Here is a 60948-nt window from a genome sequence, read left to right as displayed (position 1 = left end):
ATGTTTCAGGTGATCTACTGTAAATCAGGAAAAGTGCTGAGGAGCATTTCAAGCTTAAAATAGTGGCTCAGTATAAAATAAAGAAATATGTTTTGAAATAAGGATTTATCACTAAAACTTATGCATTGTAAATTATCGGGGTTTATCCCGAATTGTGAAATAAAATAATCGGGAAAAAGTTTTAGCTTTACAACGATCCTGATGTTAAAATTTCCGCTGCTAAAATCACATAAATAAATATCACGGGATTTCTGTCCCGCGGCTCCTGAAACGGGTAAAACCGGGTCGGGGGCCGTGACAGTACCGTACAGATAGTGCCTCCAGATCTTCAACGCAAATACCACAGCTCCTAACTCCAAGTCGTGAGTCGTATAATTCTTCTCGTGCACCTTCAACTGTCGAGAAGCATATGCTATCACCTTGTCGCGCTACATCAACACACAACCGAGACCCTGAATCGAAGCATCACAGTAAACCACAAAATCTTCCGTACCCTCTGGTAGAGACAAGATCGGTGCGCTGCATAATTTCTGCTTCAAAAGTTGGAAAGCGTCCTCCTGCTTCGCTCCCCAAGAATAAACTACGTTCTTCTGCGTCAAGGAGGTAAGAGGTTGAGCGATCTTTGAGAAATCCTGAATGAACCGACGATAGTACCCTGCAAGACCAAGAAATTGTCGCACCTCCGAAGGATTCTTCGGTGCCGCCCAATTCCTAATAGCATCGATCTTAGCAGGATCCATGTGTATCCCCTTTTCGTTAACAATATGCCCAAGAAAGTGTACTTCTCGAATCCAGAAGTCACACTTAGAAAACTTCGCGTAAAGCTGCTCCTTCCTCAGGAGCTCCAAGATAAGACGCAGATGTCGCTCATGGTCCTCCTCGCTCTTGGAATAGATGAAGATGTCGTCGATGAAAATAATAACGAAGTCGTCGAGATACGGTTTGCACACGCGGTTCATAAGATCCATGAAGACCGCGGGTGCGTTAGTCATTCCGAACGGTATAACCAAAAACTTGTAGTGGCCATACCGCGTTCGAAAAGTTGTCTTTGGTACATCCTCCTCCCTGACTCGTACCTGATGATAGCCCGATCTTAAGTCGATCTCAGAATAAAAACTTGACCCTTGCAGCTGGTCAAACAGGTCGTCAATACGGGGTAACGGATAACGATTTTTGATTGTCACCTTGTTGAGCTCGCGATAATCTATGCACATCCGAAAGGATCCATCCTTCTTCTTCACAAACAGTACTGGGGCTCCCCAAGGCGAAGAGCTAGGTCGGATAAAACCCCTATCCAACAGCTCTTGGAGTTGATTCGACAACTCCTGTAACTCTCCTGGCGCAAGACGATAAGGAGCACGAGCAATCGGGGCTGCTCCTGGCGCGAGGTCGATCTGAAATTCCACCTGACAGTGTGGAGGTAAACCAGGGAGTTCTTCAGGAAATACATCGGGAAATTCACGAACCACTGGAAGATCCTCGATCTTTCTCTCATCCAACTGCGAGTCAGTAACAAGAGCTAAAAGAGCAGGGTAGCCCTTGCGTAAACACTTCTGAGCCTTCATTGCCGAGATAATACCTACCATGGCACCACTATGATGGCCCTGAACCGATAAGGATTCTCCGCTAGGGAGAGGAATACGCACGATTTTCTCCTTGCAAAGAATTTCCGCCTGGTGCTTGGACAGCCAATCCATGCCAATGACTACGTCAAAACTTCCAAGAGTAACAGGGAGTAGGTCAATGTCAAACACTTGACCCATGAGATCGAGTTTACAACCAAACAGAACATGAGAAGCCTCTCTCGATTTACCATTAGCTAGTTCTACTATATGGTTAGTGACAAGAGGTGTAGGACTCAATCCTAAACGACTACTGAACTCCAACGATACGTAACTGAAATCGGCACCAGAGTCGAATAAAACAGAAGCAAATATGTCGTTTATCGAAAACGTACCAGTCACTACGTTGCCATCATTCCTAGCTTCCCCAGCTCCAATAGTGAACACCCTCCCGTGTGCACCTTTTCCTCCATTGCCCCCATTGTTGTTGTTCCTGTTGTTATTGTTCCCAGCATTGTTGTTATTGGCATTCTGATTCAGCTAAGGGCAATCCCGCTTGAAGTGGCCCTCGTCCCCGCACTGGAAACACACTTTCTTAACACCCTGATTCTGCTGTGGTTGTTGCTTTTGTTGTCGATGGTGCTGCTGGCTTTGCTGCTGCTGCTGCTTTGGCTGTGGGGCTCTACAGTCTTTGGCCTCATGGCCCACTTTCTCACATCTACGACAAGTTCGGAGGCACTGTCCATAGTGATGATAGCCACACTTGTTGCACTGTGGCTTCTTTCCAACATAGGAACCCTGATTCTGATTGCTGCCCTGGCCTTGATTAACTGAAGAAGACTGACTGAAACTGTGATTGTGGTTGTTATCGGACCTTTTCTGGGATTGACCTGCACTGGTTGCTTTATCGGTATCGTTCCACTTGCGTTTATTATCACTAGCAGGTGTGGTGGCTGTAGCAGTCGAAGTAGTAGCAGAAACACGTGGCGGCAAATTGTTACGTTCGACCTCTTGGTCAGTAATCTTATATGCTAAACGGACGATACGGGGCAGATTGTCTAGGTTTGCAGCAGTAACGTACCCCTTAACAGCTGGTGCTAAACCCTTGAGATACAACTCGATTCGCCGAGGTGGAGGTCGAGACAGGTTAGGGCACAAGGTTGCTAAATCATTGGACCTCCTCGTGTATGCTTCAATCTCAGATCCCTCCATTTTCAGATTATAATACTCGTTCTCCAGTTTCTGAATCTCATCACGAGGACAATACTCCTCCCTCATCAACTCCTTAAAGTCATCCCAAGTGGTGGCATTCGCTATTTCGATACCCAACATCTGCACCTGGGCATTCCACCACGTCAGGGCACCGTCCTCAAGCGTGCCCGTAGCATACTTCACTCTGTCCCCAGCAGGACAATTACACATCGCGAATACTGCCTCTGCCTTCTCAAACCATCGCAGGAGTCCTACAGCCCCTTCAGTCCCACTGAAAGTCTGTGGCTTGCAATCCATGAACATCTTGAACGTACAAACAGGTGGAGCAGGTGGATGGTTTTGATTCACAGGTTGACCTAAAACGAAAGAACGTACAACGCACAAGTAAGATTCGAGTACACGACACAAGGATAGAAAATAATTGGCACACATCGTACCAGCCTGGTAAGCCGCTAGAGCTTCAGCTACACGAGTGTTGATCAGGTTGGTTAATTCGGCCTGCGTCATAGCAATGTGGCCACGTCCACCACTTCGGCCTCCTCCACGTCCACTCATGGTTCTATACAAGAGAAGGGAACTATCTTAAGGGTTGAAACGAGGTAAAAGTCAAGTTCCACATTAAAATCTACAACTATCGAGTTTACACATAATAGGGCAGAATCCTTCTCACGTTCGTTAAGCCTCACTGGGACTTACATGCACCTCACGTTATTATTATGTGTGCACCCATAATAATAAGGCAATTTGCATGCTCATCTCAGTGCCTCTTAACTTGCGCTAAAAGTTTCCCCCGCATTCAAATAGCCAAGCAATGGGTACTACAAGATTATGATTCACAGAAGTAAAAGAATAGTGTTGCACTATCAAATCTAGTATGTCATCTTCATGTAGGTTGTGAGTGTGTGATTGCTATACAAGTAATGCATAAAATAACAGAAGACGAACCTTGCAATCTGGAGCTGAGTGTCATGGTCGATTTCGGATCTGTTCGGTTATAGTCTGGTTTTATGAAAACGTTTTTAAAACCAAGTTCACTATAACCAGTGGCTCTGATACCAAACTGTCACACCCCCAAAATACCACTTAGGGAATGTCCCTGATAGGCGTGTGACGTACCAGCAATGAGCCACTAATTACATAGAACCCATACATGTTTCTAAAATAAAGTTCTTGATTAATAATAAAACACCATCCAAGTTCAAAAGAAAACCAAAGTATTCAGCGGAAGCAAAACCAAACGAAGTTAAATAGTTTGAAACCAATGTAAAGTATCAACAAATCAGAACACAAATCCCTCCAATCGACCCATGAGACTCCAGCTACTCCAGACAGCAAGTTCCAATGTAAACAGCTAACGACCTACAAGCATGCAAACAAGTGTGTCAGACTACGCTGGTGAGTTCAAGGTTTTGTTACCGAGTTTAGTTTATCAGATGTATATACAAAACAGTTTATCAATTTGATTTGATTTGATGTCGTTATTAACTCGATTACCGAAATGGCTACAAGATGTGTTTGCCCAACCCCAATGTCTCTATCAAAACATTGGTCATGCTTTAAGGAAATTAGTTCACGCCCGACCTCCCTGAGACGGTGTGAGGGTGCCAAACCTAATAGCGCTATCAACTAATAACCTCGTTGCCTTCCCGGCAACTGTCGGTAGATGTAAGGGGTCTTATATGATAGAAACTGAGTAATAACCAACACCCCAATAACCTGCATTCCCCCTGGAACGTTACCCAATATCCCTTCCCGGGATGCATGCTTGGAAAAGAGCAGTGAACTCACCTTGGTTTTGCTCGGTAAGATTAGTTAATTGTTCACTAGTCAGTCAACCAAGCCCTATTACGGTTACCCATAACAATTAGGATTTAGTACAAGTAATTTACACATTTATACATTTCATGTACACAAGAATCCATAGTATAACACTTAGCAAGTACTCGGGCCTCATAAAAGTTTACTTCACAAGTCCATGTTTCAAATAAACACCTAACAGTTCATATTATTTCTCATAGAAGTGTGCGGTCTAATGTCCGTTCGGGCCCAACAGTGGGTCACACACTATTCCCGAACCCACTATACGGCCCAGCCAACAATGTGCTGAGTTTCTTGTAAAGCCCAGATCCTACATTCTGACTCAAATAGTCACTTGTTTATTGGTGATTACCCGGCCCATTATCCTGAACTACCTAAAGTCCACGGCCCAAAATTTGCAATCCATCAACAACCTACTGTCCATTAGCTACTGTTGTGCAATCCCTAATACAATAATCATTCTTTATTTTGTATAATAAATTAATCTGAACACTATCATGTGACGGTTAATTAGTTTAGGTTATAACAAGCATCCATCTAATTTCTTATCAAATAAACATGCAATTATTTAACCCTTTTTATTTCATACAGTGGCCCATTATAATACATAAAGCATCAACACTTTATATGTACAATCCAATCATGATGATATCCGAATCAGCCACATGGTACCTTATTTACATTATTAAGTTAACATCCAATCTACTAATTAAAAATCCTAAAATCATGCACCTGGGTATACTTCAAAAATCTAATTATACATGCAAGACATTAACATGTTGCACACATATGGACAATCACATGTTACTGACAAATTACATGCAACCATAATTACAATGGCCGACAACTGTACTCCTAATCCTCATACCATTGGGCCTCCATTATTAATACTCATACCATTGGGCCTCCATTATTAATGAGATCACATGCAAACTGAGTAGTTGAATTATTTTGCCAAGTTCAATGAAACTTAATTTCAATTAGACCGAAATATTGCATTTAATGGGCCAGACACTTTATTTGTTCATCGAGTCTCACAAATCAAGTTCAAGATCAAGGAGAACCAATACATACAATCATAAACCTATATTCTAATAATTTAATGGTGAACCATCCAAGATTATAACATCGTTCAAGAGAACAAGAAAAATCATACTAATCATCACATACACACATTCCAACTGTTAATTAATCTAGTTCATGTATAACGAAAACAAACAATTAAGCAATACATAGATCCGCACTCACTAACCAAAAGACTCAATTGAAGAAGATGATGTTACCTCGAAGAGGGGGGGGGGGTCTCCACTGAATTCGTGCGATCAGGTAAGCAACAGGGTTTGTTCTTTGGTTTTAAGTTAACCCAATTATAATGGAGTAGGTTACGTATACTTGTTAGTCAAGGAAGTCTAATAGCCAAGGTTTGGGACGGCTGTATTATAACCAGAATGGGCTTGAGCCCATTCACATGAGGTGGACTACAAGGAACCCAAATACCCGCCCCCATTTATAACATATATGGGTTTCGTGCCTGTTATACTATGTGGGCCAAAGGGGAGAGGCCCAAACGGCCATGAGGTGTATAAACGGTTTCGTGAATGATTAAGTGCACGTGAACATTTAATGAATCAACCGTATGGATACGCGCTGAAGAGTTGTCAAATTTACGTAATACTAACCTGAATATTCAGGTTGTCACAGTTAGCTTGTATAACACCAGAAATACTATTTACTGTCTCTTGTATTGATCAGAAAGCAATTACAGACACGGAGACACATGAACGTTACAACTGATTTCGCTCGGATGGATACATATAGGCATGTGATTCCGCTTGAACATGCTCAAGCGGAATCACTACAAACACTAACATTCTAGATTTCGCTTGAAGTGATGAACTTGATTTCGCTTGAAATGACCATGTGTCATTTCAAGTGGAATCACCTATAAAATCCATTTCCTCGTTTTGCGTGCACTAAACTATCAGTTATAATCTAGGACTCGAACGAAGATGAAGTCGACAGACAACTGCACCAACAAGAGATTTTTTTTTTAAAACCATAAAACATGAATCCCAAGTTCACGGCATCTAATCGGGAAATCAAGTTTTTACAAATCATAAAAGATTTCGTACTTACAAGTGAGACGGTGAAAGAAACCAGTGTTTCTCCTACACAACTAAAGGTAAAAAACAATTGTACTTTCTGATTAGTGAATGATAAAACACTTACCTTGCGCCTTCATTTTGGATCTCTTCAGCTTTGGAGTCATTACAATATACTAAAATCTTTACTTCGACACTTGAAGGAGTTTGATCAGAGAGGTTCAAATTACCAGGTTTCTGAGCAGAAATAAATGAGGCGAGAAATAAAAACCTTAATGATAGAAAAAGACCTAATTAAGGAAAATATGATTAATACATCATGAACCTGCTCAAATCGATGGATGATTCAAACGAATTAACCAATTTTGTATGGATTGTATTACAATTAACATCAAATAAAAATTTGATAGTGAAAAATATGACCCTAGTTTGAAAGAACGAACCTGGTAACTAGGGATTGAAGAAGAAGATGTAGCGATGAGGATGAATTCGAAGAAGATGCAAAGATTGATGGATTACAAAGAGCAAAGCGGCGTGCAGGAGAAGAATTAGAGATTTAGGTTTTGAGAACAATTATATATGATCCAAATAATGTAGGTCGGTGTGTTTGAAACCCCAAAATCCGACCCTAAGAATTACGGATCCCGCGTCCAATGTCAATTTGTATAGGGAATTGAGATGGATCCCCCCCCCCAAAAAAAAAAAACACTCTCTACTCCACCATAAGATGCCACATAAGCAAAATTGCTCCACCATCACATGCCACATGGCCCAAATCATCTCATTTATTAATATATATATATATATATATATAATAAATGTGTTAAATTTTGCTAATGTGTCAAGCTATGAGGGGCTTTTTGGCGGGAAAACTTCTTGGGTCAAGATATGGGACGCGAAGCATGATTTGAGCTACCCGACCCAATGTTTTCGGATCCTATTTAAACATCACGCTCCTTCACTTCTTCAATGTTCTCAAACCCTACACCCACATTTTCTCCTTCACGATTCTTCCTTCTGCTTCAAGCCAAACCTTCAAACCCTAATCCACCATGAACACACCAAAACACACCTGCTTAAAACTCCAAATCCCTCAACATCCCCAACCAATCTTCATCAAAGGCACCTGGTTTTCTTCTCACTTCAGTCTCCTCCTTCTCCTTCGTGTCTGATAAAGGTACGTATATCTCTATCCTTAATTTCATCAAATTCATTATCACGTGTTCATATTCTCATACTTATATTTGTTATTTGTGTAGTTTAATATATGCAAATCTGACATCTGGATGCTACAAGAAGCTCGGAATCCATGGGGACTAAAAGCTGTAAGCGCTCGATTGATTCTCTGAATCTCAATTTATGTGTACCTCTTATTGTGTTCGATTACGGTTCCTATTTAAGAAACATAATTATTTGTTCGATTGTATTTAGCATCCTAGGGTTTAATAATTTTTCAATATATATTGGTCCGACGAAGAAGGTGATTTTCATGTACGTGAATCTCTTGGAACCTTAATTGTCGAGAGTATTTAATCGATTACATCGTTTTTACTGTTTAATTTCAGCTCTGATTAGGCATAACAAGCCAGGGATTGCAGCATTTCGTCTTGCAAATGGATTTTGTGAAATGGCTGAAAGTGTGGTGTTCTTCAGTAAGGTATTATTATTATTCCATTTTGGGTTTTGATTGCACTCTTTTTTTTTGTTAGCATAAATATTTTGTTTTTTAGTAGGGTTTTCCAAGGTTGGATTTTTACCCAAAATGGTGGGTTTATAAGGACCGGGCTGCACGTACCCTTTAGATTAATTTTGTTTCGCTTCTAGCTTCCACCTGATTGGGTACCGTATGTATGTTTCTAATTGTAACATTATATTTTGAGATCCCGGAGAAGGTAATCCAGCTGATAGGTTTTTGACAACGCTAAAAGAGAATCTTAAACTTTGGTGGTGTCCGTTGGTGTTAATTTGTGTTGTTAGTTGCAGCCATGAATGTAGAGCGAGAAAGAAGTAGAGAGATAATTGATTTAAATGAAGAAGATACCAGCCACACTTATATTTGTTTTTTAAATAAAGTTTTTGATTATGACTGTTGCTTCAAAATGTCATGTCAGCATTGTTATAATTTAGTTAACAGGTATTGTTGTATACAACACTAAAAATGCATTTGTAAATGGTATTTAATTTATGATTTTTTTTGTTTAAAGCGCCCTTTATGGGTGTTATGGAGTTCCAATGGTATGTATTTAAAGTTTCTATAAGTAAGTATATGTGTTAGGTATGTATCTCAAGACATTTATATCCAATAATTCATATCTGTATATTTTGACTTGAAAGCTTTTATTTGTGATTTGCAGGCCCTATGTTTCTACTTTCTACTGCTCTATTGTTCACGTGCTTGGACCACCTTATGAGAAATATGATAGGTAAACAACTAATTTCTGCAATTTTATGGTTCGGACTTTTGCTTAATTTGGTTGTGCCATGTAAATGTCAAAATGGATCTTTACGACTTTGCATTAATAAGTTAAAAAATTGCAAATGTAAATCATCATGTAAATTTTCTTGGACTTTGCATTTTTTTAAAAAGAATGCAAATGTAAATCATCATGATTATTAAAATTCTATTTGTATGTGTTTTTTCACAATTATTTTCTCTAAAATAATGGAAGCTTTGACAATACTTCAATTGAGATGGATACACAATTACTGATTGGTTTTCTTTGTCTATTTGAGATTTCATCTATCAGAGAGGTATCTATGCTGCTTCTTGATGTGGACTTTTGATTGTTAATGGAGGTTGATGATGAGGATTCTGAAGACCATTCACTTATGGAACTTGCAGGTGATATGCTTGAAGAAAGGTTTAAATTAACAGGTAGCGGTTTGTTCTACGTCTTGCTTATACTGTTATTATTATATTCTCCATTGGTATTAGTATCTTTGAACTTGTGTTATTGCTGCTTTGGGTAGGTCATCGGAGTAGGGCTATAAATGAGAAACAATACTGTGACAGCCACCTAGCACCTTTCTACAGAATCGAGCTTATGACGAGGTATCTACATACATGAGTGTTTCACCTTCTGAAAATTTTTGATTTATTGTTTGGAAATGTTTTGGTGTTTTAAAACTTTGTTAATAACAACACTTGACATTTTATTTCGTTTGTAGTAGCGAGGATGATCACTATATAAGTGGTGGTTCAAGTATACATCTGTCATGTTAAATGGCCGCAGATTAATTTGTGGTAACATCATGACTCATGCTTTTACAACAAGGTATTTTTTAGTCCACTAAGTAAAAATTCAACACCGTAATCAAGTTTTTGTATTAGAAATATAATGTGACTTTAAATTATAAAACAATTGCTTTATGTATGTTATATACTTTTACTTCAAAGTCTAAAATTTGCTTATAAAAAGAAGCCTAGGGTAGCAAGGTATCTGTATTAAAGATGTTTTTCAAGAAGTGTCGGCTTAGTTGAACTTCAACTCATTATTGATTCATTTATCACTCTTAGTTAGTTGACACTTAATCACTAATGCCAAGGTTTTTTTTTTTTTTTTTTTTTTTTTTTGTATATTTAGTTAGCTGGGATGACACTCATGAATCTTAGGATGCAATGTAGATGTTTTATATAGTGTTATTTTGATTAATAAGATATTAGAAGTTTCAAAAAAAACATTTTTTGTTCATTACTTTTTTACAAGGTAATTTAAAATTAAGCTCAAAAGAACTTGCTACAACTAATAAAAGAAAGGGGGATCATCACCATCATTAAGCAGCCAATTCTTAACACCAAATTTAAGATTAGATTATCATATTTTTTTGATTTTTTTTATTAAATGTGAGAGCATCTTCTTGAGCCCCTATGTTACAACAATCTATGTGACCTGAGTGAAACAAATACCTTTTTAATGTTAATGAAGTCTGGTTATTTTTTTCTTTTAAAAACGTATGATGGTGATAAAAACACAATTCTAGAGGTTCAATGGAATCTTCATTTTTGTTATTTCGTTTTTTAATTTGATTGAACTCAGATCAGTTCTTATATATTTTTATTATGCTAAGGTGAAAAAAATGACAGGGTAGGTTGTTTCAGAAGCCAAAGTGGAGAAGCCAAAGTGGAGCATTTCTGGTATGGATTGAGTTAGTTTTTCATAATATCTGTAGGATCGGTTTTGACACCGTACGATTGCGTAACGAACGTGTAACGTGCGGAATCCGTACACGAACGTGACCGAACACACAAGAACGTACTATAACCGTGATTCAATTGATTATGACGAATACAAAGTGCCGAGAATCACGTGAGAGAACTTTCTCTCTCTAGACTTTCTCTCTCTAAGATTAGCTCTCTAATTCCCAAATGAGCAAAAAAGTCTTAAACTCTACCACTAACTCCTCTATTTATTGGCCAAGGGATATAATGAGAAATCTCATTATTTACAAAATTGCCACCTTGCCTTTACTACATATTACAATGTAAGCACTAGATTTAAACAGTTTCAGCTACGACTCGTATTGACGGAGGCGATAGACATATACTGCACTAATAGACTCCCCCTTGGATATTGCCGCAGTCAATCTCGTAGTGTCTTGTCTTTCTCTTTCTCGAACAGAACCCCCGTGGATCTGTCTTTAGCTTCAGTTGCTCCCCCTCTCGGTAGTCTCTTTCTTCAGGCTCTCCCTTTCGTCCAGCTTCCGTGCTTTTAGGATCGACGCCTGGTTTTCCGGATACAAGCTCCTTAATTACCTGGTTCCTTGAATGCACGCTCCCCCTTGCATTGAGCTTTTCTTCAGACTCCCCCTTAAACTCAGCTGTCGGGATCGTAGTCTGGCTTTCACATGTTCACAAGTTTAGGATCAATTCCTGGCTCTATTCTGCATCTGCTCAGGATTTGAAACCTGTGTAACCTGTACATCCTCTACCTCAATATAAGTTTCACAAATTTATAACATTTAGATTTAAGAAACTCTCCGGTAGAAATCATTCATTCATCAATCTGTATAGTTACATCAAGTTCAAATGAATGACCCTGATTAACTAAGCACACAATCTTTCAAAACATTTGTATATAACATTCAAAGTTTTCAACATATTCTCCCAAACCTCAAGTTCATCAAATTTAGCACTTAGAATTTTGAAAATTAGTTCTTCAACATCAGTTGTCAAAAAAAAGATGAAATAAAATCTTTTTTGAATTTTCAAAATTTTATGCTAAAACACACTAAAATCTTTTTAGATTTTTGTTTTTAATGAAATGCAGTAAAGAAATATATACAGACAATATTTTTGTGAGTTCGTGTAAGAGGATCATATCAGTTTACGAGACAAATCACTAACACCGTTAAGCTTTAATCATTTTAAGTTCTAAACGATTCACATAGATTGACGATATAGTTGTCCTCTTAAACTCAATCTAAAAACTTTCGAAATGCTAACCGATACGTTTAAGGTATATTAATTTTGCACTAAATTCTTATGAACCCCACGATCTCAGCATATCCCCTCATCATGCAATACACTGACTCAAGTAATGCCTTTAAACTTTCATCAACTGTGATATGTGCGAAAATAAAGCAGAATGTTTAAACATTCATAATCATGTCGATTTTTCGATACGCAGAGAAAGTCCAATTTTTAAACAAAATAAGAAAACAAGTTGTTTAGGCTTTAACCACCAGGTCGATACTCCCGTATACGCAGAGGTGATCCAAAGCTTAAACGAAACACCAAAGAAAATAAAGCAGAACGTTTAGGCAATAACATCCAGTTCGATACTCACGTATACGCAGAGGATGTCCAATGCTTAAACAAAATAAAGAAATAAAACAAGTTTAAATCTTTACAAAATAAAATGCACAATCACAGCGACTTTTTCAGCAAGTTGTGAAAGTTCACAAACAAACTGGTTTTTATGCTCTTTAGCATTCAGCGATTACTGAGTAGGTACACAATCACGAAGAACAAAACTAAGTACTATGCTTTCAACCATGTTTCCCACTAGAACTAGGCTTTTTCATTTAGTTTGTATCGTTATCGCAAATCTACTAGTCTAGCTGACCATATCGTCACATCCTTAGTGAGACCGTTTATCACATTTGACATTACATTTCTTTAGCATGCTGTGATAATCCACTGATGTACTATCATTTCCTCTTTTCACAACAAAACTCATTTTTGCTTTTTCAATGTTTTTGACATTTTCAAATTTTCTAATTTTTGAAATTTTTTCTCCCCCTAAAATCAAAATATGTTTCAATTTTGATTTTCTGGGAAAATTTGAAAACAAACTATACAAGAAACGTAACAAACTGATATCAAATCGCTTCAATTCGCCATTCACTTGGTATAAACAATCAGAACTCCCCCTGACAACAAACTATTTTCCCATTATGATTTCAAAACACTTAAGTTTGTTTTATCAAAATGGTTTTTCTGGAAAATAAGTTTTGTTTGTCTTTTCACAAACTTGGGGTTCTTTCATCACATTGTTTTCCTTTAACCACTTGTCGAAAAGATAAATCAAGTATAACTTAATGTCCTTGATTAGTCTTTTGTAATTCGAAATATCACAGTTACCAACCTGTGAATTTCTCAAGAAAGATGCCGATTCCTGTTCCACACTTACCAACCTGGGAACTCCAGCAAGTCATGTTTTTCATTTAAACAGATTCACCCAAGCCTGACCAGCCTTGGGTGATTTTGACAAGTCAGATTCATCACTCTTTACCTCAATTTGTGGCTCTTCTGACTTTTTCGAGTCAGATTAATTGCCAGATCGTAGCTCATCTAAGTTTGACGAGTTAGAATCCTTGCCAGAACGTGGCTGTTTTGACTTTGACAAGTCAAATTCATTGCCAAAAGATGGCTCTTTTGTTTTCTCAGAAACAAATTCATCGCCATTTTTTATTGGAACCCAATCTCTACAATGTTTAATCTTTCCAAATTTGTCAACTTGTGAGGTACATGATTTTTCACAATCTTTGTTATACTTAAACACTTTGATAAATGCTTTGTCTGAAAAATTAAATTTCTTTGATTTTTCGTTGGTTTGATTAGTTAATTTTTCTTTCTTTATCACCCCTTTTGTCCTCAGATTTGCATATGATGAATTCGTTTTGCTTGCCTTTGCAGTTGAGGAAAGCAATTCATCAGAACTTTTTCTCGGATTACCAGTTGTGTCCGAGGACAAAATCTTTTCAAGATACTGCCTTACTTTCTTTCTTTTCTTTCTCAATTTGTCTTTCTGCCCTTGTGAAAGTTTCACTTTCTGTTTTTTCTGTTTCTTTTCTTTGATCTCATTGGGCAATCTCTTGCAATATGGCCTCTGATTTGGCATTCTCGTTTCAAATCTTTGACTTTGGCAGTTAATAGAAATGTGTCCTCTAACACCACAAGCGTAGCACATCCTGTTAACATACCATTCACCATCATCATACCAAACGCTCAGATCATAGCATTGTTTGGCCTTGTGGTATTCAACTCTTCTCTTGAAAACTGGATTTGGCATTTGAGCACTGTGGTTAGTCCTGCACCACTTATTACCAACTTTTTGTGAGTTTTTATTTTCAAATTTTTGTGGTTTTTCATAATGATTGGATAACTGATCTGATGAGCTTTTATTTTCATTTTTAAAATTTTTCAAATTTTTAACTTTTTGTTTCTGTTCTACAACCTTCTTAACAGGTTTTTGCTTTGAGCATTCACCTATTTCAATAGATTGCAAAACAGTATTTTTAAAATTTTCATTTAATTCCAAAAATATTTTTATTTTCTCCTCTTTTTCTTTTTCATCATCAGATTTATAATCATAATCTTCAATTTTGACTTTGTCAAAATTTGTGACATTGTCACTTATTGGATTTGAATTGATCGGTTTTGGACAAGGATGATTCAAAAACTCTGATGAGGTCACAAAACCTTTCAATTTCTTTTCAAGCTCATCGTTTTTATTTCTTGCACTCTCAGCTTCATTTTCAAGCTGAGAAATTTTCTCAGGATGAGACTTGATTGTCTTTTCATTTTCAACTTTATTTTTCTCTAAAACAGAATTTTCATTTTCTAAAACTTTTATTCGATTTTCAAAAACCTTTTCTCTTTCTTTTGAAACTTTATTTTCTAATTTTGCCCAAAACACTTCTTCATGTTCTAAAGTGTTTAGCTTATTCTCAAAATCTTTTTCAATTCCAACTTTTCATTTTCTAAAATTGTTATTTTATTTTGAAACACTTTTTCATTTTCTTTAAGATTTTTGTTTTCTAATGTCAAACTCTCAACATCCTTCAAGAGTTTGACATTTTCTACTCTTGATTGAACACATTTTGAGCAGTTCTTATCAATCTTTTCAACGTCAGCTTCCCCCTCAATCTTGGAAACTGGAGTTTCTTTAACCTGATTCTTCTTTACTTGAACCTCCTTTTCATCTTTGACTTCTGAATACACTGGTTCAGTGAGGTTTCATTTGTTGATGTACTTTGTTCTTTATCTTAACCGTTCTGTGATAATTCAGTTGACTCATCTTGCTTTGATTTTTCTGGGTGAGCACAAACAACCTGTTTTATCTCAGATTCAACACTTTCTTCTACATTTGCTACCTTTTGATTTTTCTTTTTCGCAGCAAGTTTATTCTTGAGTTTGTCAATTTGTTCTGCAAAAGATTCATCATTACACTCTTCATCAGATGAATATGAATGATCAAAAACTGGAGCTCTTTCTGAAACAGCTTCTGAAACTTTTTCATATTTTTCAGAACTAAGTTCTAAATTCTTTTCAGTTTTTTCTATAACTTTTTCTGGATCCTTCTTTATTGAAACTGTTTTGTTTGAAATTGAAAAGTTACTTTTGTTAGAAAAATAACATTTGTTAAAATATCATCTTCAAAGGAACTTTCAAATTCATCATCACTATCCATGTTTTGGTAACAGATTTCAAACAAGATTACTTTCAAACGAAATTATCCTGCTCAAACGAAATCACCTTGAATTACCTGCAAACAAACAAACACACAATCAGTTTAAACGAACTGAATATGTGAAAATGTATGTTGATGAAATCAATCTAAGACTCGTTGTCGATGATTCGCGAACTCGTTTCAATGTTGTTCAATCACTGAATGAATGGGCTTGATCGTAACGAAATAGATTCAATTGGGCTGCAATGTTAGTGGATCTGGTTGTTTTAATTCTTGGTGTATGAGCCCGACAAAAACTGTTGTACTATTAAATGTGATTGGGCCAATATTATTGAACAATTAATGACCAAACAATTTTGATTAGGCCTCAAAAATAACTAGTCCGACAACATCAATAATCACATGCACATGAGCTGCTGAGACACTTATAATTATTGTTTCACATGTAAATAATCTCCCTCATGACAAACTAATACACAATTAATGTTGACCAACTTTTGTGATCACCACTCAAATCCCATTGGACCACTCGAATTGAATACCATTTTCAATGTTTAGTAATGACCGACACTTATATCTATCAACTCAATTTTCAAAACACATGGGCCACATATCTTTACACTTGTAAATGGACAATTAAAAACAACTAGTCGGCAACTTTAAAGCATATCACAATTTCATTGGACCTCACTTTTACTGACTGTTACTCGATTGGACCAAACTTTTTATATCAAAACAATTATCAACTTGCCGACAACATCAATTATATCTTCAATTTGATAGGACCGCTATTTTGTATTCAATCGAAGCAACATAGAGTCTGTCAATTCAATTAATGTGTTCTCGTGATGTTAAAATGTAATTGGCCACTTAATAGGAATCAATATGTTCCCACGGTGATAGCTTTCAAACGGAATACAACTCAAAGCGAAATCAGACAATAATGTTCAAGCGGAAACAACTTTTGAAGCGGAATCTGATTCCGTTTGAAATAACAATGCAGATTCAAGCGGAATTAGTGAACTTTCAAGCGGAATCAGTGATTTTGGAGCGGAATATAATTTCGCTTGAACATAGACAATTTCAAGCGGAATAAGGTGTATTTCAAGCGAAATAAGGCACTTTCAAGCAGAATATGCTTTTTCATGCGGAATCAAGTTGAACTTTCAAGCGGAATCAGGCTGTTTACACGAGATCGGACCTAAAAACTCAGATTTCTCCTAAACGGCTAGGAATTAGGAGCTGAAACTTGGTAGGGTTATAGATCAGGTGTTTTCGCAAAACATATTAAAAAATCATGAATTTTTTACCGTAAAAACCCGTTCAATTTGACGATTTTCAGTGAAAAAGTGATAAAAATGAAAAAGATGAAGAAATAGATGAAATTCGGATCTGAAATCAATGAAATCTGCTAGGAATCTATGTGTTTGATCAGTGCAATCGAGCTCCTGCTCTTATACCACTTGTAGGATCGGTTTTGACACCGTACGATTGCGTAACGAACGTGTAACGTGCGGAATCCGTACACGAACGTGACCGAACACACAAGAACGTACTATAACCGTGATTCAATTGATTATGACGAGTACAAAGTGCCGAGAATCACGTGAGGGAACATTCTCTCTATAGACTTTCTCTCTCTAAGATTCGCTCTCTAATTCCCAAATGAGCAAAAGTCTTAAACTCTACCACTAACTCCTCTATTTATAGGCCAAGGGATATAATGAGAAATCTCATTATTTACAAAATTGCCACCTTGCCTTTACTACATACTACAATGTAAGCACTAGATTTAAACAGTTTCAGCTACGACTCGCATTGACGGAGGCAATAGACATATACTGCACTAACAATATCAACCTTCATTTTAGATTTCTATATTTTGCTTTAATTCCATTTACCCTACATGTCTGATGCAACTACCCGCAAAGGTTTTTATGTGTATGATGATAAACGCAAAGCGAGTCTTGATACCGAAATAAAGAAGTAAATCGATAAAGCAAGGTAAATTCCTGGCATCCCAGTTGATCCTAATAGGGATGAGCATGTTACCCGTTCGATACCGAAAAGAAGGGAAAATTGGTACCGGTATCGGTACCATTTATCGGGGAAAATGGGTACTGGTACCACATATACCTGGTACGGTTCGGTATCGGTACCCGGTACCAAATGCTCATCCCTAAATTCTAAGGTATTTACTATTCATTCACGTCACTAATTTCTAAACAGTTATAAATATCTCCAAACGATGCAACGATATGGAAACTCGAGTAATTAGTTTGTGACAACCAATGTCTTCACACGATATGATGAGTAAAGTTCAGAATCCTACATTTTTGAAGAGTGTGAAAGAAAGTGTATAAGTTTATAACTAATTAGGTTTGATTTTGTTTCAGCTGGGGAAATTACCAGATAAAGACATAATAGAAATGGTGTTTTTTCCTGTTGTGAATGAGGCGTTTAGAGTATATGCAGGGGTATTACAGTAAAAACATCCGATTTGGATATCGATGGTGTTATGGGAATGGAATTTCCACCTTACAGATTCTTTTTCATCTTTTGATCAAAACTTTTTTTTTTAATTTTAATTTTAGTTTTGAATATCAACATGTGTTTTGTACAGGGGAGTGATTATGTTAAGGGGAGATTTGGTTGGATCTAAGTACATTCATAGGAGGTTGAATGAGTGGTGAATGATGTACGGGGTTCTTCAAGCCGTGCAACTATTTGGCTCAGAGAGTTGCACATGGGGCTCCTTTGGTTAGAATTTCTTTAATCATTTTTTTGATATATATTTAGAAATTTATGATTATTATAAATATGATTTGATGGGGTTTCTAAAATGGTTTAATGAGTATGCTTCTCTTTAAATAACTCATTACCCTTAATTTATGGGAACTCTAAGATGGTTTAATGAGCATGTTGTTGTCTTTGCACATGATTTAATAGCCTGCCTTCCCACGTTTGTGTTGTGATAACTGGCATTTTCTGGTAATTTTTGTACAACTAATCAGTTATTTATATTAAGCAACTATGTGTTTGGAAATGCTAATACTGCATGCTTACGTCGTATACATCTAGAAATATCCTGAAATTTATTTAACTGGTGCATGCCATTTTTAACCGGTAATTATTAATCATTAATAATTAATATAAAGTTTATTTGAATATTTTAGTGTTATTAGTATATATGTTATATACGAATTTGTAAATTAAGATCAAAGGGATTTATGTTAAATTATCATACGCTTATAATTAATGTAATTTAAATTTTCCAACCCGGGACGTAGAGCAACTAGAGGACCTAGAAGTGCTCCACCCGATTTGCTACTGTTGAGTGAGGTACTACTCACAAGATTGCTTTTTGAGTGAAGAAGTGTCCGTTTGCTTCAAAAGTCATATAATATTTTATTTTATCAAAGTTATTTAAATAATATACATTAATAACCTATTTGTTAGACCCTCGAGATGTTTCTAATAAAACAATTCTGGGTATAACTTGGTTTTTAATAGGCATCGAAATAATATACTTTCCGGTTGTAAAGAAAAGGTAACCAAAAACAGGATGGTTTAACCGGGGTTGCCAAATCGTTGCTTATGATTTTCTAAATTGCTTCATTTAAAAAAAAAACAGATTGAGAGGGGTCAAATAATAAATCTATCTAATACTGAGAGAGGAACATGTTAAACGCGTTGACAATCCCCCAATGTCTATTTTTAATGAGGCATATTGCGTGCTAAATTGTTATTTTCACTGTATACCAATGTTGCGTGCTAAATTGTTATTCGAATATGTCGACATTTATTCACTGTATACCAATGTTAATATAGATTTCTCTTTACAATTATTGTTTTTTAGATTGTGATCATGCTTATCGGTTGCTTTTGTGTATAATACCGTTTTCTATAATAGGTGCTTGATGTCAACCAGATGAATGGCCTTACAACTGATCCACAAATGCTTGATGTCGCTTCAAATAACGTCAGAAGGGAGGCATCCACCATCTCCCATAATGTCAGTGAAACAAGTTATTTCTTCTCTTTATTTAGTTGATTATTTTGAATGGGTTATTGTGCTTAAGGCTCTTATATGTACTTCATGTTGTTTTGTTATCAAATTTGGTTCAGTAACCAACAATCCATAGCCTATCTGTTTGTTTAAATTAGATCGGACATGCTTCGATGAACTTCATGTTGTTTTGTTGGATTAGATATGAAAAAACTTCTTTACTTGCAAAAAAAACCCATTTTAATAATTTCCGGTTATCGCCTCATTCCTCTCAACATGAACCCTAATTTCACACATCATTCTCCCCTCTTTACATCTTTAAAAAGATATTAAATTTGTATTTACCATATATTTCATATGTTTATTTGAGTCTTTATGGACGATTTGTATTAATTGGGGAAAAGTCTCTTAAGTTCTAATTTATTAATTCTTATCCTCGAACAAATCCCCTTTTGTCGTTGCTAAACTGACATGTACCTTAAAGATTATTTGCTCATGTCATTAAAAAGGCAATATGTATTCTTAAGTAAATTCGGGGCAAGTATCATGTGTTTTTAATTATCACGCTATGAGTCCGAGACACTTCTATGCTTATAGAATGCTCGAAAACAAAGTATGCACTTTGTCATTAACTTATCTAATACGTCACATTATTTAAGTTTATTTTAATTATACAGTTGTGAGTATATAGGATTAATATTGAATTAGTGAATATATATCCTCACAAATTTTATAAAAAAACCCTTTTAATAAAATTAATAAAATATTAATATCCTTAAAATAGACTGACCCGTGGGTACCACGGGGTATAACCTAGTCTATATATATATATATATATATATATACACACATAGATATTTATGCATTTACTTCAAATAGGTTTATATCTACTCAACGGTATTGGCACGCTACATAACATATATAAAATTTCATAAGGTAAAACTTATCTGGTACACTAACCTTGGTGTGTCAATGTAAACAATATCTTTCGAAAAGGAAAAGAACTCCCTTACGTCTCGCTCAGAAGCCCCGTAGCAAAAAATCGCTCACTTTATCGGTCTTAATATGCACAAAAAAAAAAACAAATAACAGATCACATACGCGTCTTAAAATACTACACATATTATGTTTTATCAGACCAAACTTCTACAGCTTTCACCTACATCCTGAAATTTAGGGCATGTTTGGCTAAGCTTTTTGAAAACAGCTTATTGACTTATTGGTTTTTTGAAATGTGAGGATGGAGTGACTTTTTGGAAAAGTCACTTTTCCCCCTCACATACACCCTCATTGTCAAACACCATTTTAGAGCTTATGACTTTTCGAAAAGTTAATAAGTTGTTTCAAAAAGCTAGCCAAACATGCCCTTAATACATTAAACTTGTGTTACTTAAATATATTAATTAACATCATGTAATATCCGCGATAATAAACATGTACCCTTCTGATAAACACATGAACCGTGATTTTGAACATTCTACAAATCAGATCAATGATAACTGTCCGTAATCACTTGCACAATAGTATCGGAAGAAGCCGGATCAATCAAATCATCCACAACTCAACTTTGTAGATCAATGTTTCAGAATGATATAAGGAATGTTTCAGAATGATATAAGGAATTAAAGCTCAAATCAATAATAAAAATAAGTGATAATAACAAAGAACACACGATTAATACTTTCCAGACATTGCAAGTACTCGAAAACTGGAAATTTGTATTTGCGACCGAAATGTGACTGGAAGGTATAGAAATTAACGATGAGCTTCGTCCAAATAGAGACCTGGAAATCTGTAATCTTGCAACACATATCAAAGGAAAAAAGCTGAGAGAAGGCAGTATTATTGATCTACAGACAGACAACAACACAACAGAGCGAACCCATAAAACACACAGTCTCGTCCCGTCGGTTAACCACGTTATCTGGAGATAGAGATCAGAAGCAGCAGGAGAAGAGAGAGGTAGAGTGGCTGAAGCGGTGGGGGTTGTGAAGATGATCTTCACTGGATTACATCACTCGATGATAAAAAAAAGTGTGCCCCTGATTGTTTCTAAACAACAAAACTTATTATAAAATTCCTCAAGCACATATGCTTTTTAAGAAAGCAATATCAAAAACCATAAAAGCAATACACAGTTCTAATAAACCAGTCACGATTCATGCAACAAAAGGAACAAATCGGCTAACTGCCACCTGAACTTCATCCGGTTTACTCTCTATGGTATGTCTGTGGTGGGGTTAAAAAGGAACAAATGGGGAACCTGCGTCACCAACAGGTACGGTGGCTAACCGCCACCTTACTCTCTCTTTTTCTCTATGGTATGTTTGTGACACTACTAGAAAAAACACCTTTGTTGACATGCATTGTGTGTCATTAAAGGGTCTTTATGACACGCAAATGCGAGTCGTTGATTGAGGAGTCATAAAATTAACATGACATGCATTTGTGTGTCATGTTTTTATGACACACATTTAATAACACGCATTCATGACACACATTTAATGACACGCATTCATGACATGCATTCAATGACACACATTCATGACACTCATTTTATGACACTTTTTAATGACACACGTTCATGACAAGCATTTATGACACATACGTATGACATTCATTTACGCGTGTCATGCTTTTAATTGTATAATTTTTTTTTATAAAATTACAAATTTGCCCTCGATACATGTATAATAACAAAAACAATAAATGTTTTTCATAAAATAAATACACACCTATATATACCAAAATAATCCATTACATAATCATTTGTTAAGTATACTACAAATATTTTAACGTTAACAAAAAAAGAATTGTTTGTCAATACATTATCAACACCTAAAATACGATTTATAACTTAAAAATAGAGTTAACCGCATAAGTCAACCAATCTTCCCGAATGCCATCCATATCCGCAGCCGAGTATTCCTCTACTCCTTTCCCAACCTGAGACAACAATTAAATAAAATAAATCTTAAAAATCAGAATTTAATCCTAAAATATGAATTTAAGCATTTGTTTGGATATATAAGTACATATTTCTCTAATATACAGACTAAAATATGCCTAAACCTACATTATCATTGTCAAGTATTTCAACTCCTTCGTAAGCTATCTCCTTCATGAACTTCATCACATAGTAGCCACATTCAGTACATCCTGGCTGACGTGGACACTACACAATTAAAATATCAAGAAATGTGAAACCATTGCGATTTAAGTTTAAACTAAAAGGTTTCAATATTTACAATATCATTACAACCACAATTTAAATAAGGGATTTAGTGCTTACCCTAGCGTTAATCCAGATGAGTTTAACCCTTATGTTGGCACCACTTTGTGAAGCATACACGGCCATTGCCCTATAAAAAATCAAAATTATATCAGAAGCAGACCCTTTGTCTATTTTTCCTACAAACCGCCAACAAAGTTGAGCAAAAGAGACACCATACATGTGATGAAAGGAAAGAAACAAAACATGAAACTTAACCTTGACATGTGTGCTAGGATACACAGAAGTGCGAAGTGTGTCCTGTGTATCATCTGCAAGTTTTCTTCTCGGATGCTAAGAACAAAAGCAGCTTGGTTTGATGTAGATGCAGTTAATGTTATCATATACCCAGCATCCCATCGTTTATGCATACCTTCACTTGGATACAACAAGTCAAGTTCCACAACCCAGGATCACATTAATACAAAATCAAACAAATTGCTCATGTAAATAACAAAAGAAATGTTTTGACCTGGTCAGAGAATCCAGCGCCACGGGACATAACAATTGCCCATTTGGTTCTCGCAGTTGCCATAATAGTGATATGGAACCTTTCTCTCCATTTATTATTTATTCACTAAAAAGAAAATGATTCGCTGACTTTGTAACACTGCTGAATGAATTGGGTACCTACATTTTAGACCAAAAAACTAGAAGATGAGAGAGCGAGCAGGCAAGCACTCAGCTTTACAAGATATGATTGTCCTTACCCTTAACCAAAGAACTCTCGTTGTTCGCACATGCTATCACGCCAATATAGCAGGATTTCTCCCACTGTTGCATAATCTAATCCTTTAATATACAACAAAATGCTTAGTAGTCTGAAATAAATCATTCAACAAACCCAACCCTAAAACATTAAGAACCTTGTTGAGAAATGAGGGAGAGAGTTGGTAAACTTGAGAGGTGATACCAGTGCAAGAATCCATTATAAGAGCCCATAGGTTTGAGCAAGGAGCCACACTGTTGATGAGCAACCCATCTTCGTTTCCTTTGTGAATATGTTGAGCAAGTCTCTGATCTACCACATCACAGTGATATCTACAGCAACACATTTACATGTAAGTTTATATAACATATGATAAAAAACAACTTTTATATGTGATGTCCAAATTTAGCAGTACGGGTTGGAACATAGCAAAAAAGCATTTTTTATAAGTGATGTCTAAATACGACAAAAAAAATATATTATTACAATATTAATCTAATTTTTGAAATGAAGCGACTTAGAAGGTCATAAGGGTGGAAGGAGTGCTCAAGCACTCCCCATTTTCACTACCCAATAATCTCATGCCATGTCAACTCCCCCCTTCACTCCCCATTTTACACTCAATCACTAGCAATGCTCAAACACATGGAGAGTGGTAAACAATTTAAAAAAAAAATTGTGATTGGTTGAAAAAGGGTGGAGCTCCTGTGGCGCTATACATGGATGAGGTGAAGGGATGGCGCCCTCTATACCCTCCGGCCTTATAATTAAGAACTGCTTAAAATATGTTTATTATTAAAAATGCCTCTATATACGTAAGCATTCTCTTTTCACTAATTTTATTGTTATCTTAACGTATGAAGTTTTTTATTCAAGTTTTTTATCCATGGGCTTACTGCAACCTTTATAATTATTTCCTTGTAAAGTTTTCATTCATGACATCATGAAAAAGACCTAGCGTTCCTGTGGTGGATCATAAAAGCTGAACTTTAGAATAAGATTGAAAACTAATTTTATCTCAATAAACTTTAATAACAAAACAATTAGTGGTGCAAACCAGGAGAGCTACTCGAGCCCTTCTCGAAAAAAAAAAGAACAATTGATACTGGCAAAATTGATCATAAAACTTGTTTTATATATAGATTTATTTCAATATATGTCTAGCTACAAATACCTATTCCCAACCGATCCAGGTATACTCTCCCATCAGAATACAATACAACGACCGACCCACCTCCGTCAATACGAATTTCTGCAGCGAATTTAACGACGGTTAACAAATTTAATCAACTCTTATATAAACTAGGATGCAAGAAGCACATGTGTAAATTAAAATCTGAACTACAACAACACATAATCAGCTAGAAAGTCTTCTTAACTTGTTAACTTCTTAACTCACGTTGACTAATTTATTAGCGTTAAATGAAACTTTATTGAACTCACCTTACCAAGATCCAATGAGAATTGAGACAGAAGTTTTTGGGATATAAGACCTGAGGATGGTGCATGCTGGAGTAGAAAGAGCATTCTACAAAAAAGGGAAATCATAATTCATAAGACTCCACTGTATTTCTATAATCAGGGTTGGGAAAAGCACCTCAGTTTGGTATATGATAAATGGCATATACATAGTCCCTTGGGAGATATTATTTCTAGAAGAACGAAACGCGCCCAATAATCTAATCAAATAAGAATATATATTAACAGATAGCAAGAAATACCTGACTTAATCTGTAATTTAGGGAGTTGCTTGAACAGAAGACCAGAAAGCGTTAAGAGGAGCTGTTGATGAAGTCTGTAATTGGGCAGTGACGTAAAGAGACTGCAATCAAACACAAGACAAAAGAAAGCGAAGGACTGTAATCAAACAAGAGACAAAAGAAGCTCAAGAGCTGAATTTAAGGCTAATCAGATTCGAACAAGGGACTTATGAATTTAGGGTTTCCGTTTGCACACGTGCTTCACAAGATAAGTAGCTTTTAACCAACAACCTTCACCAAACATGTTATAAGCTCAAACAAAGTTTAAGAGTATACATGTAATTCAGTATTGTCATATATATACATTCGTATCATCTTCAAAGTTTATCCAAACCCAGCTTAAGGCCTCTCGGTCTCTCCAGGACCTAAATATATATCAGGAGAGAGTAACACAAAAGAGGGCAAGTAAAATACAGCGGGAAGGTGATATGACCTTTCATAGTTGTGGGCTTCAGATTTGGCTCTTGCAACAATCTGTCTCCCATCTTAAGCTAATCTAGCTACACCTTGTATTATGTAACATAAATTAAAACATTTTCAGTAGCATATGTTCAGCAAATTATAAAACCCTGACAAAAACAACTAAATGAAGAACAAATGTAAATACTTTTAGTTGGCTATTGGTAGTACTTCAAACACCTACATGATATTTAGCTGACCATACTGACATTATCACACCTTGAATTGCATAATTAGTCATGAAAAACACATAATAAACCTTTGAAATAGACAATTACAGAAACAATAGAACAAACGAAGAGATCATTCAAACTTACCATCTAGAATGGCGATGCACCTAATAAAATTCTACAATTAGATCCAGGCAACATCATCTTGAACGCAATCTGCTTCTCTATTCCCTAAAATCCACAAATCATTCAAAATCATTCAACACTAACAATAAATCCATTAAATTTAGAAGTTGTAATCAACATAGAAAACCTACAATAACTCCGCTGATGGTGTCGTTGTTGTCAATGGCTTTAGTGGTGTAATCAATTTGAAAATCCCTACCATCCGACAAAAAAAGTTGCATCTGGTAGATTGTACCCTGTTCCTATGCTACCCGTCGTCTTCTAGGGCGAAACTGGTAACTAATTTGTAAGTCGATTGGGGTAAGGAGTAAAGAAAGGGGGCAATGTAGAAGTTAGGGTTACTTTAGGGGGAATGAAATTTGAGCGAATGGAACTTTTAGGAGGGAATAAAATTTTGGGGCGGGACATTTTATTTTGGCACTCACACTTTCATTCAAAATTTTTTATATATAATTTAACAAAACCCCCACATCTCATCTAGGTTATTTTTTATCTCCAGTCTCTAAAATTTAACAAACTAGTTGATTTTCCGTCCACGCGTTGCGGCGAGGACCTAATGTCTGTAAAACGCGTGTCGGCAACGGCAAGCAGACACCGAAAATCAAAACATAAATAACAATGACGTGGTAACGATAGGGACTTTGTCCCCAAAGAAACGATTTTAAATAAACTAATATATAATAATAGGACCCAACACGTCCTACATGTTGGAAATTCAGTTGTTTTCAGTTTAGTTATTACGGTGCTAAGATGTTAAAATATGGATGGGCTCGTTGCCGGTAACGACACCAAGAGTACCGATCTGGAAAATCATCGAAATTAGATACATGCACCGAAAATGTTCCGTACGATAGGATATGGTATGGTATGGTATGGTATTTGAAGTTAAAAATCAGTAAATACAGGACAAATACATACATGCTAGCTAGATTAATAAACAAAATAGATAAACAAATCAAGGGACCACATGTGATACTCATAAATGACTCAAAATTCGGCATAAAGAGACCACGCATAGGATCATATTCAACAAAATCGAACATACATTCAACTTTAGCTACTTTAGGGTTCATAAACCATTCAAAATATGTACACAAACATATAAATAAGAGGTAGATAACATAACCTGCAAACCTCCTCAAACTTCACCAACATGTTCAAAAGAAGCTCCAACACACATCGAGAACCTAAATTCATGACACAATAAGAAGTTTTATAAAAAAATTAGCACTATGTTTAAGTATCTAAGGAAAAAAAACTAGGGTTTTTACCAACCACGTATGCGGGCGATTTAGAGAAGAAAACGATTTGAAGAAGTGTTCGCTCTGGGCTCACGATGCAACGGTGGGATTTTTGGAGTTTTTGGCTCTATGAAGGTTAAAGGGATTTTGTTTTGGACGGTGACTTTAAGCGGGTTCCTACTTTTAGTTTTGGCGGGCCCGTTTAAATTATTTAGCTTTCTTTAATGCTTTTTTGGCGAATTTGTTACTAGGTGGAAAAAACCAAGTTTTTTTTGGACGAATTCCTAGGTAGCCCAAAAATATATTGTTTTTGTGCGGTTGCTTTTTCAATTTGTGTGATTCTTTGGTTTTAAGATGGGCACAAAAGTATTTTGGGCGGGTTTAGGTTCTAGACGCTGAAAATTACTTTTTCCCGTGCTCAAAAAAATCTTTTTTCTACTAGTATGAATAAGTTTACCTTTTCTTTTAAGACCATTCAGAACTATCCGTGTAGACTTTGCGATCATCAAAGTCATAATCCCAAACTCCTTCGAGCTAAATTTCTTCCATTCCTTATGTTTATATAATGTTTTTTTTTATGACGCTAAAAAGATGACACACATAAACAGTTTCATCAATTTATTAAATTTTGTACAACCATTACATTTTTTCTTAACACGCATTTAAACGTTATAAAATAAGCGTGTGTCATTAATCGCGTGTTAAGATAGATCTTGTTTTTTTATGACACTAAAAGGATGACAAACAAAAAAGTGTGTCATAAACATATTGAATTTTGTAAAACCATGACATTTTTTTCTTGACAGACACTTTTGAATGTCATAAAATGAGCGTGTGTCATTATTTGCGCGTCAAGATAAATCTTGTTTTTTTATGACACTAAAAACATGACACACAAAAATGAATATCATAGATTTATTAAATTTTGTAAACCATGACATTTTTTTCTTGACATATGCTTTTGAATGTCATAAAATATGCGTGTGTCATTGTTCGCGTGTCAAGAGGAGTGTATTTTCTAGTAGTGATGGTCTGGCCCAAAAAAATGATGTGACGGTGCTATGTGTCTGGCCCAAAAACAAAGAAAGTAACGAGAATGCCAAATACATCACAATACCAAAAGCATAGCTATATGTCCAATACCAGAAGCGAATTTATAGGAAAAAATTGCAGAGTGCACTGTTCCCAGCCTTCTATTAATGATAACTAGAAGATTAACCAGCGCGTTGCGCCGTGGCCAACGAAATTGACATGTTGTTGATCAGATTCACATTTATAATGTGGTAAAAATGTTTTTGTGGGTTAAGTCTGTATTAATGTATAAATAACCTATCCTATTAAGCTCCCCGCGTTGCGGCGGGGGCGTAAAACCGTGACAAATAGCACCAATGCCGCACTATAGCCCAGGACCACCAACATTGAAGTTGTGGCGTCTCAACGTGGAAACATTAGACCGACATATTAAAATAGAAAAAAATAACTAACTCGATTTAGCACTCGCACGTTGTGACGAACTTATTAAATGGGAAAAAATAGACGAAACCACACACGTACGTTGCCTCATGTTAACTCGCAAAATTTAGAACGAAGCGTATAACAAAACGTAAAATTCGTTGAACCACACACACACATTGTGCCATGTTAAGTCGCAAAATTTATATCTAAAAGTAAAACAAAAAATTTTGCAAAAGATGAAAAACATAGGGGATCAAAGTTGAAAGTAAAAAGGTTGTGAGATTAAATTGGACAAACTAAAAACTTTTGGATTAAAACTATAAAATCAAGTAGTTTTGTGTTAAAGTAAAACATCATTTTTTTTTTTGAAAAAGCCCTCAAAACATAGGGTACAACACCTCAATGCCTCAACTTTTTGTAAATTTATATTATATAAATGACATCGGAAAGTCTTATGTAAATATATTTTACCTATCTCCTTTAAATAAGATATCTTTTTTAAGTTTAATAAATATATTGTTGAATTGATTTTTTTCACCATGTAAATTTTGAGTTAATACTATTGTTTTGTTTTTAATTACATCTTAAGTGAACACTATTCATCAAGAGTTCAAATTAGTATGTATAATATGTATAATAATGATAATGATAATTATTAATATATTGATAATGATAATTTTTTAAGACCATTTTTGTCACACCCCAACCGATGGCGGAAACATCGGGATGAGACGAAGTGTGTAGATTTCTCAAAACGTCATAACACTATGTGACAATAATTAATTTAAATTCAAATTTCATTTCAAAACTAAATGTCATACATAATTCAAAAAGGATATAACAACTTTGTTTCATAACATAACATAACAAACAAAATGATAGATTAATCAGCTAGGTGTGTATCTAGTCCACCCTAAACTTGTTTCATGAATCATCCATACTTCAATAATCAACCTGCAACATGTATTAAAATAGAGTTTCAATGCAAAAGCAAAGAGCGAGTATACAAGTTTGTTTACATAGCATAATAGAATAAAAACTCATATCCAACATGAACATAACAAATAGTTTCAACGTGCTAGTTTACGCAGTCCAAGTGATAGCCCAAGTTTCCCAATGCGTTTAAAGTACCTAACCCAAAGTTTAACGGGAGGTTGATATGTCTCCTCCTAACAATACCCCAAAGACTAACGGGGAGGTGCATTACTCCTATAGCGCTACTATTGTTAAGGCGGAACTACACACAAGAATTAAACGTTCACATTGCACAAAAAGTCTCAAGATTCACAAGTTTCATGTTTCATGTTTAAATGGATAGAGTAAGTTTCAAATAAGTTTCAAGTGTCGTGTGCGTTTAATATAGAATACATGTTGCACCCAAAGTGTTAAAAGTAGAAATGGGTTCGAGTATACTCACGGTTTACAAGTAGTGACTTGAAGTTCCGAGAGCAAGTTTGTAGATGAGTTAGTTTGGAGCACCTTGTCCTTCTACACAAGGAAACGTAGGTGTGTGAGTTTGGCGTATACGGAAGATTATAGATTCGGAGTTTTTAAAATATAAAGAAAGTAACATAGGTGAAAATAATCATCTTGTACACATAACTCTTGTTCTTGACACTATTGAAACTCAAAAGAGTTGGTATGATTTCATGGATTCTAAGATCCATTAGAGTCGTAACAAGGGCATGGTCATAGATGATGTAACGTCCACTTAACAAATAACTATTAAGTCATCATCAAGTCTTAGTTATTTAGATGTATACGTATAGAATACTTAGATATTATATAGTTTTACAAGTCTTAAGATTCAAGCATGAGGTAGGAGATTAATGTCTCCATTTAGGTACCTCTTTGTGTCATAGAATACATACATGAGGTAGGAAGAACAGGCTTCCATTTAGGCACCTCTATTGTTCACCACTACACTTGTTGTTATAAACGACAAGGAGGGTCATGAACATACAAGTATCAAGGTATTAACAACAACTAATCTATAGTAAAACATCAAGTAATGAGTGGATTCTTATGAAGGATAGCCCAAGCTAATCCAACCATCACACAATCAACAAGTTTCACACTTGAACATTACTTGTGGGTAAAACCCTAATTAAAACAGAAGGTTTATGAGGTTTTAACCTCTGATTTAGATGTCTCAACCATGTTTTTAAGCTTAACCAACCATAAGAGGGGTTGTAAGCATTAGGACATTGGTTTGAGATGTGTTTCACACAAGTTAGATGAAGTTTGCATAAGTTTGAAACAAAACAGAAAGTTTTAGTCCATTTTAGGGCAATCCAAGCCTGATTCTTCCAAGGAAAAACCAAGGATTCAAACCCAAGGAAATAACAAAGCAATAGTGTTGATGCACTTGTGTCTGTACTTTGTCTGTATTTGGTCACGATGTAAACGATGTCCTTGTCAGCCCTGTAAGTTGACCAAGTCAACCGTCCTCCTGGTTTGACTTGGCCCAACATTTAGAAATATGTTTGTGAAGTGTCTGAGTCGAAGGATGAGCAATCGAAGGATTATGTCTATCCTTCGATTGGCTCGAAAGATAAACCACGAAGGATACGGATGGACTTCGAAGGATAAGCTATCCTTCGAAGTATATATAGATCCTTCGATGGCCATTGTGGTCGACAGATGGTCCTTCGGACAATCTGTCTAATCTTTCGGTCAGACCTGCTGTGTATGGGTATAAATACCCATGAAGTGTGTTGTTTTTAGAAGAGACTTGAGAGGCTTGTGAGATAGATGCACACATAGAGAGAGTTTGAGAGCATTCTATCAAAACACACACACACACACTAGAGAGTTTGCAAGTTAGATTTGTAAACATTGTGCTTGTAACCGGAACCTTCATTCGTATTAATACAGTGGTGTTAATCGGTGAACCCTTGTGTGTTTGTGTTTATACTTGTCTCATCCCGGTTTGCTTGCTAGCTTGGATTCCGCACTCGCTAGTGGGTTTGTATAACAAGGTTTAGGTTCGTCATCCTCCGAAGAGGGACCTACAAGTGGTATCAGAGCTAAGGCTCTTTACCTTGTTTAAAACCGGTTTTTGTTCAAGTCTTGGGTCAGTTTTCGTCAAATCTGCAGATCTAACAGTCACCGTGTTCTTGCTGTGTTCATAATGTTCTTGATTTCTTCATATCTCGAAAGATCACAACAGAATCGATAGATCAAGCAGTTCTTCGAAGGGTCATCCTTTTATTATTCGAAAGATCATTCTATTTCGAAAGGTCAAAACTGAATGTGAAAGGTCACCACAACAGAATCGATAGATCATCTATTTGTTCGAAGGGTCAATTTTTGTTTTTCGAAGGATCAAGCTAAACTTCGAAGGATCAAGATAATTGTTGTTAGTGGTGCACCTCCCAAGGTTCACTGTCCAAGGAACCGCCAAAATAGACTAATCAATTTTGTTGTTTGCTTTTTGTGTTTTGAAAAGAGTTACAAGAATATTATATTTGCATGCCATACTTGTTTGGTGGATACTACATACTTTTAGCCGAAAGTGGGTATGACAAAAGCAACTATGTGTCAGTGAAGAGATAAGACTTGAAAAGCATGTCCATAGTGTCAGATGATGGAAAGTCAACTTATTCTTGTTTTCGAATGATTATTAATTATTTCGAAGGATAATTCCCCCCAACATACTTCGAAAGATATCTTCATATTTCGAAGGATCAGTTATCACAGATTGTGGGGTCCGCCAAAAACAATTGATCTAATATTAAAATCACAGACACTTTCTTGTGAGATAGTGCACCGCCCAAAGGGACTGTCTTTTGTTGATTGGTGTTGAAGAAAAAGGCCAACGGCCATGTGCCTCAATTAAAAGATATTTTTTTGTGTGTGTGATCACCTCACAAGGCGCCGCCCCCAAGTGACCACTAATTTTTGTTGTTTGTTGTGTGTGTTCTCGGCCCAAGTCTCGGCCCAAGTCACCGCCCCAAATTTCGTTGGTTGTTTTGTTTGTGATCACCACCTTTTGCACCGCCCAAGACTCTTGTTTGTTTGCTGTTGGTAGTCACGGCCCAAGGCACCGCCTTCCACAATAATTAATAATTTTCAAAGGCCCCAAGTGACCAATAAAATTTTGTTGGTTGGTGATCACCGCCCAATGGTAACCAATTAATTTGGTTGTTTGTAGTTGGGGTTTACGGCCCAAGGAACCGGCTCCACAAGAAAATAAATCGAAGGATTAGTCATTAAATGGAAAATATTTGTTGTTGGTTGTTTGTGTTCTCAGCCCAAGTTTAGAAAATCACAAAGCCCTCGATTAGAAAATCAACTTACAAAAGATCATCTTTCGAGACCGGTTTGGTGTTTATCTTTCGTGTGATCTTTCGGTTGATCCTTCGACAGTGAAAAATACACGTGTACAAATTTTATCTCCATCAAGGGCCGAATCTCCCACACCACCTCGAATTACTGCAGAAATGGGAACAAACGGTCAATGGGATCCATCCGCGTGGACTACAACATCCTTAGCCTCGCAATCATTTGATCCATCTGCTTCTCAATCTGAAATAGATTTCAAGACTGCTTGGATGCAGGCTATGGCCCCACGTTCAGCTGCCATGATATCTGCAAATCAGTGGGCATCAGTTACCAATCAAAGGCAAAGTGAACCGAAAATAACAACAGATTGGTTTGGCAATCCAATACAAGTTCCTGTAAAGCCGGCTCCAACCACAGACTTGTATGGAAATCCATTACCCCCAGTTGGTTTACAACACCATCGTTCTACAGTAGAACCATCATCTCTTGATCCAAAGAACAGTAGTCAGACAAAATCGGCGTTGTATGCTGAAATTGTCAAAGATGCAAGCAATGGTGAATCCTCGGGAAATGATGACAGTTCTGAACATGACAGAAGTTCAGATGAAGATGTTTCAACTTCAGTTGAGGGTGATACAACTTCAAGTTCAAGTTCGAGCGAGGATGGATCTAAATGTGAATCATCAAGGGAGGTTATTAATTCTGATGCAGAAAGGCCAACACCTGAGAGTGATTCCAGTCAGGTATGTGATTCTAAACCTGATTCTATTTCTGCTGTTGTTGAATGTGCTAAGTGTTTAGAATATGCAGAAAAGGAGAGTTTGTTTGAAATCACACAGAAACACAATCAAGAATTGATTGTGGACCTTTCTAAAGCAACCGAAGCTAACTTATTTTTAACCAGAAATGAAAAGGAATTTAAAGAAACAATTGCGTCATTAAAATATGATGTTTCTGAATTACAAAAGGCTGTTTTGCGGAAACAACATGCTAATAATAATCTTATTGACACAATTGAAAAATAAATGGTAGAGTTAGCAACAGCTCGATGTGAATGTGAGACAATCAAGCAGAAATTGGAAAGCTATTCCAATTCCCGCTTTGTATTGGATCACATCATTGATGTTCAAAAGAAAAAGGGGGATACCAAATGTATTGGTTACAAATCATGTCCTCCCCCAATGAATCACAATTATTCCAAATTGCCTAATGACGAGGATATGCCCCGTTTTGAACCTACTGTGCCACTCGGTCCAGATGACTTTGCAGCAGGCCTCGGGTTCACAACTGGTACATCATCCTCGGGGCAATCAGAATCTGAGAACGTGACAGATACATCGTGTGTTAAGGAACAGAGTCCTCCCATTATTGAGGATGCTGATTCTTCGGACGATGAATCTGAAGAAATTGTGAAGCAACAGTCTGACTCGGTTACAACAGATATTCCTATCGAGAATCACATTCTGTGTGATCCACCAGTGAAACCGAGTAAGACTGAAAAGTCAAAGGCAATGGAATCCCTTGTAGTTAGCCCTGAAGGGAATAACTTGTTGTATACGCTCAAAGGAGATAGCAAGATCTACTCTGACAAAGATTTTTCAATTAAGAATGTAAATCAAGATTTAATTGAACAAATTTTTGAAGGACGTACTGATAAGTTTTTGGGAAACAAAGGTAGCAAAGTAACCGTAACCCAATGTGAACCAATTCCGTGTGAACAAGTTAGAAAACAATACGGAAATCAAAAACTACCGGTTGAGCGAAAACAACAAGTCAATTCTGGGAAGGGTAAGGGCCAAGTACAGGGAAAGAAGGCTCAGAACAAGAATGTTCAAGCACCAGAAATTCAGCAGCCTAAGACTGAACAACCAAAGGTTCAACAACCTAAAGTTGAGCAGTCTAAGGCTACTCAACCTAAGGCTACACAACCTAAAATTCAACAATCTAAGGTTGGGCAACCTAAGGTTCAAAGGGTGCAAAACAAAAGAGCTCCAGCTAAGAAAAGAGAACAGAAAGTGAACTTTGTTGGATCAAAGGGTACGGACAAACTTGAAACATTTCAAAATAAATCTAACATTGATTTTGTAAAACAAGTTAGAATTTTAAAACGAAATGATCAGAACAATTATACCCAACACACAAATGGATGTGACTTAGGTCCAAGCACATCTAGATCACAAAGTTCAGTGTCTGGTTCTCCGTCTGGTCATCAACATGTTTCTCCGAGGCTTGTAGAGCGGAGAATGTGTTTTGAATGTGGTACAATTGGACATATAATTCGAAATTGTCCATATCTTCATAAGTTGAAAGCAAAGGTTGATGATCCCCATGAACAACATCATGCCGCCCAAGAGAATAGAAAAGGCAAACAGGGCGAAAACAAGAAAAAGGATCGGAAGATAAACTTCGTGAAATCAAGAGGGACTGATAAAATTGATACTTTCAAAAACAAATCCAACAAGGATTCTGTTAAACAAAGTAAAATTTTGAAAAGAAACAGTCAAAACAACTATACACAACAAACAAACGGTTGTGATGTAGGACCAAGTACCTCAAGATCACGAAGTTCATCATCCAGCTGTTACAGTTATAATACTCCGAGGTTTGTTGAGCGGAGATCATGCTTTGAATGCTGTGAGTATGGACACATCATTAAGAATTGTCCATATCTCACCAAGAGAAAGTCAAAAGTTGATGCCCCCCCATGGTAACAATTACCATAAAAGATCTGTTTCACCAAAACAGGACCCTCGTCTTGTTAACCAACGAGAAAAGAAACAGAAAAAGAAACAAAGAAAAGAAGTTGAAAAGGTTTTAAAACCGGAGGTCATCCAAACAAAATCTGTTAAATCAGATGTTAAACATGAAAAACAGAAACAAATTTGGATACCAAAACCGGTAATTGTTTCAGGGGGAGCTACATCAATTCCGAATCATCGGGAAATGGATGTTACAATTCTCGATGATGACGGACGACCCAAGTATGTGAAGGCTTGGGTCCCCCTCTCCAACTAATCTCTGAATGAGTGTGCAGGATGTTCCAGGAGGAACTATTGATAGTTTTAGGATTGTTGATAGTGGAGCGTCCATGCACAAGATTGGCGACATATTACTCCGAAATATTGTTATATCTAGGAGAATGTTGTTGCCATCGATGGAGAGAGAGAGGAAAAAGAGAAAGAAGAAGAACGTGGTTGAATGAAGTTGCAAAATTCGACCAAATGAAGAACGCGCCAAAATTTGGTTGCTATGGTTTTTGATCAGGTCCTCAGGAAAGACTCCAATGAAATGTGTGCGAATGCCTTGGCATGGATTGAACATCCGCACAACATTTCTGAAAGAGAAAGACAGAGATCTTCGCTGGTGCAATGTTGAAGACCAGCCGGACCGGGAGGTTTATGATCTTGTTGCTGTCAAGAGATTTCTCAGTAGCTACAAAATCGACTTTGAAGTCCACACCGGGTGGATATCCAGTTTGAGAGAGTGCTCAGATTCCTTGCAATGCACGAAGCAGTTGCAGGATACGGTTTTTAAATTTCTAATCTCTCCTATACTTGTTGATTTTTAAGCTGCTATATGAATTATATCGTCTCGTACAGCACTCTTTGGCCTGACACGTTGATCTCGAATATCACCTCACACGTAATTGTTTCTTTATGAAACCCGTCAATGTTGTTATGGTCCGCACCGCTTACCGACAACTGATTTTTTCCAAAATTCGATAAATCATTTCTGATAAAATCTTAATTTTGGTAAACGGCATTAAGGTCAAGCAAGAGTAAACCAACGTCGGAAAATCATTTTTGTAAATACCTTTGTGTTCTTAAATTTGTCTTAGTTTATTGATTTTTGGGGGAGTAAATCCAAAATCTGAAAATCCAAAAACATCGAAAAATTTCAAAAACACAAAAACAATAGAAAAACAAAAATGAGTTTCCTGGCGAGCAAAAGAGAAAATGATAGTACATCAGTGGTCTATCCAAACCTCCGTAAACCTTAAATGAAAAACGATAAGCAGCTCTATATAAGATGTATCGGTAGGCTCACAATCATTTTAAAGTGTGCAGGGTGATATAAATCTTAATCGACTGAAGACCAGGTGGGAACCATTCATTGGCATATGGTCTTAGTACCGAAATTTCGTTTGATAGATTGCCGAGGTTCTGAGATATTCGGTCTTTATGCTGCTTATCATCTGGGTATCATGGTTGCATCTTTTACCGAAAAATAACGGGGACGCAAGTCTAGATCTTCCATGATACTATACATACGTGTACATATTACATACTGCATTCGACCTCAATAAGTGATAAACAATCACATGTCCAAATCAAATAAGTGATATAATATCACATTTTTCCGGGTGTCAAGTTCGTCTCTCTGCTGTACGGAAGTACTGACCTGTTCACGGACTTGCACCTGTGCCCTCATGCATACGAAAATCAAGTTCCTCATCAATAAGTGATTATATCACATAGGGCTTGTTTTCAATTCAAAATAAGTGAGTATCTCACAATTTATACGGTCAAACAGATGATAATCGGTATACTCACCGGTAAGATGAACCCTCGTGCATACCTTGATACGGGAATGTGTCGTGATGTGGATGAACACCGGTCGGTAAGTATAAATCATACCTTAACGTATCCCCTCGCCATGATTACATCTGATAAGTTGAGCTTAAGTGGACAACAATACCGATAATTGTTATAGGATGCTTATCTTAACGTTAACTAACTGAACAACAAGAGTGTTTTGGCATGACCGTACACTGATATGATTCTCTTACCCTCGAAACTCGCAAAAAGAATGTATGTATATATTTATTTACTGCTTTCAGTATTTACATTTAGAAAAGTCAAAAATACCAAAAAGATTTTAGGTGTGTTTTAATTTAAACTTTATAAAAGCCAAAAAGATTTTATTTTTTTTATTTTCGATCGTACGATGTTGGAACTCGAGTCTTCGTTGCCTGAAACCTGAACGAAAACCGAAATGACTAAATCTTCATAAACGGTCGAAATTTGCATGTTTTGAAAGTTGAAATCTGAAATTGATAAATTTGAAAAACTTTCAAACTGTCGGACGGTGTTTGATTTGTGACATGGTCATCTGTGTGTCATTGGTTTATGTTAACTATATTCCAAGCAGTTGTTCTCATTACGCGTTTAGATTTCTTGCATGTGCAGATTCTAAAGGCTAGGAGAACATGGTTGATGGCAAAGCTTCGGAATGAAGACACAACGTGAAGGCACTCAAGTGATGAAGATGATCGAGTTGCCGCTGACCATCATCAACACCACAAGGATCTCACTTCATAAAGATAAAGTATTTCACGAGCATAACTCAAGGGGGAGCTTATGTTAAGGGGGAGTTTGTTAACACACTTCCTACATGATACGGGTAGTTTGTTGATACACTCTCTGCTTTCAATACGTGAAGACTTTGAAGATCCTCCGGCATTGAAGACTTGAAAGGACATCAGAGTTTTGAGAACTCGAAGACCAAAGACCATCGAAGTTCGAGACGAGTCTACAACTATAGAAGATAAAGACAAAGCTACAGCCAAGGGGGAGTTTGTTGATGCACTTGTGTCTGTACTTTGTCTGTATTTGGTCACGATGTAAACGATGTCCTTGTCAGCCCTGTAAGTTGACCAAGTCAACCGTCCTCCTGGTTTGACTTGGCCCAACATTTAGAAATATGTTTGTGAAGTGTCTGAGTCGAAGGATGAGCAATCGAAGGATTATGTCTATCCTTCGATTGGCTCGAAAGATAAACCACGAAGGATACGGATGGACTTCGAAGGATAAGCTATCCTTCGAAGTATATATAGATCCTTCGATGGCCATTGTGGTCGACAGATGGTCCTTCGGACAATCTGTCTAATCTTTCGGTCAGACCTGCTGTGTATGGGTATAAATACCCATGAAGTGTGTTGTTTTTAGAAGAGACTTGAGAGGCTTGTGAGATAGATGCACACATAGAGAGAGTTTGAGAGCATTCTATCAAAACACACACACACACACTAGAGAGTTTGCAAGTTAGATTTGTAAACATTGTGCTTGTAACCGGAACCTTCATTCGTATTAATACAGTGGTGTTAATCGGTGAACCCTTGTGTGTTTGTGTTTATACTTGTCTCATCCCGGTTTGCTTGCTAGCTTGGATTCCGCACTCGCTAGTGGGTTTGTATAACAAGGTTTAGGTTCGTCATCCTCCGAAGAGGGACCTACAAATAGGAAGAAGAACCAAATGATTTGGTTGAGAAATGAGCAAGTTACACTCACTTTAGTAAAGCTTCACGAATCTGTCCAAAACTCAGATTTTCAGCTGATTAGAGAGCAATTTTGTGAAGATTAGAGAGTTGTGAAAGTCTAAAATGAGTTGGAGAAGGTGAGTATTTATAATGGAAGAGATTAGAGGTGATTGGAGGTGATTAGAGGTGGATTAAAGGTGATTGGATGAGGTTGGAGAGTTGGATTTCGTGCAAAATTTGAAAGAAAACACAAGTCTGCCGAAACAAGGCGCTCGCGTAGCGCTAGCAACCAGGCCCTACCCGTCGCGCTACGCTAGCACATGGGTTCTGAAATTAAGTTTGAAAAATGACAATTTGGCCCCTGTAGTTCATATTTTAGGGTTTTTAAGAGTTTTAGGGGATGTTCTTGTCATATAAGCATTGTTTAAGGGCAAGACAAGTATGATTATCATAAACCAAGTATAATTGAGTGCATGAATGTCGAAATTAAGTATCGTTCTCGTTCAAAACACGTTCCATGCATAAGTTTAGTTTAATTACAAGTTTCGCACATAGTTTCCAAGAATCACGATTAAACATAGATTGATTCACCAAATCGAACATATGAGTATACATAGAATGCGTTTAACATAGATGTAACAAAATATAAGCTTCATTAATGATCCAAGTCTCGATTTGATAAAGATTACAAGGAAAGAAACGATTACAAGAATACAAAGTTTCCAAAAATAGAATTACGAATCAAACTTTCTATAAATGGAAAGTACAAAAGAGCCGGGCGTTACAGTCTCCCCTCCTTTAGGAAATTTCGTCCCGAAATTTAGGAAGACGTAGGGAAAAGATGAGGTCTTGTCATGGATAATCGGATATAATGCGTTTGTGAGTTGTCTAAGGTTATAACAGGTCTAAATGGTCTGTAAAACATTGAATTTCTCATAGCACGTTTTACGAAATTTTGGTAACATGGTGAAAACACTTATATATAGGAAGTACCAGCGGCGTATCCACCATGTTTTGACCATGTGACGTCCGTTTCGTATTTGGTGTCATGTTACGTTCCGTGGCTTACCATACACAATAGTACACTCTATGGTTCTCATACGACTATCACTATAATCCCGTGTGCACCCGCGATTACATTGATCGTCACATGATCCGCATAACTTGTATTAGTTGCGTATGGATGAAATTCTGAAAATAAGATTGCGTGTATAGAGATATAGCATATAAGTACGTTTGTGTTCCAAATGGTATAAGACCAACGTAAGCGAATCCCTCGGGTTTCGCCCGCGTATGGGTGCGAAAGTATAAATTTTGTGTAAAAGCATGAGCATAGTATAAGTTTAAATACGAACACGCACGAGAGCATAAACACAAAACGCATGCCAGGAAAAAGTATAAGCATAGCGTGTATGAAAATGAGTATATATGTGAGTATAACTATGAATTTAAGTATAAACATAATGGTATTGGTATGAGGAAAATATATGGGTGTGAATATAAGTTTAAGCATAGTTGTATAGGTACAAGTACCAGTAGGATACATGAGCATGAATATGAATATTAGCGTAAACGTAATAGTGGGTGTAAGTATAATTGTGTTATTATGAATATAAACCTGGACATAAGTATGGCGTAAATGAATAATTTGTGAACATGAGTATAATATAAAGTGTATGAATATGTATATGATTATGAAAATAAGCATAAAGGTGTAAATATAAATATAGGTGTAGACATAAGATGTAGAAATACGAATATGGATATGAGTGTAATACGTAATGATTTTGTTTATGATAAGAATCGTAATATACGAATTTAAACATGAAAAGAAAGGCCAAGAAGTTTTGAGTATGAAGGTAAAAATGAGGGTATAAGTGTAATTGTCACGAGATATAAACCTAAGCACATAAAATGATATACATAATTAGTTGTTTTGAGCAAAGCGTGACGTTTAATTAGAATCAAAATAGATTGAATTGACATGACATATAGAATCTAGTTCATAAATGTAAAGAGAGCATAAAATATTTATTAGTTATGCGTGTTATACTTTGTGAAAGAAAGGGATTGCTACTCTTGCTTTAGAAAGGATTTACATTCGTTGAAGATGGTTGGTTCTTATGAAGTTTCCTTGCCCACACATTTTAAATTGACGTATTGAATAATGGTTGAAAAGGTTCTAGAAGTAAATAAGTTTGCGTCGTTTTAAATGATCTTGCATTAAAGAAGAAATTCGAATTTTTGACATTTTTGTGACAACGTTGATTCGTAAGAAAAGGATTTTGGTATACGATCTTAGTGATTTTTGAAAAAGCGTTTTTAATAAAACATTTTACTGATTTTGAAAGAAATTTTAGTAAATGATTGAATAACATTGGTAGTATTTTATAGGTGTGCGGAAAAAGTTGATTTGATTCCTAATTGAAAATAGAAGATCTCTAGTTTAAGGATATAAGATGAGCCTTTTTCAATAGTTACGTTGAATACAAAATTTCGTGGGCAATGGATTTATTAAACCAACTAGGTTGTAAATTTTGAAAATCGAGAAATAAGCGGTTATGGTAAAGGTTAAGAATTTCGTGTGTGTGAGCTATATAAAAAAAAATATATATTGTAGGATAGGGAATTCGCTCATATAAACAATGCATGCTGAAATAAATAGGGATTTGGCTAATGATAAAAGATTTAGATATAAACGTGATCATGTTTACGTAATATAGTCTATTAAGGAAAATATCGGTAACGATCACCTAGGTAAGGGAATCACCCCTAATTCATTGGCGAGGTCGTTGTAAGATGAGAAAAGAAACGGAGTTAGTCGTCAAGGTAAGGAAATCACTCCCATCTTGATTATATGTCTCCATTTATTGTTACAAGGGGGGGTATAAATAAAATTATGTGAAATCATGTATGTGAATAATGTATAAATGTATGATAAAGTATTTGTACGATATATGCGTAGAAAATGAAATTTCAAAAAAAAATAATTCGAATTCGAAAAGGGGGAGTAGATGAGACTTGGTCATAATGTTTGTTTAAGAAAATGAAATTGATCACATAGCATAAAGGGTCACATAGCGTAAAGATTCAAGTTGATTTGCATAGCATAAAAGTTTAAACGTTTCATATAGCATAGTCATGAATTCCACATAGCATAACATGAATAAACGAAAGCATTGTAAATTTAGTTTGTTCACGAGGGATTATTATTGTTTGTGATTGCGATAACGTGCGAAATGTTTAAAACGACATTTTGAAATGAACGAACGTTCAAGTATAAAAATCACATATAAATTGAGATACATAAAAGAGAGGCTCAATAAAACATTGGAGTGTTTCGGGTAGAGAAACGTCGACAATTCCAAAGTGGGTCGAAAGTTCTTTCGAATTAGAGATATTGTGCTTTGGCCTATAAGTAAGATACTCTCGTCGAGAAGCGATTAACGGTATCTTACCCTTCCGGTTACTACACATCTCTAAATGATTGAAACATTCGGGACTTTGGCGAGAATAAAAATCAAGGAATGGGACTTAATCGACAAGATGCGGGTTTCACCCCTAACTTGACGATTTCGTACCCTAAATGTGGTTGGTACTCGTCGGCCAAAATAAATTTTGACACTTTGACGAGGGTCCACTAGAGTTGAAATGGAAATTACCATTAAGTTGTGGATGTCACTCCTAGCTTAATGGTGAAATTTCGTGCAAAAATAGATTAAAGGTAGAATGAGAGTCGTTTACCAAATTGTGGGTTTCACGCCTATTTTGGTAAATTCTTCTCGTTGGTGTTACAAGAGTATAAAAATAGCATATGTGTATTCGTGTTAGCCTTAGGAAAGGCACATAAATTTAATCAAAAGTATAGCTAGGAAGCATGCATGGTAGAGTACAAAGTTTTAAACAACAAATAAGAGGCAAAATTCCTAGAACTATAGATTAGGGCAAAAGCATGGCAATTTTCCTAATTCCCTATAGTTATGGCTCTGATACCAATCTGTCACACCCCAACCGATGGCGGAAACATCGGGATGAGACGAAGTGTGTAGATTTCTCAAAACGTCATAACACTATGTGACAATAATTAATTTAAATTCAAATTTCATTTCAAAACTAAATGTCATACATAATTCAAAAAGGATATAACAACTTTGTTTCATAACATAACATAACAAACAAAATGATAGATTAATCTAGGTGTGTATCTAGTCCACCCTAAACTTGTTTCATGAATCATCCATACTTCAATAATCAACCTGCAACATGTATTAAAATAGAGTTTCAATGCAAAAGCAAAGAGCGAGTATACAAGTTTGTTTACATAGCATAATAGAATAAAAACTCATATCCAACATGAACATAACAAATAGTTTCAACGTGCTAGTTTACGCAGTCCAAGTGATAGCCCAAGTTTCCCAATGCGTTTAAAGTACCTAACCCAAAGTTTAACGGGAGGTTGATATGTCTCCTCCTAACAATACCCCAAAGACTAACGGGGAGGTGCATTACTCCTACAGCGCTACTATTGTTAAGGCGGAACTACACACAAGAATTAAACGTTCACATTGCACAAAAAGTCTCAAGATTCACAAGTTTCATGTTTCATGTTTAAATGGATAGAGTAAGTTTCAAATAAGTTTCAAGTGTCGTGTGCGTTTAATATAGAATACATGTTGCACCCAAAGTGTTAAAAGTAGAAATGGGTTCGAGTATACTCACGGTTTACAAGTAGTGACTTGAAGTTCCGAGAGCAAGTTTGTAGATGAGTTAGTTTGGAGCACCTTGTCCTTCTACACAAGGAAACGTAGGTGTGTGAGTTTGGCGTATACGGAAGATTATAGATTCGGAGTTTTTAAAATATAAAGAAAGTAACATAGGTGAAAATAATCATCTTGTACACATAACTCTTGTTCTTGACACTATTGAAACTCAAAAGAGTTGGTATGATTTCATGGATTCTAAGATCCATTAGAGTCGTAACAAGGGCATGGTCATAGATGATGTAACGTCCACTTAACAAATAACTATTAAGTCATCATCAAGTCTTAGTTATTTAGATGTATACGTATAGAATACTTAGATATTATATAGTTTTACAAGTCTTAAGATTCAAGCATGAGGTAGGAGATTAATGTCTCCATTTAGGTACCTCTTTGTGTCATAGAATACATACATGAGGTAGGAAGAACAAGCTTCCATTTAGGCACCTCTATTGTTCACCACTACACTTGTTGTTATAAACGACAAGGAGGGTCATGAACATACAAGTATCAAGATATTAACAACAACTAATCTATAGTAAAACATCAAGTAATGAGTGGATTCTTATGAAGGATAGCCCAAGCTAATCCAACCATCACACATTCAACAAGTTTCACACTTGAACATTACTTGTGGGTAAAACCCTAATTAAAACAGAAGGTTTATGAGGTTTTAACCTCTGATTTTGATGTCTCAACCATGTTTTTAAGCTTAACCAACCATAAGAGGGGTTGTAAGCATTAGGACATTGGTTTGAGATGTGTTTCACACAAGTTAGATGAAGTTTGCATAAGTTTGAAACAAAACAGAAAGTTTTAGTCCATTTTAGGGCAATCCAAGCCTGATTCTTCCAAGGAAAAACCAAGGATTCAAACCCAAGGAAATAACAAAGCAATAGGAAGAAGAACCAAGTGATTTGGTTGAGAAAGGAGCAAGTTACACTCACTTTAGTAAAGCTTCACGAATCTGTCCAAAACTCAGATTTTCAGCTGATTAGAGAGCAATTTTGTGAAGATTAGAGAGTTGTGAAAGTCTAAAATGAGTTGGAGAAGGTGAGTATTTATAATGGAAGAGATTAGAGGTGATTGGCGGTGATTAGAGGTGGATTAAAGGTGATTGGGTGAGGTTGGAGAGTTGGATTTCGTGCAAAATTTGAAAGAAAACACAAGTCTGCCAAAACAAGGCGCTCGCGTAGCGCTAGCAACCAGGCCCTACCCGTCGCGCTACGCTAGCACATGGGTTCTGAAATTAAGTTTGAAAAATGACAATTTGGCCCCTGTAGTTCATAGTTTAGGGTTTTTAAGAGTTTTAGGGGATGTTCTTGTCATATAAGCATTGTTTAAGGGCAAGACAAGTATGATTATCATAAACCAAGTATAATTGAGTGCATGAATGTCGAAATTAAGTATCGTTCTCGTTCAAAACACGTTCCATGCATAAGTTTAGTTTAATTACAAGTTTCGCACATAGTTTCCAAGAATCACGATTAAACATAGATTGATTCACCAAATCGAACATACGAGTATACATAGAATGCGTTTAACATAGATGTAACAAAATATAAGCTTCATTAATGATCCAAGTCTCGATTTAATAAAGATTACAAGGAAAGAAACGATTACAAGAATACAAAGTTTCCAAAAATAGAATTACGAATCAAACTTTCTATAAATGGAAAGTACAAAAGAGCCGGGCGTTACAATTTTTACTTTAAGATTCATATATTCAATAATAGAATTTAAAAGAAAGAAGAAATTAATATTTAATGTATAAGGGGATGGCGGCGTAGTTTGTTGCTCGTCTACCTACTATCATTATGTAATTTGTTCTGGTGATTGGAATGATTATATCACGTTATATGGATGGAGAAAATCCAAGACTGAATAAGGGTGCAGAAGTCGTTGATGAGCTAGTTGAAGAAAAAGAATTGGGTGGACCAGTATTTCTGCTGTTTGGGATGTGTTTTTGCACTGCTGTATCAGTAGTTTTGCTGTTTTAGGACTGCTGTAATTTTTTTAGGCAACCTTGCTTAGTGGTCAAAATGAATCAGGAGAATAGTTATTTTTATTTTCATTTAAAGATGACTTCTGGTCCAACAAGTTAAGATCTTTATCGATTCATTGATATTTTATCATAAAGTTAAGATCTTTATCGATTCAAAAGGTGTACAATAGTTCACTTGACTTTGAAAGTCAAGAATGTTTATTTAAGGTAGTAGAAGGCAGTGGGATCAGTTCCGGATTACATATTTCAGTGGAACAACTGGGTTCCGTTTAAAGTCTGTGTTGTGGCTTGGAGGGTTGAACAACCATACCTTCCCATCCCACTCTGGTTGCGCTTGCTGCCAGAAGCATACATTTCCTGTCGACTACGTTGTGTGTGGCCATGTGGGATTTTTGTGGGTCAGTTGACTTTAAAAAAGTCAAGCTTGATATGAAATTGGTGTTAACAGTATATAATACATTTAAACATAAAATTAATGTATAATAATAATAATAATAACAACAACAACAACAACAATAATAATAATAATAATAATAATAATAATAATAATAATAATAATAATAATAATAATAATAATAATAATAATAATAATAATAATAATAATAATTCAAGCCAGCTATGAGCTCATGAGTCGAGCGAGGCCTCGGCTCGATTGTAAACTAAATGGGTCAGATGTAAAAGAAACTTTTAATGGAAGGGGAATTGTGAAAAAACAAGTTGTAAGCTGCATAAATTTTATGCATTTGTTCCACCTGAAGTTAGAGTAAACATAAAAACAACTAAATTAACATTCTGAAAACAACTCTGGCTTTGACTTTTAAAAGTAAAAAAATTATAATATTAGAACCTGCAAGTTGGAAGTTACACAAATCTTTTGCTTTCTTAATGTAGTTCGTATTGATTAATTTAATACAGATACAGATACTGGTTCACACTATGACCAATTTCATTTTGATTCAGTATATTTAGACAAGTTTACACTGTTTGACCTATTTTGACCTGTTTCATTTTTTACTTACTATATTTAGACCAGGCTTTACCTGTTTTAACCCGTTTAACCCATTTTGACCCCTCCATTTTAGTTTATTATATTTAGACCATTTTTACCCGTTTCATTTCGATTCACTAGATTTAGACCAGTTTTTACCCTCAGCTAACCAACCCTTTTTCGAAAAAAGTGAACCCCGTGGCAAAAATTCCTGGATCCGCCACTAAACGTAGTCTTCAAGTTATATGCCATTTTAACATCTCCTTTATTGAGCCACAAAATGCTATTTTAGGAATTTCCAACCATACCCCTAGCGCCCACCATATCGCTTTCACCGCCAAACAATTAACTAGCAAGTGTTCCAATGTTTCAGCAGCGTATCCACATCGAGGACAAGTCTGGTTCCCTACTCCCACCCTTCTTTTCAGCAAGCAATTCGACCCCAGCAGGGATTCTACGTGTACGGATTTGGATCTTCTCTACCTCATAGTTGGATATCTAAAGTCATTATTTTGTGGCACTAAACTTGATACTAAAACTATTTACTGATACATTGTTAGCATTATATTAAACTGTACTGAAATTGGCACTACATGTGCATACTGAATGTGAACATTGAACATGCTACTTAATGTGAATTCTTAACGTAATACTGAAAATGCTATATTGATATCAAATTGTTATGCTCTGCTAGTTTTCATTATTTCAAATGCAACTGAAATTGTTATATTGATATCGAATTGTTATGATCTGCTAGTTTTCATTATTTCAAATGCATACAATTAATATCAGAGCTGGCTGCTTGAATTTAAAAAATATAAAAAAGTTCATAAAAAACGCACAATAGAGATTCGAACTTGGGTCCAATCTTCGATAAAGTAAGGAATAATCCACTAGAACACTTATCATCTTTTATTATAAATTCACTCGAGTTGCTTTTATATAGACGTTTATTTTAAATAATTTAAAAAATCATGGGAATAAGCTGGGATCGAACTCTAATCTACTCTTTAGAAGAGCATGCACTTACCAACTTGACTAGACACTTTTTGTATCAATTTTCATAAACTTATTAATTATAGGGTTAATGAACTTAAACACCCCTAACTATGGCCATTTGGCCGATGGCACTCTCAACTTTCACTTTGGCTCAGACCACTCCCAAATTAACACATCGATTGTCATGGCACCCCCTCGTTAAATATTCACTAACCAGGTTAGTAAAACGAGCCTATGTGGCAATTTAATCTGATGTGGCATTTCATACGTGTCAAGTATACTCATTCACCTTCTTTAAAACCCCCAATCCCTAACAAACTCATTCTGTAAACCCTAATCCTAAATCATAACAAAAGCAGACGCACCTTGGTCGATTTCCGTGAAGAACAAGCCCTAATCTTGAATCAAAATGAGCTCCTCTTCTACGTCTTCATCCACAGTATCCAGAAACCCTAAGTTGTTTAAGGTTGATTTGGAGGGTAACGTGTACTGCCATCATGAAGTTGTAGCAGTTGTTCGAGTTGTTGGACGGAAAAGTGTGCGGCAAGGTCAACAATTCTATGGTTGCTCTCATTGGCCGGTATGTTCCACCTTAACTCCAAGTATTTTGCTTGAATTGAATTGATTGATTAACTGAGGTATTGTTGGCTTTTGCAGAGATCATACTACAAGTTCTTCTTATGGAAAGAAGATGTTGACAAAATGTTCAACCAACATGCATCCCAGTGCAGGTTCAGTTCTGAAGACCTGAAATATGAAAACATGGTCTTCCAGAATAAGCTCTTAGTAGAAGAGAATAGGTGGTTGAAAGCAAAGATATCTGGAACAGAGTCGAAACGGAACAAGCAATATGTGTTAACCTTGTTTATTGACATTAGCATAGTGATGTATATGTTTAGGTAGTTTGAACTGTGTTCTTGTTGTAATTGTACACTTTTGATGAAATTTAATACAAAATGCTAGTCCTTGATTGTATATATCTGCACATGTATTGATATTACCAGATTAGTCAACATATCCAAACTGTATTTTGACCAACAAATGTCAAAAGTCATGATATAACAAGAAACATACCTCTAATGGGTCTGCACATCTGCAATGCATAATGGGTCTGCATATATAGCTGGACATACAGGCCTGAATTACCAAAACTTGTAGTTTGACCAATCAATGGTCAAAACTGCAAGTGTCCAAACTGTAGTGCACAATTGACCATAACTTCAATGTGTAATGACCATATCTCCAAACTGTAGTGCACAAAACTGCAAGTGTCCAAACTCCAAACACATATAATCTCTAATGACCAAATCTGTGTATGTTAACCAATCAGTGGTCAAAACTCCATTTGTCTAAACTGTAATGACCAAATCTGTTGGGAATTCAAGTCTTAACAAGGTTATATTTTTACAAATTTACAACCGATAGCGTCGTGATAAAAAGAACCAACATAAGAAAATTATGAAAAGGCATGACAAACTTAGTTAAAATTTGATTATATATACTTGATCACATAAAAAACCCTTTTCCCACAAAAGTGAGTTTTGAGCCTTTAACGAGCATACAAATATATATCTTTACACTAAATGCTCATTTTTCGTTTCCTGTGTGAATAGCCGCTTGGTTCGTACGACTCTAGAACTTGCCACAACAATACATTCCCGGTCCTTACCAACTTAAACCCGAGTAAGTAAATGATGGAGGCATTAGGACTAACCCCTTTTCATTCTACACCATTATTTTTTAATTTTTTTTACCACCTACCCAAAATCCCCCCAGTTAACCCCTTTGAGCCTAAACCTTTTCATTTCTTAACCCAAAACAACCCTTTTTACCCACCTAAACCTTTTTATTTTTAACCTTTTTTTAGTAACAACGTTCGGTTCTCTTATGACTTCAAAAAAAAAATCTATATTTTTATATATTTTGATGAAACCAAATAAACAAACAAAGTTTATCAAAAATCACTTTGTTTGAACAATTCATCAAAATAAAGTAAAAATGTGAAAAAAAGTAAAAAAAATAAAAAAAATAAAAAATAATAATAATATTAAAAGTCTTTCAAACTGACGTTTGTTACGCCTTTCGCCCTTTTTACTAACCACTAACCCAACCACCCACCTTTAGCCCAAGCCTAACCCTTCACCCATAAAGTCCTCTTGATATTTACAAAGGTATATAGTTAAAAAGGAGGAGGATTGATTGCTTGGCAAGCTTATGGTAGGAGTAGGTTCCATGCCGCTCTCGAGTGATTCACTAAAAATACACCTTCGGTCGAGTGTTGAGTGATCCCCCGTGAGGTATGTGAACTTGTATATAAATAGAATTTTAAAAAAAAGATATGTTATGCCCTAATAAGTAATTTATCTTAAGAAACGTTCTTAATAAATCATGCCGAATAGGATTGTAAATAAATAAAAATAAAACATCAATAAAGAATCTTGGAAATCCCGACACTCTATGACAAGCCCAAAAACCTTCTTTTCTACCCATTCCATTTGGGAGTGAATAAAGCCACATTATAAAGAGTTTTGCTTGAGGACAACAAAGATTCAAGTGTGGGGGTGTTTGATATGCGCAAAATGCAACATATAAATTATATCAATTGTGGCATAAAACTAACCCTTTTTTAGTACTAATGTTGGAAAAGTGTGCTTTTGTCTTCCTTTTGTATTTTCAGGATTAAATGAGCTCAAATTAACAAAAGAAGCAAAAAGACAGCAAAATCTAACATAAATACAAGAAAAGGAACAAAAGTGGAATGCCCGACCCCTCGACAGCATCTTCCCAAGCAAAAACTAAGAAAACAGAAGACTGAACACGCCCCGTGCTCAGCGAGCACGGGGCCGTGCCCAAGTAGCAGCAGAAAAGACAAACCTTTAGAAGCTTCTTGTCACGGCCCCCGGCCCGGTTTGACCCGTTTCAGGAGCCGCGGGACAGAACTCCCGTGGTATTTAATTTAGGCGACAGCGGAAGTCTTTTTAAAACAGGATCTTTCAATATTTAAAAACTGCACGTTACATAATTTAGGGATAAAAACCTGTAATTTACAATTTCACTGGGAAATCTTTATTTTTCAAAACATGTTTCTTTATTTATTTACATTGAGCCACTTCTCTAAGCTGTTAGTGCTCCACGGCACTTTTCTTAGCTCACAACAGATCACCTGAAACATGTTTGAAAAAGGTTTTGTCAGCGGGAAATACTGAGTGAGTTCATTCATGTTTTATAAAATGTCTCTTAGTTATAAATTACAGCATAAGAGCGATTACAATGGTTTATATCTTATATTTATCTGGCACCGTGTCACAATGGTGACATGTCACAATGGTGACGATGGTCATACCACTATTAGGTCAATGAACCCAAATAGTGATGATTATCCCTAGTAGGTCAATGAACCTAACTGGGAGAAAATTAGTAATGTGCACAATACCTCATTAGCCAGTGATTCAAGATATCCACGACTTAGTCCCTGTAATTATAACTTTTGAAAATAATTTGGAGTATTGTAAAACCGTTGATAAAAAAAGAATGACTCACATTGCAGATTTAACGAGCAGTGTATAAGCCTACTGATTTAGCCTTGTTTAACCTAATTTAATTCACAATACACGCAAACGGGGTTAGTAACTAATACAACAGTTACGTCAATTCACGAGATTAAACCCTTACAACGATTAACAAAGTGCAATACTTAACAATTCAGCGGATTCACAGCGAATGACAGAGTATAGTCCGAGTTCGGACAGCACTCAAACATTCAAGTCGAAATCACAATGAATAACAAAGTATAAACTCAATTTGAGCAGCACTTAAACAATCGTTGGATAGTTACAATCGATCGGACGTTGAATCGTAATAGCGATCGAGTTATTACCCTGATTGCGGCAGCGATTCGTGAATTGTGTGTGTTGTGGAGTATTTCTGCTATAACTCAGCGTGTACAACGAATTTCTTCGTCGTTTTTGTGCCAAAATTCAAGTTCCAATGTCTTCTATTTATAGCCAAATTTTGACCCCCGTCGCGTGACGCGAGGGGTACCCCTATGGGCGTCGCGTGACGCGAGGGGTAACCTATGTTCATAGGGTAGCTACGTGTGTGAGTAGGTTTGCTGAATTTACAGATTCTTAAAATTCGAATTCGACAACAAATTATTTAGATAATCGTAACTAGGGTTTTGCCCCCCCCCTGAGTTTTAGGGGCCCTGATCCTGATTCTGATTATTCTGAAAATTTTAGGGTTTGCGTAGAATCACTTGGGTGTCTCAATTAGGGTTTTCTTAATAGACAATTAACACACTAAGTATTGGTTTTAGTGAGAGTTGTTACATCCTCCCCATCTTAAGAAAAATCTCGTCCTCGAGATTTACTGGAATAAATGAGGATATTTCTGCTTTATTTCTGATATCAACTCCCAAAGTGTATTCGGGTCCACTCTTTGAATTCTACTTGACTTTTGACCAATACTAGTCGTTTGTGTTTGAGAAACTTGACTTTCTTGTCTTCTATTTGCAGTGGTTTCTCTATAATTTCAGCTTTTTATTTACCTCTACATCTTGAAGAGGTACTACCAGGGATTCGTCTGATGAACATTTCTTGAGATTGGATACACGGAATATCTTATGTACTCCAGCTAACTCTTCTGGTAGTTGTAAACAACTGGTCCTATACGTTGGATTACTGGAAATGGTCCTACGTACCTTGGACTTAACTTTCCTTTCTTACCGAATCATACTATTCCTTTCCAAGGAGAGACTTTCAGAAGTACTTTGTCTCCGACTTGAAACTCTAACGGCTTTTGTCTATTATCTGTATAACTCTTCTGGCGATCTCTATCCGTCTTCAGCCTTTCTTTCGTGATACTGAATATCACAGTCGTAGTCACTTAGGATTTTCATCCATCTCCTTTGCCTCATGTTTAATTCTTTTTGCCCAAATATATATCTTAAATTCTTATGACTCATATAGACAGTAAACTTACTTCCATACAGATAATGTCTCCAAATCTTAAGGGCAAAATTATGGTTCCTAATTCTAAGTCATGAGTGGTATAGTTTTCTTTGTGCTTTTTCAATTACCTTGATGCATACGCAATTACCTTTTTGCGTTGCATTAACACACATCCAAATCCTAGCTTTGAAGCATCACCGTATACTTTAGAATCTTCTGTTCAGGCTAGGATTGGGGCATTTGTTAATTTATGCTTTAAGATTCTAAAGGCTTCTTCTTGTTTAGGTCCTCATTCAAACTTAACTGTTTTACAGGTTAGCTTAGTTAATGGTATAGTTATCTTGGAAAAATCCTTAATAAACCGTCTATAGTATCCGGCTAAACCTACAAAACTCCTAACTTCCATTGCGGATTGCGGAACCTGCCATTTGATAATTGCTGCTATCTTATCGTGATCTATGTGAATACCTTCATGATTCACCATATGACCCAGAAATTGCACTTTTGGCAGTCAAAATTCACACTTCGAGACTTTGGCGTAAAGCTTCTATTTTCTTAACAAAGTTAAGAGTGCATGCAAGTGCTGATAAATAAGTATATCGTTGATGAAGATAATTACAAATTTATCCAAATATGGTTTACAGATCCTATTCATTTTGTCCATGAATGGTGCAGGTGCATTCGTTAATCCGAAGGGTATGACTGTAAACTTGTAATGACCATACCTAGTTCTGAAAGCAGTTTTAGGTATGTCTTCCTCTTGTACTTTAAATTGATGATACCCGGAACGTAAGTACATCTTAGAAAAATATCTAGCTCCTTGAAGTTGATCGAAAAGATCATCAATCCTAGGTAATGGGTATCGATTCTTAATTGTAACTTTATTCCATTCTCTATAATTAGTACATATTCTCATCGATTCATCCTTTTTCTTAACAAACAACACTGGTACTCCCCAAGGGGATGAACTATGTTGTATGAAACCTTTACTTAATAATTCATCTAATTGATTTTTCAGTTTTAATATTTCTGTGAGTGCTAACTGATAAGGTTCCTTGGCTATTGGTATAGTTTCTGGAATTAGATTAATCCTAAATTCTATCTCCCTATCTGGTGTAATCCTGGTAACTCTTCTGAGAATACATCTGGGTATTCTGAAACTACAGGAATTTCCTTAAGTTCTTTACTCTTAGTACTAATGATTACTGAAATTATATATACTATTCCTGGCTTTTGTTCATAACTAGCAACTTTCATTTCGTGACCTTACGTGGTTTATCACAATTACTTCTCCGGCGGGTGCCTGAATTTCTATAAAGTTCTTATTACAGAGAATTCGAGCATGGTTGTTTACTAACCAATCCATTCCTAACACATTATCGAATTCAACTAATTTCATAGATAATAGGGTTGCAGAAAATTTATGACTTAAAAATTCAATTTCTATGTTTTGCAGAGCCTTATTTATTTTAACTGAATTCCCATCTGCCGTTTCTACTGTAAAGATTTGCCTAATGCTGGTTAAAGGTAAGTTAAGAGCTTGACAGAATGAAGTATTTATAAAACTTTGGTTTGCACCAGAGTCAAATAATACTTTTGTGTAAACGTTGTAAACTAAGAACGTACCAGCTACCACATCTGGAATGAGCTCTGCTTCCTGAGCAGTCAGTTGGAAGGCTCTTACATTCCTTTTTGCTTCTTCTGCAGGTTTAGCTTTATTGTTAGATAGTTTGTTCAGTTTTGGACAATCTGGCCTAAGATGTCCAGCTTCTCCACAGTTGTAGCAGACTGAAAATCTCTTCCTCCTGCAGTCTTCTTCTTGATGCCCCGGAATCTTGCAAAAATTGCAATATCCTTTGCATCTTCCAAAATTCTTTCTTTTGCAAAAATTGCAAAATGGGCTAATGGAAGATTGCTCATTCCCTCCTTTCTTGAAATTGTTATGGTTACCCGGACGAAATCCTTGGGTAATCTTTTGGGCTACTTCCTTCCTTCTATTTTCTTCTCTTGTCCGTACTAGTTCGTCAGTCAGAGTATTGGCTAAATCCACCGCATCATCAATCGTGCGAGGTTTCGCAGCCTTGACGATATTACGGATTTCAGCAATCAATCCCCAAATATAATGAGAAATAAGTACCGGCTCTGGCGAAGCCAGGGTTGGTACTATTCGAGCATACTCGAAGAATGTCGAAGTATACTTTCGACAATCTACATCCACCATCCGGTGGGTTAAAAACTTATTTGTCATTTGTTCCTTTTCATATTCGGGTCATAATTTTCTTTCTACAAAGCTCTTAAATTCTTCCCAGCTCATAGCATACGCCATCCTTCTTCCTTTTGCTTGTAACACCGTATTCCACCATTCTAGTGCCCCTTCTTTGAAAAGGTTTGACGCGTACATGACCTGATCGTCCTGAGCATATTTACTTATGGCAATTACTACCTCGGTTTTCTCTAACCAACGCAGTGCCGCAGTCGCTCCTTCATTGCCTGCAAACTCAGTGGGTTTACATGCAAGAAATTCTTTGTAAGTGCAACCAGGCGTTGCAGCTTTTATTTTCTAAGGAGGAGGAGCTTGCCGTGGTTCATTCTCATGATTAGTATGATTATTGCCTCCGTTTATGCTATTACTGAAGTTATCTTCAGAAATACGTTTGCTAGGAACAATTTGTTGCGGTTCTATTGGATTTTTAATAGCAGCAACGATTGCTGGAATAGCGTTGGCTATCCCTTGAGCAACTATAGCTGGAATAGCGTTAGCTATCCCTTGAGCAACGATATTTTCTATATCCTGCCTAGTCATATATTGATCCCCCGGTTGTTGTTCAGATTGATCAACCTCGTTAACTGGTTCATTATTAGCGTTTTCCATCTGATAACTAATTTATAGATAAATAATTAGTATACAAGAAATAATCCAATGTCACACTTAATTGCACATAATCACGTAAACGAACAAAATTTGTAAATTTTCTAAAATTTCATTTGTTTTATTGATTATATCATGCTTCTATATACAACCATTTTATTATTTATTTTACACATACTGATTTTATTATTATTATTACACAACCACAGTTCCATAAATCCCATATCCTTTGTCAGATGATATTCTAGTAACGGCGTTCCCTCTCATTGTATTTCCAGGAGATCTGTCCCCCAATCTCTTGGATCCTATTCCCAGTATCCATTAGTTCTTCACCAAAGCGAAGTTCAGCCGTATTCTCGTTACTTATCGGTGGATTTGGTAAAGGTTCTAAATTGAACTGAGGAAAAAGCTTATAGGGATGGTTTTGTAACTGTATTTCATTAGTCAACCATTCGTCTATTTGCGAGTGGATTGAAGGGTTTGGAATAGCTGGTTCTAAGTTCGTTGGTAGTTGTATTTCAAGAGAGTGAATAAAAACATTTTCATTATCAGGCTTAATAGTATTATAGCTTGCCATTATAAAATCTAGTTTTTCCTGAGATGGTAACCCCTTAATTTGCCTAGAGCTTTCCCCAATTTCCATTTTCTTGGGTTTCTCGAGAGGTAAAGTGTTGAATTCTATAGGTTCTTCTATGTCTGGTATATACCTATTGAAATCTCTGGAAACCTCTATGCTTACCGGATAGAGATTTAAATTCTGGAGGGCGTCAGACAAGTTACTCATGCTGTTTAGCATAATACACACAATTACTAAGTTAAAAATCATAACAAAATTTTATAGAAAAACTTTTAAATATTATTTCATACTGGGTAACTACCAAAACAACTGAAAATTAAAACACATTAGGTTTTTTTTATAAATTTATTTATTTATTTACTGAATCAAGTTTCTGGCTTATATTTAATAAGGGTGCTAAAACTTGAATTAAAATATTTAAAGATTTGTATTTACTGCTACAGTGGCTAGCATATAAAGATCTGCCCATACTATACACAATTAGATAATAAAACACATAATCACAAAATAGCAATTAATAAAATTAAGTATTTTCTAAATACTTAATTGGCTTAAATCAGTGGCTCGATCAATGGCTCTGATACCACCTTTTTCTGTCACGGCCCCCGGCCCGGTTTGACCCGTTTCAGGAGCCGCAGGACAGAAATCCCGTGGTATTTAATTTAGGTGACAGCGAAAGTCTTTTTAAAACAGGATCTTTCAATATTTAAAAACTGCACGTTACATAATTTAGGGATAAAACCCTGTAATTTACAATTTCACTGGGAAATCTTTATTTTTCAAAACATGTTTCTTTATTTATTTACATTGAGCCACTTCTCTAAGCTGGTAGTGCTCCATGGCACTTTTCTTAGCTCACAACAGATCACCTGAAACATGTTTGAAAAAGGTTTTGTCAGCGGGAAATACTGAGTGAGTTCATTCATGTTTTATAAAATGTCTCTTAGTTATAAATTACAGCATAAGAGCGATTACAATGGTTTATATCTTATATTTATCTGGCACCGTGTCACAATGGTGACATGTCACAATGGTGACGATGGTCATACCACTATTAGGTCAATGAACCCAAATAGTGATGATTATCCCTAGTAGGTCAATGAACCTAACTGGGAGAAAATTAGTAATGTGCACAATACCCCACTAGCCAGTGATTCAAGATATCCACGACTTAGTCCCTGTAATTATAACTTTTGAAAATAATTTGGAGTATTGTAAAACAGTTGATAAAAAGAGAATGACTCACATTGCAGATTTAATGAGCAGTGTATAAGCCTACTGATTTAGCCTTGTTTAACCTAATTTAATTCACAATACACGCAAACGGGGTTAGTAACTAATACAACAGTTACGTCAATTCACGAGATTAAACTCTCACAACGATAAACAAAGTGCAATACTTAACAATTCAGCGGATTCACAACGAATGACAGAGTATAGTCCGAGTTCGGACAGCACTCAAACATTCAAGTCGAAATCACGATGAATAACAAAGTATAAACTCAATTTGACCAGCACTTAAACAATCGTTGGATAGTTACAATCGATCGGACGTTGAATCGTAATAGCGATCGAGTTATTACCCTGATTGCGGCAGCGATTCGTGAATTGTGTGTGTTGTGGAGTATTTCTGCTATAACTCAGTGTGTACAACGAATTTCTTTGTCGTTTTTGTGCCAAAATTTAAGTGCCAATGTCTTCTATTTATAGCCAAATTTTGACCCCCGTCGCGTGACGCGAGGGGTACCCCTATGGGCGTCGCGTGACGCGAGGGGTAACCTATGTTCATAGGGTCGCTACGTGTGTGAGTAGGTTTGCTGAATTGACAGATTCTTAAAATTCGAATTCGACAACAAATTATTTAGATAATCGTAACTAGGGTTTTGCCCCCCTGAGTTTTAGGGGCCCTGATCCTGATTCTGATTATTCTGAAAATTTTAGGGTTTGCGTAGAATCACTTGGGTGTCTCAATTAGGGTTTTCTTAATAGACAATTAACACACTAAGTATTGGTTTTAGTGAGAGTTGTTACACTTCTACTGCCCACCAAGGGGCCGTGCCCAGCGGACACGGGGGCGTGGTCAACTTGCTACAGTCGCATCTATTGTAATTGCGAATTACAATTAATGAGGAGAGAGAGTGTCAGATGGACACGGGGCCGTGCCCAGCGGACACGGGGCCGTGCCCGAGTTTCTGTTCAGCCTATAAATAGGAGTGTTTGGAGCCATTTCAACTCATCCCTTGGCACACCACCTCTCTCACACTTCACCCACCACCCACCACCACCATAACACCATCATCCACCACCATCATCCATTGTCCATCATAGAGTGTGTGAGTCGTCTCGGGATCCAAGATTGATCGTAAGAGTTCTTGACAATCAAAGGCCATGTTTGCCTAAGTCTCTTACATCACTTGGTGAAGACAAGTGTTTAGTGTAATACTTTTTATTTTTAATCTTTTGCACTTTTTAGTTGGTTTTATATTAATGACTTTAATTACTAGTTTCTTATGTTGAAGGTGATTCTTCCTTATCGTTTGTCCGTGGTGTCTTGGCATTATTTTACTGTCTATATAAAATAAAAGATTTTCACCATTCATATCTCCACGGTCTATATGGAGGTATGTTGGCTACCTGGTCGGGGGTTAAGGGAACGGTTTGGTAAGAGTCTTGCCATTGTTCAGTGTATAGATCCTGCAAAGGACCTGGGTCAAATTTAGTAGGACCTCCTTCAATACCCAAAGGTATTGGATGGCGGGGGTCCAAACTCTTTGATCCCCTCATAAGTTAAACTACTATTAAAACTTTAACCCAACTACTTAGGACTGTATCCCTGCTAACTCAGACTACTTAGCTGAGGGTAACGTCACCTTCTAAAGAGGGGCCTACCACATTATGCATTAATAACTTAATTAATTATCTTTCAATAATCCGACCCTTTAGGATTGTATCCTTGCTGACTCAAACTACTGGGTTGAGGGTAACGTCACCTTCAAAAGAGGGGCCTACTACAATAACTAAGATAATCTCTTAAATAAGTGCAAAAATACGAAAATAATCGAAGGTTACACTAACACACGAGTCGGATCCAAGTGATTCATCTTGTCTATCTGTTTTTATTTTTATTTTTATTTTCAGCATTTTAGATAGTTTTATTTTCTTAGTTTAAAAATCTTTTCTAACATTTTGATTTGATTAGACGTTGAGGATAAACCGGTACTAAAAGCTCTTGTGTCCTTGGACGACCTCGGTATCTTACCAACACTATACTACGTCCACGATGGGTGCATTTGCCCATATGTGTGTATAGTGTTAGTAAATATCCTTTTTTATAAATTTAAAACTTGGCTAAAAAGTGTAAAAGGGCTTAAAATACATACCTAAAACATATACACACTTACACACATCAGTACCGTCTTTCTTCTTCACAAATAATACTGGAGCTCCCCAAGGCGAAGAACTAGGACGAATAAAACCCTTATCCAAGAGCTCTTGTAGTTGCGCGGACAATTCTTCAAGTTTTGATGGAGCTAAACGATAAGGTGCTCGAGCTATAGGTGCTGCTCCAGGAGCTAGCTCGATTTGAAATTCAACTTGCCGATGAGGCGGAAGACCAGGTAGTTCCTCGGGGAATACCTCAGGAAAGTCACATACAATTGGAAAATCTTCAATCCTCTTCTCTTTCTTCGAGGTGTCAGTAACGAGGGCTAGAATAGCAGTGTGGCCCTTTCGTAAACACTTCCGGGCCTTAAGAAAAGAAATGGTGCCCACTACAGCACCACTCTTGTCGCCATGAACCACTAAAGGTTCTCCATTTGAACTAGGATTGCGAACGATTTTCTCCTTGCAAAGGATCTCTGCTCGATGTTGAGATAGCCAATCCATACCAATAACGATGTCGAAACTACCCAGAACGATAGGAATGAGGTCGATAGAGAAGGTCTGACCAGCTAAGATGAGATTGCAACCCCTAACTATGTGTGTGGCTTCAAGACTTTTACCGTTTGCTAGTTCTACCATGTGCTTGGTGTTTAAAAGTGTTGGGGTACGTTTAAGCATTTGACTAACTTTTAGAGACACATAACTGGTATCGGCACCCGAATCAAATAAAACATTAACATAAATGTCATCCAGTAGAAACTTACCCATCACGACGTAGGGATCATTCCTTGCATCACCCTGACCAATCACAAAAGCTCGACCCCTGGCACCGTTGTCACCATTGTTTCCCCCATTATTGTTTCTGTTCCCCTGGTTGTTGTTCTGCCTCTGATTCAGTTGGGAGCAGTCTCTTTTGAAGTGGCCTTCAGCACCACACTGAAAGCACCCTTTGTTGTTACCCTGCTGTTGCTGTTGCTGTTGCTGTTGACGTTGATTCTATGGAGC

The 60948-nt window shown here is 36.4% G+C and overlaps 1 protein-coding gene and 1 long non-coding RNA gene across 23 annotated transcripts; one reads left to right on the top strand and one right to left on the bottom strand.

Annotated features, from left to right (window-relative positions):
- Window positions 1-7655: 7655 nt before the first annotated feature.
- On the top strand, window positions 7656-19740 carry LOC110910075. Of its 8 annotated transcripts, none has more exons than XR_002575828.2 (10): window positions 7656-7871; window positions 7954-8019; window positions 8260-8351; window positions 9049-9117; window positions 9442-9569; window positions 9665-9746; window positions 9866-9969; window positions 10779-10829; window positions 18006-18369; window positions 19523-19740. It is a non-coding gene; the product is annotated as an uncharacterized LOC110910075 (long non-coding RNA). The 8 variants fall into 8 exon arrangements; XR_002575827.2 differs by having other exon boundaries at window positions 9863-9969; window positions 10784-10829; XR_002575823.2 differs by having other exon boundaries at window positions 9863-9969.
- A 2646-nt stretch (window positions 19741-22386) lies between these two features.
- On the bottom strand, window positions 22387-26573 carry LOC110910074. Of its 15 annotated transcripts, none has more exons than XR_004890557.1 (13): window positions 26305-26573; window positions 26135-26218; window positions 25519-25864; window positions 25320-25420; window positions 25042-25126; window positions 24773-24850; window positions 23803-23930; window positions 23600-23681; window positions 23362-23519; window positions 23109-23262; window positions 22911-22980; window positions 22695-22793; window positions 22387-22564 (listed from the first exon to the last, which is right to left on the bottom strand). XR_004890557.1 is itself a non-coding variant. In XM_022154792.2 (4 exons), the coding sequence occupies exons 1-4, from the start codon at window positions 23258-23260 to the stop codon at window positions 22469-22471; spliced, it is 417 nt and encodes a 138-aa protein (XP_022010484.1). In that variant the 5' UTR covers window positions 23261-23355; the 3' UTR covers window positions 22387-22468. The 15 variants fall into 15 exon arrangements, 1 of the variants encoding a protein (XP_022010484.1); XR_004890559.1 differs by having other exon boundaries at window positions 25320-25557; window positions 25635-25864; XR_004890560.1 differs by having other exon boundaries at window positions 25635-25864.
- Between the last annotated feature and the right edge of the window lie 34375 nt (window positions 26574-60948).

Source organism: Helianthus annuus, chromosome 4 (genome assembly GCF_002127325.2).
Source record: "Helianthus annuus cultivar XRQ/B chromosome 4, HanXRQr2.0-SUNRISE, whole genome shotgun sequence".
Lineage (NCBI taxonomy): Eukaryota > Viridiplantae > Streptophyta > Magnoliopsida > Asterales > Asteraceae > Helianthus > Helianthus annuus.
This window is presented reverse-complemented; position numbering and strand designations above follow the sequence as displayed.

What these genes read in the sequence shown, in the direction of transcription:
- LOC110910074 (XM_022154792.2), bottom strand. Translation starts at nt 23,260, where the DNA reads ATGCATAAACGATGGGATGCTGGGTATATGATAACATTAACTGCATCT. An exon ending in ATCCTAGCACACATGTCAAG is followed by an intron (nt 22,981 to 23,108) that starts GTTAAGTTTCAT and finishes GATTTTTTATAG; the next exon opens with GGCAATGGCCGTGTATGCTT. An exon ending in AAATACTTGACAATGATAAT is followed by an intron (nt 22,565 to 22,694) that starts GTAGGTTTAGGC and finishes TTGTTGTCTCAG; the next exon opens with GTTGGGAAAGGAGTAGAGGA.